Source organism: Salmo trutta, chromosome 40, assembly GCF_901001165.1.
Source record: "Salmo trutta chromosome 40, fSalTru1.1, whole genome shotgun sequence".
Taxonomy (NCBI): domain Eukaryota; kingdom Metazoa; phylum Chordata; class Actinopteri; order Salmoniformes; family Salmonidae; genus Salmo; species Salmo trutta.
The window spans coordinates 10,215,529-10,287,617 of NC_042996.1; the positions used below are offsets into that span (position 1 = coordinate 10,215,529).

Below are 72,089 nucleotides of genomic sequence, written 5' to 3' on the forward strand. Positions count from 1 at the left end.
GTCATTTCCATTAGCACAACCTTTAAATTAATCAGATTGATCTGATGAGTCTAATGCAAATGAATAACAGCATAGCTGGCATATGTATTCACTGTATAACACTGTAAGGAATTCACACTTATATGACTGGTGTGAATTGATGTGTTTCTGTGTACTGCGGGAACACACCACTTACTTTATAGCTAGGTGAAATCACATCCTCTCTGTCTCCGTGACAACATACTTCCAGATGCAGGTGTGGGGGGGGGTCAGACTTTACTCTGTAGGGTGGGGGCATTGCATGTGATGTGATACCCTGTTGGTCTGCCATGGCAACCTAGAGGCAGAAAACGCTGCTTTTGTGCCACAGACATTTGGAGGTAGGTGATAAAACAATACCTTGTATGATTCCCCATGGAAGCAAATGAAGAATAAATGGTCAAGGATACTATCTGTAGGATAGACTACAAAGGTTATGTAGTGTTAACATAAATTATGATACAGTCTACTATACAGAGGATTAGACTGAAGCCTATAGTATAATAGTCTGTCTGGCACCAGGTCTAGAAGTCTTCCAGTCACACCTCGCTGTGTAGTCACGTGGGTCGCGCGTTAGCCATTCTAATAGTATAGACCAGGGGTATTCCGACCCAAATCGACCTATTCAAGTCTTACCTTACGAAGTCCGGACTACTGCTGGTTTTCTGTTAATGACCTCATAGTTAATTGCACCCCCCCCCCCCCCCCCCCCCGAGCAGTATACTACAAAGTAGGATCAGTGAGTTAGTCAGCTAACTTTGATAAACAATCATAAATAACTATTGATTTTCTGGTTCATGAAGAAAACTAAACTTAGATATATGTTTTTAGTTGTAGAGTCAATTAGACCATGCCCATTTCAAGCTTATCCTTCCCCCCAAAAATTGCTGGCTAACTCATTGAGATGAGATAGGTGAGATAGGGTGCAGGCCAGGCAGCAGGCTGTTAGCCAGCCTGCCAGCTTAGTGGAGTCTGCCACTAGCACAGTCAGTGTAGTCAGCTCCGCTATCCCCATTGAGACCATGTCTGTGCCTTGATCTAGGTTGGGCAAAACTTAACATGGCGGTGTTCGCTTTAGCAATCTCACTGCAATAAAGACCTCCTCCATTCTTGTCATTATTGAAAGAGATTGTGATATCTCACATCTCAAAATAGGGCTACTTAATGTTAGATCCCTCACATCCAAGGCAGTTATAGTCAATGAACTAATCACTGATCATAATCTTGATGTGATTGGCCTGACTGAAACATGGCTTAAGCCTGATGAATTTACTGTGTTAAATGAGGCCTCACCTCCTGGTTACACTAGTGACCATATCCTCCGCGCATCCCGCAAAGGTGGAGGTGTTGCTAACATTTACAATAGCAAATTTAAATTTACAACAAAAAGAAAATACTGTGTTTTTGTCTTTTGAGCTTCTAGTCATGAAATCTATGCAGCCTACTCAATCACTTTTTATAGCTAATGTTTACAGGCCTCCTGGGCCATATACAGCGTTCCTCACTGAGTTCCCTGAATTCCTATCGGACCTTGTAGTCATGGCAGATAATATTCACATTTTTGGTGAAAATCCACAGACCCACTCCAAAAAGCTTTTGGAGCCATCATCGACTCAATGGGTTTTGTCCAACATGTCTCCGGACCTACTCAATGCCACAGTCATACTCTGGACCTAGTTTTGTCCCGTGGAATAAATGTTGTGGATCTTAATGTTTTCCCTCATAATCCTGGACTATCGGAACACCATTTTATTACATTTGCAATTGCAACAAATAATCTGCTCAGACCCCAACCAAGGATCATCAAAGCTGTGTTATAAATTCTAGGACAACCCAAAGATTCCTAGATGCCTTTCCAGACTCCCTCCACCTACCCAAGGACGTCAGAGTACAAAAGTCAGTTAACCACCTAACTGAGGAACTCAGTTTAACCTTTCGTAAAGCTAACTAAATGCAGCATTCCCCAAGAGAGGATGGCTTTCACTTCAGCAGTGACAAATTCATGAACTTCTTTGACGAAAAGATCATGATCATTAGAAAGCAAATTACGGACTCCTCTTTAAATCTGCGTATTCCTCCAAAGCTCAGTTGTCCTTAGTCTGCACAACACTGCCAGGACCTAGGATCAAGGGAGACACTCAAGTTTTTTAATACTATATCTCTTGACACATTGATGAAAATAATCATGGCTCTAAATCTTCAAGCTGCCTACTGGACCCTATTCCAACTAAACTGCTGAAAGAGCTGCTTCCTGTGCTTGGCCCTCCTTTGTTGAACATAAAATATGGCTCTCTATCCATCGGATGTGTACCAAATTCACTAAAAGTGGCAGTAATAAAGCCTCTCTTGAAAAAGCCAAACCTTGATCCAGAAAATGTAAAAAACTATCGGCATATATTAAATCTCCCATTCCTCTCAGAAAAATGTGCTGTTGCGCAGCAACTCACTGCCTTCCTGAAGAAAAAACAATGTATACGAAACGCTTCAGTCTGGTTTTAGACCCCATCATAGCACTGAGACTGCACTTGTGAAGGTGGTAAATTACCTTTTAATGGCATCAGAACGAGGCTCTGCATATGTCCTCGTGCTTTAGACCTTAGTGCTGCTTTTGATACCATCTATCACGGCATTCTTTTGGAGAGATTGGAAACCCACATTGGTCTACATGGACAAGTGGCAAATGTTCTACTATTAAACTCAGACAAAACAGAGATAGTTCTAGGTCCCAAGAAACAAAGAGATCTTCTGTTGAATCTGACAATTAATCTTGATGGTTGTACTGTACAGTCGACTCAAATAAAAGGACCTCGGCTTTACTCTGGACCCTGATCTCTCTTTTGACGAACATATCAAGACTGTTTCAAGGACAGCTTTTTTCCATCTACGTAACATTGCAAAAATCTGAAACTTTCTGTCCAAAAATGATACAAAAAAAATTGATCCATGCTTTTGTCACTTCTAGGTTAGACTACTGCAATGCTCTATATTCCGGCTACCTGGATAAAGCACTATATAAACTTCAGTTAGTGCTTAACACGGTTGCTAGAATCTTGACTAGAACCAAAAAATGTGATCATATTACTCCAGTGCTAGCCTCTCTACACTGGCTTCCTGTTAAGGCTAGGGCTGATTTCAAGGTTTTACTGCTAACCTACAAAGCAATACATGGGCTTGCTCCTACCTATCTTTCCGATTTGGTCCTGCCGTACATACCTACACGTACGCTATGGTCACAAGACGCAGGCCTCCTTACTGTCCCTAGAATTTCTAAGCAAACAGCTGGAGGCAGGGCTTTCTCATATAGAGCTCAATTTTTATGGAATGGTCTGCCTGTCCATGTGAGAGACGTAGACTCGGCCTTGACCTTTAAGTCTTTATTGAAGACTCATCTCTTCAGTAGGTCCTATGATTGAGTGTAATCTGGCCCAGGAGAGTGAAGGTGAACGGAAAGGCACTGGAGCAACGAACCACCCTTGCTGTCTCTGCCTGGCCGATTCCCCTCTCTCCACTGGGATTCTCTGCCTCAAACCCTATTACAGGGGCTGAGTCACTGGCTTACTGGTGCTCTTCCATGCCGTCCCTAGGAGGGGTGCGTCACTTGAGCGGGTCGAGTCACTGACGTGATCTTCCTGTCCGGGTTGGTGCCCCCCCTTGGGTTCGTGCCGTGGGGGAGATCTTCGTGGGCTATATTTGGCCTTGTCTCAGGATAGTAAGTTGGTGGTTGAAGATATCCCTCTAGCGGTGTGGGGTCTGTGCTTTGGCAAAGTGGGTGGGGTTATATCCTGCCTGTTTGGCCCTGTCCGGGAGTATCGTCGGACGGGGCCACAGTGTCTCCCAACCCCTCCTGTCTCAGCCTCCAGTATTTATGCTGCAATAGTTTGTGTCGGGGGGCCAGGGTCAGTCTGTTATATCTGGAGTATTTCTCCTGTCTTATCCGGTGTCCTGTGTGAATTTAAGTATGCTCTCTCTAATTCCATCTCTCTCTTTTTCTCTCTCTCTCCCTCTCTCTCACTCTTTCTCTCTTTCTCTCTTTCTCACGGAGGACCTGAGCCCTAGGACTATACCTCAGGACTACCAGGCCTGATGACTCCTTGCTGTCCCCAGTCCACCTGGTCATGCTGCTGCTCCAGTTTCAACTGTTCTGCCTGCGGCTATGGAACCCTGACCTGTTGACCGGACGTGCTACCTTGTCCCAGAACTGCTGTTTTCAACTCTCTAGAGACAGCAGGAGCGGTAGAAATACTCTGAATGATCGGCTATGAAAAGCCAACTGACATTTACTCCTAAGGTGCTGACCTGTTGCACCCTCTACAACCACTGTGATTATTATTATTTGACCCTGCTGGTCATCTATAAACATTTGAACATCTTGGCCATGTTCTGTTATAATCTCCATCCGGCACAGCCAGAAGAGGACTGGCCACCCATCATAGCCTGGTTCCTCTCTAGGTTTCTTCCTATGTTCTGGCCTTTCTAAGGAGTTTTTCCTAGCCACCGTGCTTCTACACCTGCATTGCTTGCTGTTTGGGGTTTTAGGCTGGGTTCTGTACAGCACTTTGTGACATCAGCTGATGTAAGAAGGTCTTTATAAATACATTTGATTGATTGATTGATCCTGCTTTGTAGTATTTATTTATTTAACCTTTAAACCTGGTGTCCCAAGTTCAAATCAGTCCCTGATTGAGGGGACTTTTTTATTGTTTGAGGTCCAGATTTTAATTTGAGGGGTGTATGCTATTATTAACTAGCCAACTAGCTATAGCCTAAAATCCCACTGGGCACACTGGTTGAATCAACGTTGGTTAACCAACGTAGAATAGACGTCTGTGCCCAGTGGGATAAATCAACATGTGTCTAGATTACTCACTCAAAGGTGGGTCCTCAATGCAAGGGCAATAGTTAGCCTTGATAATGACAAAACCGTTTGAATTATATTGTATTGATGTGATTATGAATCACTTAATGTTAAATTATGTTTAATGTAAGAGTCTGGCAGCTAGCTAACTATATTGTATTGATGTGATTATGAATCACTTAATGTTAAATTATGTTTAATGTAAGAGTCTGGCAGCTAGCTAACTATATTGTATTGATGTGATTATTCACTTAATGTTGTTAAATGTATTTAATGTAAGAGTCTGGGAGCTAGCTAACCTCCTCATAGCCGCCTCATAATTTAAAGGAGGGATTTGCAGTGAGCATGAGGACAACATTGGCTCCACTTGAGCACATGGGTTTTGGAGATTTGAAGGAGCCTACAGAGAAATGGAATTGTTAACTGTCTACCTTTCATCCCAACATGTCCTATTAAAAGAGCACAATGTCTGTCAAATTTAATTGGATCACCCTGTTGCAGGAGAACTTTCCTTCAATTCAGAAAATATAAAACTTGTAGTATATATGATGTTTAAAAAGACTTCTGACATTTGTAATTTCCACTATAAAATCTCAGACTTGATTTTCCCTTGTGAAAAATGTATCAACCCCTACAAAAATGTCCGTTAGTTATAATCCACATAATAATTCTCATTTCCTGTTGCTGCAGGATTATTTTCCTGCTGTAGTAAACTGACTAAAATGAAGATTACATTTACATTTTAGTCATTTAGCAGACGCTCTTATCCAGAGCGACAGTAGTGAATGCATACATTTCATACATTTTTTTCCCCAGATCCTACATCTGTATCAAATTGTCAGGTAGTTATTGTTTAACTGGAATATGACACAAACAATATCACAGCCTACTTATTAGATAGCAAATACAAATTCTCTGGAGTCATGAGAGCATGACAAGTGACATCTCATAGTCAAGTATTAGAAATACCTCCCTCTTGTGGTGATAGTGTATACTCAGTACTGCAAATAATGGCTTTGGCTATTGTGAGAAATGCCAGAGTATTTCACATTAGAGTGATTTGTGTCAGGCTACGTTCAGTCCTTACATTGTCCAGGTTGGAAGAGGAATCAAATGGAAATAGATGAATGATATCCTAATAATAAAGTACTTGATGCAAATTCCCCCCGTTTGTAACCTTGGGTCATACTATCTGTTGATGTGGAAACAAAGATTATATCTCTTGTCATCTCATGACGTCACATGCCTGGTGCATGATGAGTGATTTATGAATATATCCCAGGTTTAGCCATGGAAAATGACTTCAATGCGTAGAGAGCCTCGTAGCCAGCAGTGTGGCTTACTGAAATAGAAGCCCTCGCTGGTATGCCTGCTATGCCACAGAGCCATCTAGCATCGTGCCACAGAGGCAGAGCATGTGTTTAACTACCAGTATTACCCACTCGCCACTCAGTCTCTCCCTCTGGTGTCACAATAGGAAGGTGCTTGTCATAAACATGAAGACTTGAGTGTCTCTCGAAGGTTATGTCACGACGAGATAGGTTTCTATGTTTTCACATGGGCGTGACTGTGTGCTGTGCTGCCATAGGGCAAGTGATATAGGAGTTACATAATCTGTCGGTTGCTCTCAAACCCAAGTAAAAAAAACCTGCAGTGACACATTCGATTTCACTGTGTTCTTCTATTATAAATGCGTTATAAATGTAAGGGAAATCCTTTTAGCCTAATGGGGTCACAATACAACAGGAAAAAGACTGTACCGCTTTGATTTTGGGATCTATAGGCTTTGATGAGACGCAACATATGATACTAGTAACCCCTTTCCCTTCGCTTACACACAATTTCAAGTGTTACGTTCAGGCCATTTGTTCAAAGCGATAGTGTTTAGGGTGTAGTTAGGGGTGTTAACAATGAGAAACATTTGTTACTGAAGAAAAAACAGGTACACAAACCCTCTCTCCTCCCCTTCCCATCTCCACCCACCACACCAACACTCTGACCAGGAATAGAATGCAAGCTACTCTCTCTTCTGTAGTCACTCTATTTGATGGAATAAACAACATTTACACCGACATATGTGGGAACTCTAGAATTGTTGAAACGTTTATTGATCATGAGAAACGTGAAGCTAACAAATACAATAGCTTAAATACAACTTGTTTGAAGGATGCATAGGCCTATATTAGGACAGACACATGAAAAGGATCAATTAAATATGTTACATTTGGTATAATATTGTTTAAAATAAATGAACATTTACAGTACATATTTACAATCTTATTTACAATACAAAAGTTGGCAGGTGCTGATCGATCTTAGCCATCACCGAAATAGGAAGTAAAAGCGGTATGCGGTTGAAGATCAGGGCCATCAGATTATTTATATTCTAATGCAGGTTTTCTTCACAACACGTGGTACACAGGTCTGGTCCCGGGGCTTTCTGGAGTGCAAGGCTGGGAGTCGGTGCTGGAGGGCGAGAAGGTAAGCATATCTCTGAGCCCTGCTGGTACACTGGCATCCACCGAGGAGAGGCGATCTACTATGCTAGACAGGCAGGCCAGGCTGGAGGCACCAGCACCTCTCTCTCCAGAGCTCACTAGACAGGACAAACAGGGGAAGGACAAGGTCAGTCAAGACAAAGAAGGGAGCTATCTTATGGATGAGATCAGTTAACTACCATGTCCCATTGAGTCAATTTATATGTATGGTGAACTAAAATGGAAAGGCAGAATTATTCACGTATCTTTATAGTACGAATCAAAACGAATGAAAGTAAACCTGGCAAGTTTTACTATACTCAACACACACAGGTTGACCAGACCATAGCCTTACATAAGTCCATTAGATGTATTCATTAGACTATGTCTATAGTTTTATATGACACAACAAAAAGAAACATATTAATCAATGTGTCTTACCATTCTTAGTGTAACTGTAGTTGTTGCCAAAGCTTGTGTTCATCTGAGGCCACACAACAGGACTGTTACAGTCAACCTACAAGGAAACCGAGTAAACTAACGTTAGCACAGCAGTCATGACAAAGCATGTGATATTATTCCCCTCTCTATGTTTCAGATATTTTGAAGTGTCTGAAATGCATTTTCCTCAACTGAGGTTTGTAAATGCTGCACAATAAAGAAAGCTACTAAGATAAGAACATACAAATATGAAATAATATTAAAATACAGGTAAATAATGTGATCCTTGGTCATCTTGCCAGACTGATAAATCCACATTGTTCCTGCCTGTCTGGCTAGGGTTCTTTATTTCACAGCCACCTCAGGGCCAAAGTTGCAGGCTACTCCCATGATCTGCCTGGCTCTAGCCGTGGCGAATCGATTGCATCAGTGGAAGCAACACCAGTTTGTGCAAGATGACACTTCTCCCAGTAAATCTGCAGAAAATCCTGGCAGCGGCTGAGAACATGCAGTCAGGATGGAATGCAGAAAAGCACAGTCTTTCCTGCCAGACTTCAGTAAGGTGGATTTAGCAGGGTTTATTAGGCTATAACGTGTACAACGGTGGGAAAGCCATTACTCCATCCACCATCATAAAGATCCATTCTATTATTTAGTATTGCATCACCTTTTAACCACTGTTTTGTAGAGCTGATTCTAATCTTGACTGGCCAACTGAGAAGGTATCATGCATGCACTGGGGTAATGTACATGCACCAAACACACCAATAAAAAAGGTTAGCATTTCCATGTGAAACGTAATGCATCATGCATGTATAACACTGCAAAAGAGATGTTTACATTAATGATGCAGCCAAAGAAGATGAAATGCACAAGGGAACATTGTAATTGAGATCCCCCAGCACAATCAGTGCAAGTCTATTCAATAAACATTCTACATTTGAAGTGAGCCTGTTCCCCTTCAGATCCAAGGAGATACTCTAAATGCAAATTAGATATCGCATTGTAATATCAAAGTATTACAATATGCATGCTCAAAGACATCTGGAATTAAGCTACTAAGGTCGAGTCCCAAACAAAAGCTTTTTAACTCAAGATCTTGGGAGATACAACAAGACAGAGGCTAACAGCAATGTGATCCATCATGCAAATAGAGTACTCTGAATTAGTCCAAAGAGGGAAAACGTTTCAGCAGACACTGAACTAGCAGGACCTGATAAAACCTCTGTGTGCTGCACAGAGATGAGGAGACAGTGAGTGAAGCTGTATATGAGTCCGTGTGTGTCTGGTCTCAGTCTCACCATGCTGTCGGAGCAGCTGGACGAGGGGCTCCCAGGCTCTGAGCTGCTCTCCCCAGGAAGGCCGTAGTAGTTCTCCACATGCTCATGGAGCAGCTCCTGGAGGCTTTCGATGTACTGGATGGCGTTGCGCAGGATCTCCACCTTAGGCAGCCTCTGGCTGGGGTTGGCTGAGGTGCAGCGCCTCAGAGCCTCGAAGCCGTGGTTCACCTTTTTCAGCCGGCGTCGTTCCCTCATGGTGGCAGCCCGACGCCGGTCCACCGTGCTGGACTTACGCTTGCAGGCCTTGCAGGCCCACTGAAGGCAGTGACCCGCCTGGTGAGGAGCCCCAGGGACCCGGACATGCTCGTCTTCCTCTGAGCCATCCAGTTCCCCGGGGCCGAAGTCCAGGTCCTCTGGCGAGGAGGCACAGGCGCTGTCATAGTAGACCTGAGATGGGGAGAAGACATCCATGGCTGGGCTGTTGTTGTGGCTGAAGAAAGGAAGCAAATAACTCTCTGCTTTGGGAGAGCAGTGGGGTGAGAGAGGAGACCTCTGAGTGATATGAGGGAGCTGCTGCCATGGGGCCCCCCTTATATGCCCCCAGTCCAGAGCCCAAGGCCCACATTGGCCAGATCTAATTACCATGCCCCATTGGCCCAGGCAGGCTGGGGTTAGCTCAGCTCTCCGCCCCACCCGCTCCCTCACCCCCAGTACCCTGCAGAGTTCCCCACATCTGCACTCCCTGGTGTTTTCCCACTCAATCCACCACTACATGGCCCTTTTCTGTAAGAAACATACCTATTCCGACTAAAGGTAATGGTTGGTGAACACCAATAGTTGAACAGGTAAAGAGGAGAATAACTTTACCTCTCAGATCCGACAAAATAGTACTTTTTCTATACCAATTCTTAAATATATACACTACTAATATTACAATGAGCCATCACTCAAAATCTTACACATATGAAAGTGTGATAATAATGGAGATTAGTTTTGTTTTCTAAAACTGAGCAATAGCAACGAGGTGAACCATGTGCAAGAGTTTGCAGGCCAATTTTATGCTTGAGACAAATAGCAGCGTTACAGATGCAGCGCAGCTGCAAAGGGAGGTGTAACATTTCAAATCCCGATCATTCACATTGCTGCGGTAACTCCTCTAACCGGTCCTAACTCATCATTGAAGGTTTCATACACGGGGTGTCCATGTTTGTTAAAGCTCATTAAATAGCTAATTGAGCAATTAACACGAGGGCTTCAATTCGTGAATAATTTGCAAGACCTAGTTTACTGTCATAGCCAAACATACACCATTTAAAACCTAATTATAGCCATGTCAAATTATATTCTAAACAGATAGGCCTATACATTTAAACATGTACATATACAGTGCTGTGAAAAAGTATTTGCCCACTTCCTGATTTCTTATTTTTTTGCACATTTGTCACACTTAAATGTTTCAGATCAAACAAATTTAAATATTACACAAAGATAACACAAGTAAACACAAAATGCAGTTTTTAAGTGCTGATTTTATTGATTTAGGTAAAAAAGCTATCTGAACCTTCATGGCCCTATGTGAAAAAGTAATTGCCCCCTAAACCTAATAACTGGTTGTGCCACCCTCAGCAGCAACAACTGCAATCAAGTGTTTGTGATAACTGGCAATGAGTCTTTCACATCGCTGTGGAGGAATTTTGGCCCACTCTTCTTTGCAGAATTGTTTTAATTCAGCCACATTGGAGGGTTTTCGAGCATGAACCGCCTTTTTAAGGTCACGCCACAGCATCTCAATCGGATTCAAGTCCGGACTTTGACTAGGCCACTCCAAAACCTTAATTTTGTTTTTTTAAGCCATTCAGAGGTGGACTTGCTGGTGTGTTTTGGATCATTGTCCTGCTGCAGAACCCAAGTGCGCTTCAGCTTGAGGTCACGAACAGATGGCCGGACATTCTCCTTTAGGATTTTTTGGTAGAGAGCAGAATTCATGGTTCCATCAATCACAGCAAGTCGTCCAGGTCCTGAACCAGCAAAGCAGCCCACAGACCATCACACTACCACCACCATATATGACTGTTGGTATGATGATCTTTTTCTGAAATGCTGTGTTACTTTTACGCCAGATGTAACGGGATGCACACCTTCCAAAAAGTTCAACTTTTGTCTCGTCAGTCCACAGAATATTTTCCCAAAAGTCTTGGGGATCATCAAGATGTTTTTTGCCAAAAGTGAGACGAGCCTTTATGTGCTTTTTGGTCAGCAGTGGTTTTCACCTTGGAACTCTGCCATGGATGCCATTTTTGCCCAGTCTCTTTCTTATGGTTGAGTCATGAACACTTGGATGACCTCTGTATGACCTTTGTGACCTCTTGGATGAGTCGTCGCTGCGCTCTTGGGGTAATTTTAATCAGTAATCAGGTCTGGGTGTGGCTAGTGAAATTGAACTCAGCTTTCCAAAAAATTTGATTAACCACAGTAAATTCATGATTTAACAAGAGGGGGGCAATTACTATGTCATATAGGGCCATGAAGGTTCGGATAGCTTTTTTCCCTTAAGCTCTGTCAGGTTAGACGGGGAGCATTGCTGCACAGCTATTTTCAGGTTTCTCCAGAGACGTTCGATCGCGTTCAAGTCCGGGCTCTGGCAAGGGCCACTCAAGGACATTCAGAGACTTGTCTCGAAGCCACTCCTGCGTTGTTTTGGCTGTGTGCTTAGGGTCATTGTCCAGTCTGAGGTCCTGAGCTCTCTGGAGCAGGTTTTCATCAAGGATCTCTCTGTACTTTGCTCCATTCATCTTTGCCTCGATCCTGACTAGTCTCCCAGGCCCTGCCACTGAAAAACATCCCCACAGCATGATGCTGCCACCACCATGCCTCACCGTAGGGATGGTGCCAGGTTTCCACCAGACCTGACGCTTGGCATTCAGGCCAAAGGGTTCAATCTTGGTTTCATCAGACCGGAGAATCTTTTGGAGCTTTTTGGCAAACTGCAAGCGGGTTGTCATGTGCATTTTACTGAGGAGTGGCTTCCGTCTGGCCACTCTACTATAAAGGCCTGATAGGTGGAGTGTTGCAGAGATTTTGTATTTTTTTATTTGACCTTTGATAAAATGATCACTTAAAAACTGCATTTTGTGTTTACTTGGGTTATCTTTGTGTAATATTACAATTTCTTTGATGATCTGAAACATTTAAATGTGACAAATGTGCAAAATAATAAGAAATCAGGAAGGGGGCAAATACTTTTTCACAGCACAGTAAGTGTTGCACCTGGAAAGGTCTCAAAGTCCAATAATGTACTGTTTTGAGGCCCCTCTTAAAAGTCCTGCATCGCATTGTATCCTTGATCAATTTTACTCAATAAAATTAGAAATCTGACATTACAATTGTGTTAACTTTGAAAACATTCGGCTTGTAATACATGTTAATAAGCATGCTATATTCATTATTTAAGCTGCATCTCGAAAGAGGCGGCTTGCGCCCGAACCACATGTGCATAGCCTAATTATGCATGAGAAACTAACTAGAACAAACACTGATGAATAGCCATGATGCGCTGCCTGTTTCAGTCGTCGGAGTAATTATTCGAGCTTTGTGTTTGTTGACACCCTACAAGGATACAATGTGGATATTTCTCACAACGTGTCAAAACGTTTGTCCTCCTCTATCTCTGGGAACCGCGCACACCTAAGAAAACACTCGAGTACCTGCCACTGAATTGCCGTCCGAGTTTGTATTGCGCACAGCTGAAGAAGACATTGGCATGAGCCTGGCCCTCGATGCTGCCGTTGAGATCAAAGGCTATATCGACTGTGAACAATCCCCAACAGTATGGACAACGAGAAAACCTGGCAACAACCGACAGCTAATTGAGCCTATAGGATACAATTGCACCAGCATATGGTGTCAATGGCGATACATCTAGCAGAGGCCTATGCGCTGCTCCAGTCGATGTACACACTCACTCTGGCTCTGTGATCTGAAGTGCTAGTGGTGTCTCTTGGGAACAAGGGGGTTTGTTTTTTATCGCCTCTATTCCAGAGTTGTTGTCAGGGGTCAGAGGCAGAGTTAAGTGTAGGGCATTAGCTGGGATTTAATGTCCCTTTTCCCTCACGTGTGAAACCCTTATTTCTTCTAAACTGCTTAAGCTTTGATTTCATGTGATGTTGTGCCCCTCTTATCCGGTCTCCATAAGGGTCATATATCAAATGTTCCATAAAGGTTTATTTACCACAGATTCTATATGCCATAGATGGAAACGTATTTTTGTTATATTTCTGAAAGATGTGGAGTATGGTGACTAATCATCTCCATTTTGTCTGATGAACAACATGTTTCAGACTGATACAATCATTTAAATCACACTTTATATAATCCTTCATGTATAGTATTTCACTTTTCCAGTTAACCAATGTTTGAGGTGGGGTTATTGAAGTGTTTTTTTGTCCAATTTAGGCTTTGGCCACAAATGCGAGTATTGGATGAGTCAACAAGATTATTTGGGTATGAGTTAACAGAATATGAACTTTTAAAAGTGAGACTTTGACTGGACAGTTACTTTAATGAGTGCATTAGATCATATCACATGACAAGGGTTTTTGATTGGCAACACCACTTGTCTGGCAGGGAGCTGCAGTGTGCTGCCAACTACAATGTTGCAGGGAATCATTTCGTAGCAGGATATTCTAGGAAAGCCTGATAAATCAAGGCATTTCTCCCAAAGGCTGATCCTCCCCTATAAAATCTCCCCTTTCATCGGCCTTGACTTTTTAAACACATCCTACACAGCAAAATCCATTTCGAGCGCATCATAAGTGACAAGGAAATCTCTGTAAAATTGCAGGCCGAAGTTGTTTACTAACAAGTCAAATGGTGATAATACATCATACTGCCCTTATCCTCCATTTACAACACCCAGAGAGAGGATTAAACAATTGAATCTATAACACCTAACTTATAAAGACTGTATTATACATAAATAAGACAGTAATCACAGACATTAGTATAGGAATCACATCTATTAAACCCCAGACTGATCAATTTGCATCTAAATCTTAAAATAACAGGTCCCAATGAAATAACGTCCCCCTCAACATAAAGGTGGTAATTGCTATTTTCCCAAGGTTTAGGTCTCAATGTTGAGCAGGTGGTAGATTTTGGAAAAAAATATCAATGATATTATCCAAAAACAAACAGTAGATTGACAAAGTCATTTAGGGGGATCTAGGAGAGCCTTTGGAAGGAAGACTCTGGACAATTCTCATGGACACCAGGAAACAGGCCCACAAACTCACTGTGAGAAAGCTGCTTCGATCCCATTAAAATAACATTACTGTGGGGGCTATCTAGTTTCAGTTTGGTTCAGTGAGAGAATCAGAAGTAAAGGAAAGATGTGAAAGGACTTTGAAGTACAGGCCCTATATCCTTTGATAGTACTTACTGTATCAGGCATCACTGAAGTGCTCATTAAATCTAGTTTTAATCGCACTAGAAATAGGAGCATGGGTGGTTTGACATTGTGATTTGGATAAATGTTGGTACATTGGATATGCAATCTGCTGTTTTGAGAAATCACCCAAAACGTACCCTACCCTAAAGACTTTTACGCCTTTATACAAAGACTGTAAGGCTAATCAATTTGAATGTACTCAGCGGCAATACAAAACAACACAGCACAGAGACCCTAGTGCATCTCTACTATGGCCTCTTTTTCAAATGACTGTTGGATGAGTCACTAATAAGTTGTGTGTGTGCTTGGGGTCATGAGTCAGTGTGAGGTGGGTATGCTTACCTTTGTGTGAGGGCTGAGGGAAAGTCAGACAAAACAACCTGGACTCGGGTGGACGTAACATAGTAAACAAAAATCCGGAACGCGGAAATTAGGATGATATTTTACGTTTGGTATGACATGTATTCATTTCGGGATGTTCATCATCCATTTCTTATTATATGTTACAAATTACAATTCGTATGATATTTTACGAATTACATTTCGTATGATAAGATATGAATTGCAATTCGTACAATATATTTTGAATTTATAATTCTTATGATATGTTACCAATTCAAATGTGTTGTGGCTAACATTATGTTACGTCTAGTCTATGACACCAGGCTGGACACACAGGGGTCAGCAGGGCAGTGTGCCAGCCACAGAGACCTGAGAGGGAGAAGAGCAGTGCTCACTGTGATGCAGGGTTAGGTCAGCACAGCAATGCACTGTGGGATCATAAACAAGTAGGCCTCCCCAAGTCAACACATGTAGGAGAAAGAGGTCATCATATCAAACATACATTCAGGGAGTCCTTTGTAAAGTATGTGTCAACGTTGTGCTAATGTGCATGATCAAACAAGTGATCATTAATTAGGACCTAATAGCTGGCTTCATTATCACTGAGGGCTTTGCACCGTTGCCTCCTAACCAAGTTTCCACGTCGAAGCATATCTGAGTTTAGAGGTGACAAAATAATAATAATAATAATAGTAAAATAATGATAATAATAATAGTAATAATACTTAATAATAAAACAATTTTAAATCCATTATTTTCCGACTAGCACCGACTTTGCTAATTACTTTATGAGGGAAAATATACTTGCTACGACTGTGAAATGTGGTTGTCTCACCTAGCTATCCTAAGATGGACACACTAATTGCAATTTGCTCTGGATAAGAGCGTCTGCTAAATGACTAAAACGTAAATGTAACGCTACTGAAGTGGACCAGGCTAGCTCTCTGCCAGCTGGAACAAAGAGAGGAGCCCAGGCTATTTCAGGTCCCGTTGGATTTTATGGTCTTCTAATACCCATGAATACTGGGGGAACTTGTGGCCGATGCTTGCATGTACAGTATCATAGCTCTATTGAAATTCCACATGATCAAGTGGGTTAGTGGGGACATTAGGGATATCCTCGGATATCATTATGGGACCTGGAAGGTATGGCTGAAGGTTTGTCACATAATAAGAATGGCATGACCTGCAAAGAGGTTGAACACAGTAGGACCTACCTTAAGTACCCATACAAACATACATTAAACTATAGTATTTGGAGTGAGTCAAGTCTAATGAAAAAACTGGTACAACATAGGATAGGATAATTCAAAAATGAATACCTTAGGTTTTAAATGCATGGTTTTCATGATACTATTTATACTACATGTGTCAAGGCGATATATTGTACAAAATGTAATTTGTTTTTATATCAAAATGTGTAAAAAACTAAAATTGCCTTAAAATACCTGACAAGTATTTAAAATAAATAATGAAGTGCATAGTTAGTGATGAACAAAACAAAACGTGTAGATGCCTTGTAAGATACAATGCTTACAATTTATTTGTTGGTCAGTTCATATAGAAATACTCAAATACAACAATGAATCTCTTGACGTTTTGTTTCTGCCTTTTATATGTAAAATAAATTAAGTTGTTAATATATTAGAAAATATTTACAATTATCAAATGTCCATTTGGAAATAAAATATTATAGTTCCATTGTTGTCATACTTTAGAAAGAAAATATTGACCATTCATACAATTTAAAAGAAAACAGTGACCACAAAATGCCCGTTAATTTGTACAAATGAATATAAGTAAATGGAAACTAAAACATATGAATAAAGAAGTGAAAATAATTTCGAAATAGACAATGGAAATACGAAATGCTGACGTCGCTTATACAGGCTACAAAATTCCAATAAATAATGCATTATTTTTCTGAGACTTCTTCGTTGCAAGTCGGTTTCTCTTCACTTGAGATGCTGTCAACGATTGATGACAGGCGAAGAAGACTGGTGGACGCTGAAGACTCAGTGAAGCCTGAAAAATAGAACATCTACAATCAGTTGATGAGTTGCAAAAGAGCAATTTAGATCTAATTTACTGTTCATAATTGGCACCAACCTTCTCTCTGATTCGTCATTGGTGCATTGGAATGATCAGCTGAGGTCTGCCAGTTTTGACAGTTCTTCTTCCAATGGTACTCCTTATTGGACGCCTTCACGTACACACACATGTATTAGCTTAAGTGTCTACTAACACACGTGTTATTATACAAAGAAGTAGGCCTACAAGTATAATACACAGTAAGATATTTCCCGTTATGGCAATTTTCCCTTTAAGTATAAAGCAAATTATTGTACGCATAAAGTGACATAAAAAATGCAGATGCCAATATTACTCAAATGAAGCTTACATGGTGTTCTTTCACGTTATAGTTATATGAGCCATTTTGTGGGGGGTTTTCTTGCTCATCCAGTGTATGCAACAGGTCCTGCAATTGCTCGATGTAGTTTATGGCGCTGCGTAAAATCTCCACTTTGGGCAGCCGCTGGTTCGGATTGGGCACGGTCTTTTTCTTCAACGCATCGAATGCTTCATTGATCTTCTTGAGCCGCCTTCTTTCTCTGAGAGTGGCCGCTTTGCGCCTGTCGGTCGGTGCAGACTTTCTTTTACAAACCTTACAAGCCCAGATGAGGCATTGTCCCTCGCAGTGCGGCTGAAGACCAGGGGGTGCGAGGACATGCTCCTCTCCGCTGCTGTCACATCCAGTCTCGGACGGATCCCCCCCAGGTGACAACGGGCTGTCATTCCCGTGGTACAAAGGGGACACCCCCGCCATGTCCAAATGCTGCAATGGTCCATGATCTCCCTCGAGATAGCGCAGATCGTTGAAGAAATAAGTGTGGGTCTCAAAAAGTTCCACCATACTGTTCTACCCTCGCACGGCCTATGTTTTGACAGTGGGACACTGCATGGCATTTAAATAGCCCAGTGACACAAGTCACCAGGCTTATATATAGAATGTGAAACTCTATCCAACGCTTAGCTGTCGCAGTGCATCAACCTTTATTTTCTCAATGGGGTTTTTTACTACCAAGCGAGTTTGTGTAGAAAATAAATAAGCGTTAACACCTCTCAATGAAAGTAAAAACGTCACTTAAAGCTTATGACAGGTGTTTTCAATATCTGTTTCACGGTGAAAGGTATCATTATCAACCTGCACGATAACTGTCAATGAAATCTTCAGGCCCTCCCCACGAAGTTGGCTCGCCTAAGTGGAACAAATATTGGCCCTCAACTGACTTGCAAAGTTCCAACAACATTATGTTCATAACTAATAATAATAATAAAGTATATTCGTTCTTGTTGAATAGTCTTATCAAAACCTTTCAACTTTTAAGCCCAATTCCCAACCTACTGTAGGCTGAAATTCTACAGTATGGAATATTACATTTCAATGAAACATATCCTAGACAGAGAGAACGGTCAAGTGCAGTTGTAACTTGTGGCATGTCCAATCATAAATAGATATGAATGTGCAGTCAAAATGACACACGTGGTATCTAGGCAGTATAAATAGATCTGGGACTCATTCATCTTAAATCCATAAAATAGATGAAAGCCTTCTCAGTGGTGCTATGTGGCCTTTGACATTTTTTTCTAAGATCTACAAAGTCTGCTTCTCAGCTGGGATACAAGTCGTCACTGATACGGTGTCCATGACATGTGCCAAGAAATTAGCCAAGTATATTTTTGTCACCCTTTTGGCCACTGTTTACCATTTATAGTATTAGCGTTGGGGTTACCTGAATATTTATGAAACTATTATGTGCGTGTGTGTGCCATGCATGTATGTGTGTGTGTGTATGTACACTACCGTTCAAAAGTTTGGGGTCACTGAGAAATGTCCTTGTTTTTGAAAGAAAAGAAAAAAAATTGTCCATTAAAAGAACATCAAATTGATCAGAAATACAGTGTAGACATTGTTAATGTTGTAAATGACTATTGTAGCTGGAAATTGCAGATTCTTTATGGAAAATCTACATAGGCGTACATGGGCCCATTATCAGCAACCATCACTCCTGTGTTCCAATGGCACGTTGTGTTAGCTAATCCAAGTTTATCTTTTTAAATGGCTAATTGATCATTAGAAAATCCTTTTGCAATTATGTTAGCACAGCTGAAAACTGTTGTTCTGATAAAGAAGCAATAAAACTGGCCTTCTCAGACAAGTTGAGTATCTGGAGCATCAGCATTTGTGGGTTCTGGCAGCTTCATTAAATAGTACCCGCAAAACACCAGTCTCACGTCAACAGTGAAGAGGGGACTCTGGGATGCTGGCCTTCTAGGCAGAGTTCCTCTGTCCAGTGTATGTGTTCTTCAAATCAAATCAAATTTTATTGGTCACATACACATGGTTAGCAAATGTTAATGCGAGTGTTGTGAAATGCTTGTGCTTCTAGTTCCAACAGTGCAGTAATATCTAACAAGTAATCTAACAATTCCCAACAACTACCTAATATACACAAATATAACAAGTAATCTAACAATTCCCCAACAACTACCTAATCCACACAAATCTAAAGGGGGAATGAGAATATGTACATACAAGTATATGGATGAGCGATGGCGGAGCGACATAGGCAAGGTGCAGTAAATGGTATAAATGCAGTACTGTTGAAGTGGGAAGTTTACATACACTTAGGTTGGAGTCATTTAAAACTTGTTTTTCAACCACTCCACAAATTTCTTGTTAACAAACTATAGTTTTGGCAAGTCGGTTAGGACATCTACTTTGTAATTTTTCCAACAATTGTTTACAGACAGATTATTTCACTTATAATTCACTGTATCACAATTTTAGTGGGTCTGAAGTTTACATACACTAAGTTGGCTGTGCCTTTAAATAGCTAGGAAAATTCCAGAAAATTATGTCATGGCGTTAGGAGCTTCTGATAGGCTAATTGACATAATTTGAGTCAATTGGAAGTGTACCTGTGGATGTATTCCAAGGCCTACCATCAAACTCAGTGCCTCTTTGCTTGACATCATGGGAAAATCAAAAGATATCAGCCAAGACCTCAGAAAAGAAATCGTAGACCTCGACAAGTCTGGTTCACCCTTGGGAGCAATTTCCAAATGCCTGAAGGTACCCCGTTCATCTGTACAAACAATAGTACGCAAGTATAAATACCATGGGTGTCACGCCCTGCCCATAGAGAGGTTTTTGTTCTCTATTTTGGTTAGGCCAGGGTGTGACTAGGGTGGGCATTCTATGTCCTTTTTTCTATGTTTTGTATTTCTTTGTTTTGGCTGGGTATGGTTCTCAATCAGGGACAGCTGTATATCGTTGTCTCTGATTGGGAGCCATACTTAGGCAGCCTGTTTTCCTTTGGGTTTTGTGGGTGGTTAATTTCTGTTTAGCGTTGCTTACCTGACAGAACTGTTTGGCTGTCATTTTTGTTTCTTTGTATATGTGTTCTCAGTACAATAAATACATGATGAGCACTCAACACACTGCACCTTGGTCTACTCCCTTCGACGGCCGTTACAATGGGACCACACAACCGTCATACCACTCGGAAGGAGAAGTGTTCTGTCTCCTAGAGATGAACATACTTTGGTGTGAAAAGTGCAAATCAATCCCAGAACAACAGCAAAGGACCTTGTGAAGATGCTGGAGGAAACAGGTACAAAAGTATCTATATCCACAGTAAACCAAGTCCTATATCGATATAACCTGAAAGGCCACTCAGCAAGGAAGAAGCCACTGCTCCAAAACCGCCATAAAAAAGACAGACTACAGTTTGCAACTGCACATGGGGACAAAGATCGTAATTTTTGGAGAAAAATCCTCTGGTCTGATGAAACAAAAATATAACTGTTGGCCATAATGACCATCGTTATGTTTGGAGGAAAAAGGGGGAGGCTTGCAAGGTGAAGAACACCATCCCAACCGTGAAGCACGGGGGTGGTAGTATCATGTTGTGAGGGTGCTTTGCTGCAGGGGAGACTGGTGCACTTCACAAAATAGATGTCATCATGAGGTGGGAAAATTGTGGATATAGTGAAGCAACATCTCAAGATATCAGTCAGGAAGTTAAAGCTTGGTCGCAAATGGGTCTTCCAAATGGACAATGACCCCAAGCATACTTCCAAAGTTGTGGCAAAATGGCTTAAGGACAACAAAGTCAAGGTATTGGAGTGGCCATCACAAAGCACTGACCTCAATCCCATAGAAAATGTGTGGGCAGAACTGAAGAAGCGTGTGCGAGCCAGGAGGCCCACAAACCTGACTCAGTTACACCAGCTCTGTCAGGAGGAATGGGCCAAAATTCACACAACTTTTTGTGGGAAGGTTGTGGAAGGCTACCTGAAACGTTTGACCCAAGTTAAAAATTTAAAGGCAATGCTACCAAATACTAATTGAGTGTATGTAAACTTCCGACTTCAACATTTAAACTGAGTTTTTCACAATTCCTGACATTTAATCCTCGTAAAAATTCCCTGTGATTGAAAAACAAGTTTTAATGACTCCAACCTAAGTGTATGTAAACTTCCGACTTCAACTGTACATGTGATATGAGTAATGTAAGATATGTAAACATTATTAAAGTGGCATTATTTAAAGTGGCATTGTTTAAAGTGACTAGTGATCCATTTATTAAAGTGTCCAGTGATTCTTTTGCCCATCTTAATATTTTAATTTATTGGCCAGTCTGAGATATGGCTTTTTATTTGCAACTCTGCCTAGAAGGCCAGCATCCTGGAGTTGCCTCTTCACTGTTGACCTTGAGACTGGTGTTTTGTGGGTACTATTTAATGAAGCTGCCAGTTGAGGACTTGTGAAGCGTCTGTTTCTCAAACTAGACACTCTAATGTACTTGTCCTCTTGCTCAGTTGTGCACCGGGGCCTCCCACTCCTCTTTCTATTCTGTTAGAGCCAGTTTGCGCTGTTCTGTGAAGGGAGTAGTACACAGCGTTGTACAAGATCTTCAGTGTCTTGGCAATTTCTCGAATGGAATAGACTTCATTTCTCAGAACAAGAATAGACTGACGAGTTTCAGAAGAAAGTTTTGAGCCTGTAATCGAACCCACAAATGCTGATGCTCCAGATAAAGAAGGCCAGTTTTATTGCTTCTTTAATCAGAACAACAGTTTTTAGCTGTGCTAACATAATTACGAAAGGGTTTTCTAATGATCAATTAGTCTTTTAAAATTATAAACTTGGATTAGCTAACACAACGCGCCATTGGAACACAGGAGTGATGGTTGCTGGTAATGGGCCTCTGTACGCCTATGTAGATATTCCATAGAAAATCTGCCGTTTCCAGCTACAATAGTCATTTACAACATTAACAATGTCTACACTGTATTTCTGATCAATTTGATGTTATGTTAATGGACCAAAAATGTGCTTTTCTTTCAAAAACAAGGACATTTCTAAGTGACCCCAAACGTTTGAACGGTAGTGTATGTGTGCGTAATATCATACTGTATGATAAGCAGTGCATTGAGTACGTTCCAGATCAGTGTGTACTATACTGTTGTGCAACCACACTTGGTTACACCTTATGGATGTCCCATGGATGTCACACTCTGTTCCTCGGCTCCAGTTACCTTGTTGTGGAAGCCTGGGAACTAGGGACTCCTTTCAAGTCAGGGCTCTGGAATCCCTGTGCCAGTCAGTGACACATCTCTCTGGCCCATGTCAACTAATCTCTTCTAAACCTATTTGGATAAGATATCCCTGATGTAAATGACCCAAATTAAAGTTGATTTCAATTTCTATTGAAATATTGCCCATCAAATACACAATTTCTTCTACATATTGTATCCTAGACCTTTACCTTATCATTTGGATAACCTAAGAGGAATGAAAGTTAACCCTGTTACAGACCAACCATCAATCCATGCCTCATCCACTACACTATTCTATTGTTCTACAGCTCTGTTCCAGCCTGTAAATGTACTCATCCCTCCCAGTAACTGACACTTTAGGGAGCGCTCCTAATCCTGCTGGGGTTTCGGGGTTCGTTGATCATTCCAACATCCTCCTGGGATCAGCAGCTGCCCATCCAGGACAATAGGCCGGTTGGTTCTGGCCTGTTCAATGGGACTATTCTACTGCAGTCAGGTCAGACCTTCTTTCACACAACCCCAGGGAGTCTTAGCTGAAGGCCATGGTCAAGGAGAAGCTGCAGATCCACTTCACAATAGATGAGAAGTATGTTTATAGGAGGAGAATGGATTGTGTGGATGAAATTAACTCAATTTCAGAGGTAGTGAAGATGTGAAAGTTAATTGTAAATGAAGACGTGATACATTTCCACAGTAAGTAGTAGAGGAAGACCTGTCGTCTCGATCACTGGATATACAGTATATGGTGAGCGTTTCATGACATGTACGCCCATTCCATTTTGTTTACAAGGGTCTGGGGGAGCAGTCACATGTGGAAGCCAAAATAGATTTGATTGGTTTCTTGCTGACAGATCACCAGATCATGTTGGTTCCTGTCTTGGACTTGAGGACAGTTTGAAAACCCCATTTTGTAAAAGCGGAACGTACTTTTCAGCTGGGGCAAATTTGCTGATTCCATATAATTTCACATCATTCATTTGACTGTTAATTACCATACAAATCATGATTTTACTTTTAACCCTTTTTTCTCCCCAATTCGTAGTTAGTCTTGTCTCATCGTTGCAACTCCCCTACGGACTCGGGAGAGGCGAAGGTTGAGAGCCACGCGTCCTCCGAAACACAACACTGCCAAGCCGCACTGTTTCTTGACACACTGCTCGCTTAACCCGGAGCCTAGAAGCACCAATGTATCGGAGGAAACGCAATACAGCTGGCGACCAAAGTCGGCGTGCATGTGCCCGGCCCGCCACAAGGAGTCGCTAGAGTGCAAGGACAAGGACATTCCGGCCGGCCAAACCCTCCCCTAACCCGGACGACGCTGGGCCAATTGTGAGCCGCCTCATGGAACCCAGGACTGTAGTGACCCCTTGTCTTAGACCACTGCGCCACTCGGGAGGCCTTAATACAAGTTAAAACTTTCTTGGTTGTGTGAAACTGTGTGACATTTCCATTCTAGAAAAACATCTGAAACACAAGTAGGAGTTTCAATCAACATGATGTTAGTGGAGCCACGAGACTCTAGTATCCCTTATCAATGTACATGCAAAGACAATAAACAAAGCTCTCTTGCTGAGCTGGGTCCAGATAATTGGGTGAAAAAAACAATGTTCAGACCCTGTAGATGACTTCACATTGACATTTTAGTCATTTAGCAAATGTTCTTATCCAGAACGACTTGCAGTTAGTCCATTCATCTTAAGATAGATTGGAGATATCTAAGATATTGGTTCACACACTGTAGTATGCAAGTGCGGATAATGGGACACAGACCCGTTTCAGCTCTAATGAAAGTTCAATTAGTTGTGCAACAGTCATTTCAATGTTCAGTGGCCCCCTGTCTGTCTGTTCCTCAGGACGGAACAGATGTGGCTTGGTGGCTGGAGAGGACAGGAGGACAGAGGGTTGGAGATACTTCACTAGCCTCCATAAAGGTCTGGGTTCTCTCCATAGTCTCCTCTCATTGGAGACCAAATGGTGTCAGACAGAGTTCTCTGCTAGATGATGATGATGGTGTAGATAGGGACTTGATCCTCTCAGGCCTGGCACTGTGGTGTCACCCCGGTGTCCTGCTCTCCCCAGGGCTACTGTGTATCCTGCAAATTCCCATAAATCGGCGCCAGTGTCAAGGGGGTGACGTTTCAACTGTCAGGGAGAATCACGGGATACCCTGCCAAGAAACCCAAAGCGCAGGGAGGGTCTAGCTTTCCTGGTGAAGAGGGACGGATACAGTGGGAAGTTGAGAAGGACTGCAGGAAGACCCAGAGAAGCAACAGGGGCGATCAAGTCAACAAATCTTCAGGAAAATAATGTGAAAAGGTTACAAAGCTATGTTTTTGAACTGATGATATTGTGACATTTTAGGTGGTTTTGCTCCTGTAGTTCAACCTCAATCGGTCAACTGACTATTTCTGGAGTAAAACTCCAATAACTGCCCTGTAACTGAGCATGGTGGTGCATCACTTGACGTAACATAGATAATGTTGTGAGTTCAGTTGACTGTTGGTCAGTCGTTCCGGAGTGAAGTTTCCTCTAGGTACAGATCTAGGATCAACTACACCTCCCCCAATCCTAACCTTAACCCATAGTGGGGGAAATTCAAAACTGACCCAAGATCAGTGTCTATGGGCAACGTCACCTTACTCCTGGTCCGTCAGTGTTTGGAGGTGTGATTTACTTGGCTTCAGGGCCCTTCTCTGACCTATGATAAAATGTAACCTACAGTACGGTGTGTTGTGTACAGGGAAATGCTCACCTCGCATGGCATTCAGAGACTCCATCTTCTTCAGAGGTTAATAATTGACCAGGTACATCGACAGGCCTCTTCCTCGACATGTCAGGAAAGCCCCCATTACATGCCCAGAGTACTGAGAGAGAATATCATATAACAGGAAAACATGACTGTTACTTAAGGGACGCACTCACATTTTCACACTTTCTACCATGTGATTTGAAACTTTCAACCATCGGGGGGCATGCTTCCCTTTCACCAGGTCACGTTACAGGAATATTCTAGTGTATCTGTTGAGGTGTTAACAGTAACCTCGTGCTGCTGTCCTCTTCCTCCTTATGCAACATGGTCAATAAGCCCAGTATTAGCCCCCTCACCAAAGACATGGAGGAGATTGCCTTACAGGAGGATATAAATACACATTACAATACCCAGAGCTGGGCCTGTTGGCACATTCCAGCTAATGTGGAAATGTACGAGAAATCTACCGAGAGCTCAACTAATGACTGAGGTGGGACGTTTACACTCTGCGTTGGTCCAATCCGCTCTCTCTCTCTTTTTCTGCATTGGTCTTTCTCGCTCTCCCTCTCTCCCTTCTCTTTCCCTGTCTCTCTCCCTTTCTCTCTCTTTATTAGCCCTACCCTCCCTCCCCACTCCCTCTCTCTCTCCCTCTCTTTATGTCCATGCTGGTCAGGGCATTAACAAGATGTCTCCACCTGGTCTGTATGTTCTCTGAGTGTCAGTCAGTTAGTGAGAAGGAGGGGTGCCGACACAGGGATCATAAACAGATGAAAATTAACATGAACTTTGGGGACTTCATCCCTCGCCGACCCCTGTCTCCCTGCTTGACCGGACCTCCTGGCTCAGACAGACTACACAATCATTGGGCTGTTTTAGAGGAAGCCAGAACCCAGCGTGACTGACACACTGTATATTACCCAGCAGTCTCACACGGTCACACCTGGGATTTGACTTAGCCAATGAGAGGTTAAGTAGCCTGGTCATGGACACGATGACAGTGCCTCACCTGGGGTCATGAACCTTTGACCTCCAGGTCATCAGCCACATCGGCTTGGTGACTAGGCTCGTTAATGTTTGGGAAAGAGGCCCCATCTCACAATGAGGATACAGTATGTAAACCAGGATGTGTGAGGTAGAAGTTAGATGCTATAATGTTTAAATACACCTTCTATCCTCTTTATCCATTGACCGTTTACAGTTTCATAGTTTCATAATTCATATACATCGTCAACGGTATCACAAACCTGTCCCATGAGATATTGTCATTAAAAAACGTTGTCCTCATGTTGCCAGGGGAGACAGAAACCGGAGACACGTTGGTTGTAGCGCTTCACATTGACAGGTCATGTTTGTAGAAGTCCGCTCTCTCCTCTTCTAAATGGCCTCAAGCCCTGGATGTATTTCACCCCAGATAAAACCCCTGCCCGTCTGTCCCCCTAGGAGGCTCAGGAGGGGAACCGGTCCTCTCAGATACTGTCTGAACAGATACCAGGCTGCAGTTGTGTGGGGACTGGTATTAAGGCCTAATGCTGGTTCTGAATGGAGGGGAAAAGGCAGGATCAGGGTCTAACAGCTGCCCTGCCCAGCTCATAGGAGAGAGTGGAGCCAGAGCTGGAGTACCGCCAGTCATCTCTGCTATCACACAGGGGCTAAAGCACTACACAAACAAGGGCTCTCCTCCCTGACCCAGCCCAGCTATGATGCAGCATCCCCCAGGGACTCTCAGGGCTACTGCCCCGTCTGTGGCTACTGATGATAGCATCTCTTCCCAACAACAATCCTAAGCCCCGGTGCCTGGATCCCTCAAACACAGACCCGTGTCAAGTGTACTAGAAAGCAACAACAGTGGCGCAGCCAGCGACGCGGGCCAGGGCACACTGTTTCTTAATGCAAAGCAAACAGACGGGTCCTCTCACTGGCGGCCGTGGCAGCGCCGAGAGCTCTGGGTCATCATCGGGGGCTTGAGTTTCAAAGCAGAGGGGGAAATAATGATGCCATCTGCATTCTCCCGGGTGGACGCGGGGGATTCAGTTCAAAGAGGCCAGCGGCTGAAGTGCATCAATTAGCGAGGGAGAGAGGCTGGCGCAGGCTCCACACGCTGCTAGCTAACTCTCTATGACCTCACAATCACAGCATTACATTATGAGGCTGAATCATGAGAGTGTTGCAACCTGGCCACGGACTGATCATCACGGACCCACACAAACGGTGTGTTACTGACGGACTGGCTCATAGAGTTGTTCCCTGAAGATTGAGGCTAACAATAACAAGCAACAGAAAATAACAGGCTACTGTACGGAGGACGAGAGGAGGACATGTGTTACATGTCTTTTTACAATCCACATCACAGGTTATGTCTCCTTCGACAGTGTGGACAGGACTCAACAGCTTGTCACTTCACAGATAATACTGATTTGGTATGGACAAATCACATTCCTTGGGGATTCATTCTGTCCTCATTCAGCAGAGTGATGGATTGTGGGTGTTAGCCAGTGGCTTGTGTGTATCCAGACACGGTCACTCATGGGGACTTAGAGGGGGGTCATTGGGTGCTGGCCTTGACCCCCAGACGAGACCCCTTATCTGGACAGAGGGGTAAAACGTTAACCCCCTACCCCCACCCTGGCCTCTCTTACAGTTGAGACGATATGTGTAAAACACATAAAACTAGTATATGTCATGAATGGTGCTGAGAAGGTTTTAGAACAAAGGGCATCAGCAGAGCACTTTAATGAGACTTGGGTGCTTTGTAGCAGTGTGCTTCAATGTAAACGGCTGTAAATGATCTGGTGAGACATTGCTATCATTAATATCACTCTGCCGGGGGGAATGATGATGTAGCCAGCGATAAGACCGAAATAAATCCAATCACCAGAGAACGTGTGACGTCGCCATAGCAACCACCGAGACAATGGCCCCCAATATTAGTTTTTCTAGAAGTCAGTAAGCCAGTATACCGTTTTGGTTACAATGAAAATCAGCTCTAATGTAGGCATGGGATAAAAAGCAACAACAGGCTTTGTAGAATAAACTCACAGGCTCCAAGAGAAACTAATAGGATATTGACAAATGTCAGTGTTAAAGACTGAGGAGAGGGCTACCGCTGTCTTGTGTTATTGGTTATATCGGGTCCATGTCATTAAAACAACAGCTACTAGGAGAAATGAAGCTTTAGTTGAATGGATGCTAGAATATGATAGCCATAAAGCCACTGTTGGTAAAGAACAAAGTCATGTCTCCTAAAGCAGTGTTGGAAGTCTTTGAAACAGAAAACCCTTTTTTTATATTTTCACTCAGGATACTCCCCTCAGGGTACACCATTCAGGGTACTCCATTCAGGATACTTCACTCAGGGCACTCCATTCCGGGTACCTCACTCAGGGTACTTCACTCAGGGTACACCATTCAGGGTACTCCATTCAGGATATTTCACTCAGGGTACTCCATTCCGGGTACCTCACTCAGGGTACCTCACTCAGGGTACCTCACTCAGGGTACTCCACTCAGGGTACTCCATTCAGGGTACTCCATTCAGGATACTTGATTCAGGATACTTCACTCAGGGTACTCCATTCTGGGTACCTCACTCAGGGTACCTCACTCAGGGTACTCCACTCAGGGTACTCCATTCAGGATACTTCACTCAGGGTACTCCATTCCGGGTACCTCACTCAGGGTACCTCACTCAGGGTACTCCACTCAGGGTACTCCATTCAGGATACTTCACTCAGGGTACTCCATTCTGGGTACCTCACTCAGGGTACCTCACTCAGGGTACTCCACTCAGGGTACTCCACTCAGGGTACCTCACTCAGGGTACTCCACTCAGGGTACCTCACTCAGGGTACCTCACTCAGGATACTTCACTCAGGGTACTCCACTCAGGGTACCTCACTCAGGGTACCTCACTCAGGATACTCCACTCAGGGTACTCCACTCAGGGTACCTCACTCAGGGTACTCCACTCAGGGTACTCCACTCAGGGTACCTCACTCAGGGTACTCCACTCAGGGTACTCCACTCAGGGTACCTCACTCAGGGTACTCCACTCAGGGTACACCATTCAGGGTACTCCACTCAGGGTACACCATTCAGGGTACACCATTCAGGGTACTCCGTTCATTTTGAGTCGACAAACTTCTACAGGCAAACTAAGCATTCTGGCTTTGAAGATTACATCTTTTAGTTGGACCCAATTCTCTTCTTAAATGTTTTTTCAATTCTGATTTTGAGCCTCCATTACCAAAATATAAAATGGTGTAAAGCATGACATGAAGATCAAACGAGGAAGTTAATTATTCACTTTTACCATGATTTATAGATTTATTTGTCTCTCTGTGACATGTGACCAGTTCCCAATAGGTGGGTTAGCTGACAACGTCACAAAAAAAATGCACACGCCTCAATGGGGCAGAAGTCAGCGTGTTGTTGTGATTCTAGATGGCCAGACTGCTAGCAACAATGACAAGAAACTGCCATGTGGGGAATTTTAAGAGGCTCGTTTCAGTTGGTTTCATCTTGTTCTTCATACCATGTCTTGTTTTGAGGTGTTTTGACTGATTTCATGTCTATGCTAATATGGCTAAAATGTGTTAGCTATCTAACCAACAACTGGAACGATGTATTCGAGAGACAAGTACTCATTGTGCAAATGTATTTATGTTTTCAATAAACGTTGCAGACAAAATATTGTTTACATGCTGTCAACAATCTAAGCCAACCCCGTATGTTTTGCCCTATAGTTGCGCTGCTTGCGCACACCAACTTGTCTATAAGTATAAATGACCCTGCACTATATATCCCTGTCTAAAATGTCTGGTATGTGGGTCTGCTCTACCTTGTGATGGCTATAAATGTAATCTGAGTTATAATTGATCCATATAATGGTGATAAATGGCTAAGCGCTGAAGCCCAGCCCATCCAGATGTGTGGTCCACCAATAGTAAGAGTATCCCTGGATTCCCACATTTGACACTCACATGAATTACGCTCAACAGGTTGCTCTGGAAGGGCCTAGGGAGCCAACCTGCATGATCTAACTTTACTGTCCAAACACAGGACGTGGTAATTGGGTATTGATGATGGTGTGGCGAGTGAGTGAGGGGAGTGTGTGTATGTATGTGTGTGTGTGTGTGCAGGCTTGCATATGTGTGCTTGCCTGCGCTGGCGGTGTGTCCGTCTGTCCGTCCGTCCATCTGTCTGACCGCGTGTGTGTCTGTGGGAGGTATGCTGTGCTGTAGCCAGGGCCAACTGCAGCAGGCATGGTAGGCATTCCTCCCTGATGGTGAGTGTTGTTGTTGGCAGACAGGTTCTCCTGGATGGTGGGTGTTGTTGTTGGCAGACAGGTTCTCCTGGATGGTGAGTGTTGTTGTTGGCAGACAGGTTCTCCTGGATGGTGAGTGTTGTTGTTGACATACAGGTTCTCCTGGATGGTGAGTGTTGTTGTTGACATATAGGTTCTCCTGGATGGTGAGTGTTGTTGTTGACATACAGGTTCTCCTGGATGGTGAGTGTTGTTGTTGGCAGACAGGTTCTCCTGGATGGTGGGTGTTGTTGTTGGCAGACAGGTTCCCCTGGATGGTGGGTGTTGTTGTTAACATACAGGTTCTCCTGGATGGTGGGTGTTGTTGTTGGCAGACAGGTTCTCCTGGATGGTGAGTGTTGTTGTTGGCAGACAGGTTCTCCTGGATGGTGGGTGTTGTTGTTGGCAGACAGGTTCTCCTGGATGGTGAGTGTTGTTGTTGGCAGACAGGGTCTCCTGGATGGTGGGTGTTGTTGTTGACATACAGGTTCTCCTGGATGGTAAGTGTTGTTGTTGATATACAGGTTCTCCTGGATGGTGAGTGTTGTTGTTGACATACAAGTTCTCCTGGATTGTGAGTGTTGTTGTTGGCAGACAGGTTCTCCTGGATGGTGAGTGTTGTTGTTGGCAGACAGGTTCTCCTGGATGGTGAGTGTTGTTGTTGGCAGACAGGTTCTTCTGGATGGTGAGTGTTGTTGTTGGCAGACAGGTTCTCCTGGATGATGAGTGTTGTTGTTGGCAGACAGGTTCTCCTGGATGGTGGGTGTTGTTGTTGGCAGACAGGTTCTCCTGGATGGTGGGTGTTGTTGTTGACATACAGGTTCTTCTGGATGGTGAGTGTTGTTGTTGGCAGACAGGTTCTCCTGGATGGTGAGTGTTGTTGTTGGCAGACAGGTTCTCCTGGATGGTGAGTGTTGTTGTTGGCAGACAGGTTCTCCTGGATGGTGAGTGTTGTTGTTGGCAGACAGGTTCTCCTGGATGGTGAGTGTTGTTGTTGGCAGACAGGTTCTCCTGGATGGTGGGTGTTGTTGTTGACATACAGGTTCTCCTGGATGGTGAGTGTTGTTGTTGGCAGACAGGTTCTCCTGGATGGTGAGTGTTGTTGTTGGCAGACAGGTTCTCCTGGATGGTGAGTGTTGTTGTTGGCAGACAGGTTCTCCTGGATGGTGAGTGTTGTTGTTGACATACAGGTTCTCCACGTGCTGCAGGAAGGACCTCTTGTAAACAAGTCTGAAAACAAACAAGACGAGGATAGGATGGATCAGCTATCCCATCTCTAAGCTGTCCTAGAGACACACACACAAACTCACACACACACACACACACATACACATACACACACACACACACACACACACACACACACACACACACACACACACACACACACACACACACACACTGCACCATCACACCCGCATTCCACTCATCCTGGATGTCACCCCCAGCTGTTTTAATACTGTAAAAGCTCTAGTGTTACTGTGGTGGATGTTATTAGATATAGTGTTACACATGTGTGTATAATTTAAGTGTAGGAGGGTGTGTAGGAAAATGGACTTCAAGAAATTATATGGACAGGTGATAATAGGGCTGCCATGATAGTGAATACTGGGACTGGGTCCAGTGTAGGGTGCAAAGGAGAGACAATGGAAAAGCATCATTCTCAGTGCTATGATAGTGAATACTGGGACTGGGTCCAGTATAGGGTGCAAAGGAGAGACAATGGAAAAGCATCATTCTCAGTGTTATGATAGTGAATCCTGGGACTGGGTCCAGTACAGGGTGCAAAGGAGAGACAATGGAAAAGCATCATTCTCAGTGTTATGATAGTGAATCCTGGGACTGGGTCCAGTACAGGGTGCAAAGGAGAGACAATGGAAAAGCATCATTCTCAGTGCTATGATAGTGAATACTGGGACTGGGTCCAGTATAGGGTGCAAAGGAGAGACAATGGAAAAGCATCATTCTCAGTGCTATGATAGTGAATACTGGGACTAGGTCCAGTATAGGGTGCAAAGGAGAGACAATGGAAAAGCATCATTCTCAGTGTTATGATAGTGAATCCTGGGACTGGGTCCAGTACAGGGTGCAAAGGAGAGACAATGGAAAAGCATCATTCTCAGTGTTATGATAGTGAATCCTGGGACTGGGTCCAGTACAGGGTGCAAAGGAGAGACAATGGAAAAGCATCATTCTCAGTGCTATGATAGTGAATACTGGGACTGGGTGCAAAGGAGAGACAATGGAAAAGCCTCATTCTCAGTGTTATGATAGTGAATACTGGGACTGGGTGCAAAGGAGAGACAATGGAAAAGCATAATTCTCAGTGCTATGATAGTGAATACTGGGACTGGGTCCAGAGGAGAGACAATGGAAAAGCATAATTCTCAGTGTTATGATAGTGAATACTGGGACTGGGTCCAGAGGAGAGACAATGGAAAAGCATCATTCTCAGTGCTATGATAGTGAATACTGGGACTGGGTGCAGAGGAGAGACAATGGAAAAGCATCATTCTCAGTGCTATGATAGTGAATACTGGGACTGGGTCCAGTGTAGGGTGCAGAGGAGAGACAATGGAAAAGCCTCATTCTCAGTGTTATGATAGTGAATACTGGGACTGGGTGCAAATGAGAGACAATGGAAAAGCATAATTCTCAGTGCTATGATAGTGAATACTGGGACTGGGTCCAGAGGAGAGACAATGGAAAAGCATAATTCTCAGTGTTATGATAGTGAATACTGGGACTGGGTCCAGAGGAGAGACAATGGAAAAGCATAATTCTCAGTGCTATGATAGTGAATACTGGGACTGGGTGCAGAGGAGAGACAATGGAAAAGCATCATTCTCAGTGCTATGATAGTGAATACTGGGACTGGGTCCAGTGTAGGGTGCAGAGGAGAGACAATGGGAAAGCATCATTCTCAGTGTTATGATAGTGAATACTGGGTCCAGTACAGGAGAGACAGTGGAAAAGCCTCATTCTCAGTGCTATGATAGTGAATACTGGGTCCAGTACAGGAGAGACAGTGGTAAAGCCTCATTCTCAGTGTTATGATAGTGAATACTGGGTCCAGTACAGGAGAGACAATGGTAAAGCCTCATTCTCAGTGTTATGATAGTGAATACTGGGTCCAGTACAGGAGAGACAGTGGTAAAGCCTCATTCTCAGTGCTATGATAGTGAATACTGGGTCCAGTACAGGAGAGACAGTGGTAAAGCCTCATTCTCAGTGTTATGATAGTGAATACTGGGTCCAGTACAGGAGAGACAGTGGTAAAGCCTCATTCTCAGTGCTATGATAGTGAATACTGGGTCCAGTACAGGAGAGACAGTGGTAAAGCCTCATTCTCAGTGTTATGATAGTGAATACTGGGTCCAGTACAGGAGAGACAGTGGTAAAGCCTCATTCTCAGTGTTATGATAGTGAATACTGGGTCCAGTACAGGAGAGACAGTGGTAAAGCCTCATTCTCAGTGCTATGATAGTGAATACTGGGTCCAGTACAGGAGAGACAGTGGTAAAGCCTCATTCTCAGTGCTATGATAGTGAATACTGGGTCCAGTACAGGAGAGACAGTGGTAAAGCCTCATTCTCAGTGCTATGATAGTGAATACTGGGTCCAGTACAGGAGAGACAGTGGTAAAGCCTCATTCTCAGTGCTATGATAGTGAATACTGGGTCCAGTACAGGAGAGACAGTGGTAAAGCCTCATTCTCAGTGCTATGATAGTGAATACTGGGTCCAGTACAGGAGAGACAGTGGTAAAGCCTCATTCTCAGCACGTTCACAACTCTTTTATTATTTTGTTCTTCCACCGAGGCAGTCATCTATCAAATGGAAATTCACTCATGAAGTGTTTTTTAATGTTGTTTAGCAATGTAGCAGAAATCTTCCAAAGATCTGATTCAAACCCCAGCACTCCTCCAAGAATATTCCTTGCCTCTGAGCTAACAGAAGAAAGTCACCACCAGTTCTCTGCAGAGATAAAATCAATACATGAGAACAGAGGGTATCTTTTTACAGCAGCTTCACAGAGGATCCCCAGTGGTGGCTTAAGGTGATGGCTGTCCTTAATGACTTAATCCCAGGTCCAGTCTCTCTGGCAGTGGCCCTGGATCTTTGTGTTCTCTCTCTCTGTGTGTTCTCTCTCTCTCTGAGCCCAATGCTGACCTCACTGTTTGGTTTCCAGGGGTCTCCAGGGGCCCGTGGGGCTTCGGCGGGGCCTTACTGCAGGGCGTGCTGAAATGCTGACGTGCAGGCCCTGGTTCCACGGGGGAGCGCCGGCCCGGCTCCTGTTACCGGTGGGTTTAGTCACGCTCCCCTGATTTATGGGTGGAACGGTAGCGAGGGGAGAGCAAGGATTCCGGAATCAGAACATTGCCTACTAACCCCCCCCCTCTCCGCTCCCCTGTCAATGGATTTCACAATTTTCACAGAGCACACTGACAGACACACATTCATACACATACTCTCACTCGTGCTCACACACACACACACAAGCAAAACACGCACGTATGCACTTTCAAGAACTTCTCAGGGAGGTGACCGTGTCACTCGAACACCCTGGCATTACATGTTGGACCCCGGGTAAGATGCTTATCTGACATCACATCATGTCAAAATACAACAACACACATCACCAAAACATGAGACCACATGCCAATGAAATACTATTGGTGCATGGGATGCTTGGTTGCACTATTGGTCTGATACCTCCTGTCAGTATGTGGCAACCAATGGCTGTGTTTCTAAGCATCTGTAACGGCATTGTCAGGAATGTGACACCTAGTCACAGGACCCCTGCAAATTCCAGATGTGATCTTTCTTTAAAGTATGATGAATATCACAAATGTTACTTTACTTTGCTGGGGTGTGTTCATCTAAGATCACAGTTACTATAATAGACTGCAACATAGATGCACAGAGGCTTTATTGATGCAAGTATCTGAATGAAAATGACCATCCTCCTGACAAAGGGGATATACATTGAGTGTACAAAACATTAAGAACACCTGCTCTTTCCATGACATAGACTGACAAGGTGAATCCAGGTGAAATATATGATCCCTTATTGATGTCACTTGTTAAATCCACTTCAATCCCTGTAGATGAAGTTAAATAAAGGTTAAATAAATAAAAAATATATAGATCAAGGGGAGGAGACAAGTTAAAGATGGATTTTTAAGCCGTGAGACAATTGAGACATGGATTGTGTATGTGTGCCATTCAGAGGGTGAAGACAAAATATTTGAACAGGGTATGGTAGTAGGTTCCAGGTGCACCGGTTTGTATCAAGAACTGTAACGCTGCTGGGTTTTTCACGCTCAACAGTTTCTCGTGTGTATCAAGAATGGTCCACCACCGAAAGGACATCCAGCCAACTTGACACAACTGCGGGAAGCATTGCAGTTAGGAAGGTGTTCCTTATGCTTGGTATACTCAGTGTTTTCATATGAGACCACACAACAGGATCCTGGGTGTGTGGCAGGTCGTTTGTAAAGCCAGCGCTTGCTGTAGCTGACATTTGCATGGGTGGTGCTGCAGTTCATTTGTTGTTTCACACTGTTTAGCGTTGATGGGGTGGAGGACCACCACTCAGGCCCTAGGCTGACCCTCAGTGCTCGGGGCAGGGAGACAGGTGGAGCGCCCCCCCCACACACACCACACTTCCAGCCTGGGAGGCCATCCAGAGACCTCCAGCAGACTACCCTGTCGAGGTGGATTAGGCAAAGATCGCAACGACTCAGAGTTACGAGGGACAACAGCATGCAATAAGCCTGTGCCGTAATAACTTACTTGTTTTGTATATGAATATTTACCTTATTCTAAGAGGGGCGAAAATCTGAATAAGCAAAAGTTTTGATGGTAACTTGGACATTAGCTTCAATGTAGGTGGTTCTAGCATCTTACTGCTAACAGAGACATAAGGGCGCTGCACACCCCTGTGGTGAATGTTGAACCACAGACACCTAGCATAAACAATGCCTAACCTGGGCTGTGTTTTATCCCCATGCCCACCCACAGTTTACAACAGTGGGGCGCTGAAACCGTAGCACGAGCTAGGGTCCATCTGTAGCCACCCTCGCTAACTCCCTAATCAGCGTGCCCAGTCATCACAGGCCCTGGCTCCAACACACTGGGAAGAACCGCCTCCCTGGCTCCAACCGAATTATCAAAACACAAACCCGGTAACGTTAAGCTATGAATATACATGGCTTTAATAGTGCATCAACACACTGCCAGTGCCAGCGATGAAAGACAACACTCCTCTGTCTGTGTGAGTTCATTTTCTGGGTTCAGACGTTGTTTTTATGAGACAGAGCTAAAGAGATTTGTAGCACCGTGGTCAGTTGACATTCTTAGTGAGTGAGGAGTTCATTTGGGGGGAATGCTTGTGTTTTAGTCATCTCTTCACGGTTCTCACATGAAGAAGTAATGAGGGTCAGGGAGAGGATGAGACATAGGAGGGATTGGAGAGGTCTGGAGCGCCCCTGTTGTGCTCTCAGTTCGGACACACTGACGCCCCAGACAGACTGCTTGTATATCATCACTGTTTTGGGCCTACGCCTTTCAGAGGAACACCACAGAGGAATGTACATCTCCACACTGGAAATATGTAGTCTGTGTAGGAATGGAGAATGGGCAATTTAAATATTTTTTATTGTCAAATACATCAGATAAGTGCAATTGTATCTTTGCCAATTCTCACTCCAGGTCTTGAGTTACGTTTTCTAAAAATAAGTGGTTATGGTTTAAGATTCCTGTGGAGTGAATTCTCGATTCTTCAAAAATGCATAAAATTATAATATTACCTAATTTCATGGCTAGTCAATCATTGTACTTTTATTCCAAGTGACCCATCACTCATACGTGAGTCACAACAAACAGATTCAAAGAGGGTTGTGTAGATGTTGTTATTGAACGGAGACCCTGTGATGTCATCTCAGCGTGTGGTCCCCAGGGGACCTGGATTCAATAACAACCTCCTGAAGAGAGGCTTCTGACTGCCACACAGCTAGCCTCTTCTCACATATTACCCACTGGGCAAAAACTGGTTGAATCAACGTTGCTTCCACGTCATTTGAACCCCAAAAATTGGAAAACTGATAGAGTTTTGAAAAAAGTCATCAACGTAAGGGAATTTCACCTTTTTATCACCCAACGTTTTACCTAAATCCAATGACATGGTGACATTTTGCATTGATTTCACCATGAATTCACATTAGTTGATAACTCAACTAAATGTAAATCAAAACTAGACGTTGAACTGACGTCTGTGCCCAGTGGGGAGCTATCACCATGGTCCCAGAGGATCAGATGGTAGTAGAGGAAAGTGATCTGAGACAACCTACACTACCATTCAAATGCTGATGCTCCAACTAGTCTAAAGGCCAGTTTTATTGCTTCTTCAGTCAGAACAACAGTTTTCAGATGTGCTAACATAATTGCAAACAGGTTTTCTAATGATCAATTAGCCTTTTAAAATTATAAACTTGAATTAGCTAATACAACATGCCATTGGAACACAGGAGTGCTGGTTGCTGATAATGGGCCTCTGTACGCCTATGTAGATATTCCATAAAAAATCTGTTTCCAGCTACAATAGTAATTTACAACATTAACAATGTCTACACTGTATTTCTGATGAATTTGATGTTATTTTAATGGACAAAAAATGTGGTTTTCTTTCAAATACAAGGACATTTCTAAGTGACCCTAAACTTCTGAATGATAATGTATATCAAACACAACCATCTTCTATGTCTACCTTGTCTCTTTGTAATATTACTCCATTGATTTGACCAAAAAAAACAAACATGATGAATGAAATGAAACAGATCTTATTTGATCATTTAACTGGATTGAATGATAACTATCTCCTTATGCTGCAACTGAAACTGGGTAAAAATGTGGCTCGATCAATGAGGGACCCTATTCAATAATTCCCTAAGATTTGTATGGGGGTGGGAGAGTAGTGGTGGTGGTGGGGTTAAAGGGGCAGGAGGGCATCCTGTATCAACACACTGGGGTCGTGCTGGGTTCAAGCCCCGAGAACCTGAAATCCTCTCCTCCTCCTCTTTCTCTCTCTCTCTCTCCTGCTCATCAGATTTCAGCTAGACCAGCCTATATACATACACCCCACTGGGCCACAGTCCCGCCCTCCTCCAATCTCTCCCTCTGCCCCTGACATACAGTATAGAGGAGTGATTGATGCACACAAGGTCAAATCAACACCTTTGACCTTTCTCTACAGTACGAAGACACTCTTTGAATATGTTGCAATAGAGAGGAGACATCTGAAGGAGTCCATTTTGAACTCAGACTGGTCTTACCTCGTCCCCAGCGACAGGTTATGTGACATTTTGCCAATGTACGGAAGGTGAAATCTTTCAGTATGAAACACAGAGTCCAGAATGCACGGAATTCCAAGGCCTTACCCTGCATGACACACGAGCGATCATAGAAATGATTTGCACCAATCTCCTGCACTATTTCACCTCGAAAACGTCCTCGTTGACTGTGGCGGTGAAGCTAGGGTTACATGTCAAATAACATAGCATTCCGATCAGCTTACCATACAGAGACATAGACCATCTGCCTAATTGAGACAGTGCTAGAGGAAGAATGGTTTTATGTCGGAGTTGAAACGACCTCCTGAAAAAAAAGATGCATACCTGGGGTATTGGGTCCAGCACTATACCATACCCCTTTAAAATATGGGACTTCTCTGTTTCCCATATCATTGCTCAGGAACACTGAGCCTGCTATCTGAATGTCACTTCTCCGTTGATTCTTCATTGAGGACTTGATTCATGATCTGGAACCAATAGAGATGAAGTGGCCTTTTAGACAGGCCAGCACACAGTCTTCTCAGCAGATTAACTCCTATTGATTTATCGAGATTTACCTCCGCTAAGAAAACAGCTGGCACAGGGACAAATACCAGAGTTTGGCAAGGCATAAATCCAACAGAAGAAACCTGGCTCATTTGTTAAAAATGATGCCTATTGCTGTAAAGGAGCAGATAGTTCTAGAATTACCCGGCGTGTGATAAGGCCAGTGAGAAATACATCAACATCACACAGCAACATTATATCATTCACCAATTCTCTATAGAAGAGTTTAATGAGAGTGTAAATATCGCTTGTTAAAAGAAAACACAGTTAAATGAATCAGTCTTACTAACATCCAACACATGCGGCAAATTACTCTCTCTCAGTATCTATCTCTCACACTCCTCAGTCACCGCCTCTCTCCTCTCGTCCAAAAACAAAAAAAAGCCAAAAATGAAGTGCGGTCAAACAAAAACATTTGAATAGCTCACATAATGTCAGCCCTGTGTTCAGGCCAGAAGCTTGGGGCTCTGGCACAGACACTTCCCCAATGAGTCTCGATTGTGGGCTTAGGCATCACCATCATCCCCTCCCTGGTGCCTCCTGGCTGGATGTGTACATAGTTCTGACTATGGCGGGTCACACAGTAGTTTCCCCTATGGATGGAGGCTGTATTAGACCCAGCTGTGGCCGTGTTAGGTGAGCCGGTGGGCCTTGTGTGTAATGATGTTACACGGCTGCTATCTGACAGATGTTTCCTCTCCTCCTCTCTCTCTCTCTTTCTTTCCCACTCTCTTTCTTTTCCTCATTCTGACGCGCTGACTAGGTCTCCCTCTCTTCCCCTGACAATCCTTCCACACCTTGCTCCTCGGTGAGACCGGAACCTTCCACTGCGGCTCACGGGGTGGGCTCCGCTTGACTCATGGTGTTATAAGAGGGGTCGTGACCCGGTCGTATGACTGCTTCCTGTTGTAGTTGAAGAGGTCTTCCGAGACCTGGGGTGATCACAGGAGATACTACATCCGGTGGTTGAGGGCCTGTCACAGTAAAAGACATACACCAGTCGAACAGTAGCTGTTCTGGGATGAAGGGAGAGAGGGAAACAGAGAAAGTGGTGTTATTTATTGCTGTGAGGGCCAGAGGGAGATGGTGAAAAATATGAGTTCACTTCATATAGAAAAGACTGAATACATTTTTTTTTAAAACACTTTCATGAACTAACACTCACACTAGATTCCCCACCCCTTTACTAGCTCTGAATTTGCTGATAGCTACTTTATTGAGGAACATGTACTATGACTGTGATATGTGGTTGTCCAACCTAGCCATAACTGTATAATGCTGTATAACTGTATAATGTCCTAACTGTAAGTCCCTCGGGATAAGAGAGTCTGCTAAATGACTAACGTTAATATAATATGGAACAGAGAACTGGTGGTCATTTGGGTGTTCTGGATGAATGCCAGGAGGACTCTGATGCTTTTAAAGTTCTGATACTGCTGTTCTCACAGACTATTACCTGGAGAGCTAGTTCCATGATCACCGATGTGAACAATAGTTCATATGGGGTAGCCAGTGACAAGCCCATTATACTAGCAAAGGAGAACAAACCACTGAAGGACTCTTATATTGGGTTATGGTTTGAATATCTTAAAGTGTCACTCCAGTTACCTGGGGGAGGGGCTTTCCTCTTTTATTCTGTATTGCTCCTGTTGTTCCTCGAGCAAGGGGGAGGCCGATGACATCATGACTTCCCATTGGACCAACTCCTTGAAGTTTGCAGTTGTCTTAAAAACAACCTTTTTTTTTTACCCTTTAGTGTGTGTACTTTACTTTATTTATACTTTGGATATCACAACATGAAAAGTTAAAAATAATCACTGGAGGATGTCTTTAAAGGGAAAATGCACCCACTGACTTGGCCTAGTTTTTTGGCTTGCTCAATAAATGCTGGCGGCCATGACAGAAGCCAAACTTGGGGGTGTGGTTTGATGTGGGTGTTTCTTGGGTGTGTCCTTGCCACCACCAAGACACACCCATCTGTCACCCCCCCATATAATATATTGTTATATTATGTTCTGCTAATATAACAAAGCGCACCTTTCACCTTTCATTGTTATTCCCAGCCGATACAGATACTGTGCCTGTCGGCATTTTGTCTGGTAAATGGGGCTGCCTTGGTAAACATGTCAGAGTGGTCATGCCTTCCTGTGTGGTGTCCCGTATACTATAGGAGTTTCCTGATCCTGGTGCAGAGTACACAGGTTCTCCCACCCCATATTGACTGATACCATTCAATTCAATAATAAAAAAAGACAATACAAGTAAAAGTTGTGTCTAGTAAAATGTAAATGCCAGGTCTCTCTTCATTCAGGGACATCAGTATCAAGCCCATTTGTCAGTCTGGACTTCATCACATCATCTTGCAAGTCTCCATGTACTGACTCCATACATGTTTCTGTGAACACACAACTGTATTATTAGTAATCACCTCATGTGTTAAGTGCCAGCATCTCATGTATCTGAGAACACATACACACAATCACTGTTCTATTACCAATTGCTGTTAGGGATAGGTAATATCTGATACACAAACAATCCATGTTGAAGTTTGAACAGGTCATCCAAAACGTACCTAAATCTGTTCTCCCCATGTACGACCACTGGTGAGCAGACAAGAAGTGCAGCTGGAGGGGAGGTCTTTGCCGGCAGCGCCCCATTGGTAGGCAGAGCAGCGTAGATCAGCTCCCCTTATCAAAAGAGACTGATCGATCACACACAAACACACTGATTACATTATCAATGGTGGTTATGATTAGCTTGGTGGAACCAACCTGATCCCTGCATTCACCTTTCTATTTCACTTCAGATGTGAAGCTAATTCTATGTTTTACATATGTAGACTGATTGGCTCAGGAATGTATTAGATTCAGGCCGATGACGCTATCACACTATGCAACCAACTGTGACATGTTTTGCTATATCCCTGGGTTGGTTTGAGTTTGTTGCTGCTAATTTGTACACTGTTGAAGTCAGAAATGAGTTAGCTTGTATCACAATATGTATTTTTTCCCCTAGACATGGGTTGCACCTCGGAGGCTAATGTGACTGTTTCATCTAAATTACGCTAACTTAGAAATGCATGGAAATACGATGACATTGCTAAAGTATGAAAATAATTTGTAGGAAACAACTTTGCCATATTATGATGTTGTCAAATTTACTTTAGAGAGATGGCAATGTTGTCATTACTGTTACTAGCAAAGTTTGTCAAAAATAGCTAGTAATGCTAATGTTAGCATGCTAAAATATAGTGGTCTCTTCAATCTTAGTTAGCTGTCTAAAGTTATACTGCATCTAAAGTCAATCTGGCGACATCACAACCATGACAAAAGGTTTTCCTACTAATTATTTACTGTCTTTTGAAATGTTATCGTGTTTCCAAGCCAAATCTGCATTGTGTTGAGTTAGGCTAACGCTATGATAGTGATAACGAGTCTCAAAATATACAAAACCAGACACATAACCAGCAGTCTAGCTACCGGTATACCTGCCACCACTGGGGACCAACGGACTCCAACTACCTATTCCGCATTATATGGTCCTTCGGCAGGGCATGCAAACTAGTTGTCTGTGCATCCTGCTGGAAGCACAGAAAAGAAACAACGGACCCCCATTCAATGAAATGAAGCGAAGTGGGCAGAGGAGCCATTTGCACGTAGAGCTTGGTAAAAGGGGGTATGATTTGTTAACATAATTGTAATCCAAACCCAACATTAATATACTTGTTGTGACACATTGAGGTTCCAAACGTATCCTATTTACACACTGTAGTCAAGTTTGACACTAGAATAAATGTTTCTGACTCATATTGGTTAGAGCGTTGGACTAGTAACCGAAAGGTTGCAAGTTCGAATCCCCGAGCTGACAAGGTACAAATCTGTTGTTCTGCCCCCTGAACAAGGCAGTTAACCCACTGTTCCTAGGCCGTCATTGAAAATAAGAATTTGTTCTTAACTGACTTGCCTAGTTAAATAAAGGTAAATACACATATATATATTGATGCCACATAGGCATAGGGATTAGTTGGTTTTTAGTAGAGGTTCTGAAATGTCATATTCAAACAATTGTTATTCAAACACCTTTACAACCTGATGGGAATTTAAGTTTTCTTTATTTTTCCTGTGAATGACAGTTCTGACCTACACATGGCCTACCGACAACTGCCATGCGCTGATTTAGGCATATTTTTAAATCAGGAGCTGATGGGACAAGGATGGGGTATCAGTGTCCCCAGAGATCTTATAAATCTGAGCAGTTTACCGGACGGTAAAAATGGGCCGTTCTCCGTCTCCAAACTGCCTAATCCCAGCACTTCCTCTCCTCCGCTCCTCTCCCCCTGCCCACAATGTAATGCATTTTCTGTAACTAACAGCCGTTGTTTCCCGATTGTCACGCTCCCATCCCTTTCTCCAGGAATGTGTATGTCTCTGTGTGTGTGTGCAGGAGGGGAGAAGAGGAGGGGCCATTGGTCTCTGGGGCACAGGGCTCTCTTCTAGGCTTGGAGCCATGGACACCGAGGCCAGAGTGAGAGGGAGACAGAGAGAGGGGGAGAGGGAGGGAGAGAGCGAGAGACAGAGGGGAGAGAGAGAGAGAGACAGGGAGAGAGAGAGACAGAGGGGAGAGAAAGAGAGACAGAGAGAGGGGAAGAGAGAGAGACAGAGAGAGAAGGGGGAGAGAGAGAAGGGGGAGAGAGAGGGGGAGAGAGAGGGGGAGAGCGACAGGGTGAGAGAGAGAGGCTAGGAGCTGGCAGAGTATCTGGATAAGACATTACTTTTTACACCACAAACCTCCCCTCCTCCTCCTCCCTCCATCCCCAGCTCTGTGATGACTCTGGCAGGCATGGTGCTGTAACTGGGCCCCGTCACGCCTAGCCCCCCCCTCTCTCCTGGTTGAACAACCACCTCAGCGAAAGACGAACACTCGGATGTTAAGTCCTCTCGTGCTGGCAGCGTCCGGTGCCTTTCAACAGCCTTTAGGGTGTTTAATTAAGCATGTCCCTTATCTGCCCAGAGCCTGACAGACACAGAGCCTCAGGACCTGCAGGGACCACACTGTGTTCAGTACTGTAGGCACAACAGCACACCATGAGGACTTTCTGCAGTTAACCCTAAATACCATTCTGATGATTTGATGTCAGTTTCTCCCATGTGTTCCCATTATCCTCAATCATTATGTGAGCATGCTACTGTCACAATGTTTGTGTTAAAAACAGCAATTCTTTCAGATCAGTGTTTTCCAGTTTCTCTGTGCTAAAAGCTCTTGTCTTAGTGTGGTACTGGTGGCAGGGTCTCCTGTCTGTGTGGAGTGTAGTCCAGTCAGTATGTTATGTCTACAGAGGGCCTGAGCAGGCTGTCTGACCCCTCAAGATCCCTGGTGCTTTTGGGGATCATCACAGGTCCAGGTCTCTCTGTCCCGCCAGCCCAGGGGTTGGGGGTGATTCTGGGTGTACGGGGAACCCTGTGACCCTCAGCCTGGGTCGGGTGTCAGGGGCTCACACTCTGGGGAACACAACCTGACCCCCCGTCTCGTTACACATGGGGCTCCACTCCAAGGCCACGTTCAGTGCCACCACACTGCCCTGACTGTGTGTGTATGTGTGTTTGAGAGAGGGAGGGAGAGAGCGATAGAGGGCCGTTAATGGGAGACAAAAGCTGAGCGATGTGAGCGCAGTGGGACTAATTCCACTTTAGTTCAAGTCTAGGGGTAAATACATTGGGAATGAGTCAATGCTGGCGAGCCAAAGTGTGACTAATGGCTCAGGGTCAATAACTCCCGGACCTGATTCTGGCTGGTTTCAGACCCAAAAACACCCCGATGTGCTGGTGTGAGCATGGGAGGGCAGACCTCTGTGTCTGGAACAAAACAGTCGAGATGAATCAATCATCGGCTCAACATTCTGTTCTGGCTCTATTGTTCACAAGCCCACTGAAAAGGATTGGTCGGTGACTCTGGGTGAAGGCGAGTGGAGTAAGGAACCATATGAAGGGAGCTACAATAGAAAACACAGCTTTTTCCTGATGGAGGCCAGGGCTCAGGCAGGTCTGTGGGGGCAAGTGCTATTCAACCACAGGTGGTTGCTGCCATTTCAGCCAAGTGCTTTTTTTTATCACAAAACACTGTGTTCCTTCACAAAAAGCCAAGGCCAAAATAAGAAAATGCCAACTACTCTGCTGTACTAGGCCTGTAAAAAAAGGCAAATCATTGCGAATATGTTCCATGCCTGTGAACATTTTCCATGACTGTGTTTCAGGAAGCTCTACACATGTATGATCCGACACGGCTTACCGAATCACAATAGCCTGCTCTAACAGAAAAAAAGGACATTGCTTTGTCTGTTCCACCCAGAAAATAACAGTGTCCGGTGCTGTTGTACCCTGGCTGAATAAAACCTCTCCCTCTCCTCTTGTACATTTTAGTCATTTATCCAGAGCAACTTACATGAGCAATTATGGTTAAGTGCCTTGCCCAAGGGATTTTTCACCTAGTCAGCTCGGGAATTTGAACCAGCAACCTTTTGATTACTGGTCCAATGTTCTCAACCTCTAGGCTACCTGCCACCCCCTGCTACTTCTCCCCCCCCCCCCCCCCCCCGCGATAGTCTGGGGCTAGGAAGGGAGCGGGGCACAGTCCCTCATTAACAGTCCCAAGCCCAAACAGTGGCGTGTCGCTTGGCTAAGGTACATTTCCTCTCCAGCCAACCCAGCATCTGTTTGTGCTTGCTACTGTCCTGTGATCCCAGGCTCTCTGACACCCTCCTCGGTCAATTGTTATTTACTCACCCAGGGCAAAGAACCCCAAGGGGGGGGAGAAATGCTAATGACTATCCTCTGATAGAGAAAGTGTGTGTGTGTGTGCGGGGGGGGGGGGGGGGGGGGGGTTGAGTGTGATGACCAAATGCATCCTGGACCAACACCTCTATTGTTTGTGTGATTAGTGGAGGCAAAATGAGGTGTGAACAGAGGAAAGCCAGGTGCACTAGTGTATGTACAAGTGTTTAGTACCCCCATGTGGTCCACACTGTACCTCAACAAGGCCTCATCATAAATGACATCATTTGGACACGCCAAAGGTTTTTACCTAACAAGTTGAATGATTACATGACATATTCTACAACTCTCAAAGTAAATATTCTATAATTGCCATTGCATCCCAATCCCAAAAGGAGTTAACAGCTACTGTATATTACCGCGGGTTCTCTCTGTTCTGATGTCAACGACCAGGGCCAGATAGGGCCGTAGAGGAGAGGTTAGGGCCAGGGATACAGGAGCAGAGTAAACAACAGTAGCTGTGGGTCTCCCTGCTGGGTTGATTAGTGGAGTGCAGTAAATAGGCCTGCCCATTGCCTAGACAGAGACAGCACATCTGGGGCTCAGCTCAACACTGCTCACCTGGGCATCTGCACTGGTTGGTACACACTTTAGATGGAGGCAGCAGAAGAACAAACATAATTTACAGTTCAGGTAAAAGACTGCACAGGATGTATCATAACCAGTGACTGAAAACAGAGAGGTAGGACTACACCTTCGGTATGTTTACCAGCTATATTTAAAATCAGGAAAAACGAGACCAAGACCATATGCCTTTTGCTCTGTTGTGCTTCATAGTCAACCAGCCACAGATGTTACAGCTTCTCCTGCAAATGTGTTAATGAACAAAACCCGAAGGCCCTAATGACACCTTGGGCACAGGAATCAAACAACCCCACATGCAGTACACTGCTCCTTCCAAGTGAGTATTTATCTGCACAGGCACAATGTTTGTGGCTGTGGTGGTCGTTGTTCATCACCAGACAGAGAACTCCATGGTCAACCCATGTCTGTCTATCTGTTGACCATAGTAGAGACTATATAAAATAAGACAATTTAACAGACTTTTAGGAGCAACAATACTCTGATCTCTTGATTGATACATTTTTCCATCACCAAAACTCCTGACGGATAGCTGATAGTTTCCCTGTGAGGGGCTCATGCTGAGGAAATTAAGTTGTGAGTGAATCAATGATCAGAGAAATTGAGTTTAACGAACAGAAGAATCTTGTGCTGTGTGGAACAGGGAAAGCTTTGCCTCGATTTTGAGCTGTTAACATGTTTGTGTGATTGGATTCATACTGTGTCACACAGTACCCTCTGCTGGTGAAAAGGGAGCAGTTGAAATCAGATAAATTGAGGTTAGGTATCAAGAAATCTGCATCTGTCCAATCCATTCCACAAGCACAATAGAAACTAGTATCAAATCTAAAAACTAGTATCGAATCTAGAAACATGTTGCAGACAGGAGTATATGTCCCCATATACTGGAGGTAGGCCGTTGTTCATTCTAGGACTAGGTGGAGGAGAGAAGAAACAACAACCTGGTCCGTTCAAAATGAATGTATTTAACTAGGCAAGTCAGTTAAAGAACAAATTCTTATTTATAATGACGGCCTACCCCGGGCTAAACCCAGACGACGCTGGGCCAATTGTGCGCCACTCTATGGGACTCCCAATCATGGCCGGTTGTGATTCAGCCTGGAATCAAACCAGGGTCTGTAGTGACACCTCTAGCACTGAGATGCAGTGTCTTAGACCACTACCCCACCCGGGAGCCTACAATAGGCATGTTTACAATAGAAGTACACTGAACAAAAATATAAAACACAAAAAGCAACAATTCCATCGATTTTACTGAGTTACAGTTCATAGAAGTAAATCAGTCAATTGAAATAAATTCATTAGGCCCTAATCTACAGATTTCACATGACTGGGCAGTGCACAGCCATGGGTGGACCTGGGAGGGCATAGGCCCACTCACAGGGGAGTCAGGCCCAGCCAATCAGAACCCCACAAAAGGGCTTTATAAGACAGAAGTATACCGGTTTCATCAGCTGTCCAGATGATCCGGTAGGTGAAGAAGCAGGATGTGGTCTGCGGTTGAGACCAGTTGGACGTACTGCCAAATTCTCTAACACATTGGAGGCAGCTTATGGTAGAGATATGGCAATAGCTCTGGGGGACATTCCTGCAGTCAGCATGCGAATTGCACACTCAACTTGAGACATCTGTGGCATCTTAATGTCCCCAGCACAAGGCGCACCTGTGTAATGATCATGCTGTTTAATCAGTTTCTTGATATACCACACCTATCAGGTGGATGGACTATCTTGGCAACAGGACAGGGATGTAAACAAATTTGTGCCCAAAATGAGAAAGCTTTTTGTAGGTCTGGAATATTTCTAGGATCTTATATTTAAGCTCATGAAACACTTTCCATGTTGCATTTTTCTTCAGTATATGTCCACTTTGCTTTGGCAACAGTTGAACTGATTCATGGTTTTGACCAGTATAATGCTCTGACATTGAAAGGCACAACTCCACTAAAATTGATTAGAACTAAGTATTATTTTTGGAATGATAATTCCAAGTTCAAGATTTGACTGAAACACACAATGCGTAAATATACTGCTCAAAAAGGGAACACTTAAACACATCCTAGATCTGAATGAAAGAAATAATCTTATGAAATACTTTTTTCTTTACATAGTTGAATGTGCTGACAACAAAATCACACACAAATAATCAATGGAAATCCAATTTATCAACCCATGGAGGTCTGGATTTGGAGTCACACTCAAAATTAAAGTGGAAAACCAGGCTAATCCAACTTTGATGTAATGTCCTTAAAACAAGTCAAAATGAGGCTCAGTAGTGTGTGTGGCCTCCACGTGCCTGTATGACCTCCCTACAACGCCTGGGCATGCTCCTGATGAGGTGGCGGATGGTCTCCTGAGGGATCTCCTCCCAGACCTGGACTAAAGCATCCACTAACTCCTGGACAGTCTGTGGTGCAACGTGGCGTTGGTGGATGGAGCGAGACATGATGTCCCAGATGTGCTCAATTGGATTCAGGTCTGGGGAATGGGCGGGCCAGTCCATAGCATCAATGCCTTCCTCTTGCAGGAACTGCTGACACACTCCATTGTCTTGCATTAGGAGAAACCCAGGGCCAACCGCACCAGCATGTGGTCTCACAAGGGGTCTGAGGATCTCATCTCGGTACCTAATGGCAGTCAGGCTACCTCTGGCGAGCACATGGAGGGCTGTGCGGCCCCCCAAAGAAATGCCAGCCCACACCATGACTGACCCACCGCCAAACCGGTCATGCTGGAGGATGTTGGAGGCAGAACGTTCTCCACGGCATCTCCAGACTCTGTCACGTCCTCAGTGTGAACCTGCTTTCATCTGTGAAGAGCACAGGGCGCCAGTGGCGAATTTGCCAATCTTGGTGTTCTCTGCCAAATGTCCTGCACGGTGTTGGGCTGTAAGCACAACCCCCACCTGTGGACGTCGGACCCTCATGGAGTCTGTTTCTGACCGTTTGAGCAGACACATGCACATTTGTGGCCTGCTGGTCATTTTGCAGGGCTCTGGCAGTGCTCCTCCTTGCACAAAGGCAGAGATAGCGGTCCTGCTGCTGGGTTGTTGCCCTCCTACGGCCTCCTCCACGTCTCCTGATGTACTGGCCTGTCTCCTGGTAGCGCCTCCATGCTCTGGACACTACGCTGACAGACACAGTAAACCTTCTTGCCACAGCTCGCATTGATGTGCCATCCTGGATGAGCTGCACTACCTGAGCCTCTTGTGTGGGTTGTAGACTCCGTCTCATGCTACCACTAGAGTGAAAGCACCGCCAGCATTCAAAAGTGACCAAAACTTCAGCCGGGAAGCATAGGAACTGAGAGGTTTCCACCTGTTGTCTATCCCATTTGCACAACAGCATGTGAAATGTATTGTCAATCAGTGTTGCTTCCTAAGTGGACAGTTTGATTTCACAGAAGTGTGATTGACTTGGAGTTACATTGTGTTGTTTAAGTGTTCCCTTTATTTTTTGGAGCAGTGTAGGTAAATGTTAAATGGCCAAGCTCATTTGGTGGCTGTACTTCTGAAATACCATTTAAAAACAGTTGTAGCAAAAGCACGTACAGGTCAAGTACTCATTGAGGAGCCATGTCAGTTCAGCCATTTCAACAATCCAGGTCTAGTCTAGCAATTAACTGAATGTATTTGGGTGAAAGCCAGAGGACAGTGTTTAACTACTAAAAAGGTAGACAATAAAATGGCATTGCCACGAGCATCACCGCAGATATTGAGCAAGATGCAAGACAGCCCTCAAAGGTCACCATCTGCACAGGTTCGCTTCATGCCGTTCAGTGTGGTAGCCACGGGACCAAAACATCTGAGAAGTTGAGCCTCGTGACTCAACGCTCTTAGTTGTGGAAATGTACCCCATATGTCGTTTACTTTCTGGATCTACGTCCTATCACAGTCCACCTTTAAAACCCTTTCCAAGTAGTGCTTGATGGTCATTAATGAAACTATCAAGCAAGTTTAAAGAAACAGGCCAGAAATATTTTCTCCCTCAACTTTATTACATGAAAATGTAGAGGTTAACGGTAAGACTTCTGGTAGCGGGCACGGGCTCCTGGTCCACCGAACTTCTTGGACTCGCAGCGACGAGGGTCAGCAACCAGCAGGGTCCTGTCGTACTGGATCAGGATGTCCTTGATCTCCTTCTTGGAGGCCTCATCCACATCTGGCGGGAAATTAACAGGTCGGATTAGTTAGTGAACCATTTTTCTTGAACGCATCAATCATGCACCCGCCATCATCCAAAAGAGAGAAAACCCAACATAGCAATATTGCTTCCTGCAAAAATGAGTCCAAAGTAACACAAAAATATTTTAATCAGCAGGGGCAATATTCCATTGAAAACAAGATTATGCATTATTTCATGTTCACAGTAAAATTATTCTTACATTTCTGGTAGTATGCGACCAGGGCTTTGGAGATGGACTGACGAATAGCTGCAAGGAGAAGATGGCACAGTGTAAGACAAAACGGCCATATTCTGTCAAGTACAGTTATTTCAAATCAAGACAACAGTTTCTACTGAGAGGATATGGCTAAACAGAAGTAGAGCAGCTTCCAGTTGTAAAAACAAGTCACCGTAGATCTGTGCGACATGTCCACCACCCTTCACTCGGACTCGGATGTCAACTCCAGCAAAACGCTCCTTGCCCAGCAGCAGCACTGGCTCCAGCAGCTACAACAAAGAGAAACTTTGTCAAGGACACACACACACACAAGGTCTATATATCCTGCAGACACATGCAGCAAGTAAACAACCAGACATTTAGCTGAAAGACCCATGTTGAACCAACAGCAGCTCTATAAGAAGCCACGTTACACATACATTAAATAGTTAGCAACAGTTTCCTAAGTGACAAATTCACTAGAAGGGGACTGGTCCAACTCAAGGTGTCAAAATGCACCCCCTCACCAACAAAATGTTTCCCCCCCACGACTCTCCACTTGTACAGTAAAATAAATGGAACCCCCCGGAATTAACTCTAAATAATGATTACGACAAATAATAGCAACCCTGTGTTTCTAAACGTGGATATCGACTGCCACTTCACCATGCGTGTGGCACAGTCGATGCCACAGGTCTATGGGACAGAAAGCTGGGGGTTCCCCCGACTACCAGACAAGCTCTCTCCCTGCCTGGCACATTACACTAAGATCAGAGCCAGCTACAAACAATCAGCTAGGGGTAAACAGATTCAACATTTTGAAGCCATATTTATAATTATTTAAAATGGTGCCTTTGGGAAGTATTCAGACCACTTGACTTTTCCCACATTTTGTTAACCTGTTAGGGTATAGGGGGCAGTATTTTCACGGCTGGATAAAAAAATGTACCCGATTTAATCTGGTTACTAATCCTACCCAGTAACTACAATATGCATATACTTATTATATATGGATAGAAAACACCCTAAAGTTTCAAAAACTGTTTGAATGGTGTCTGTGAGTATAACAGAACTCATTTGGCAGGCAAAACCCTGAGACAGATTCTGACAGGAAGTGGATACCTGATGTGTTCAATTGACTTTAAGCCTATACCATTGAAAAACAAAGGGGAGGAATATTTTGGCACTTCCTATTGCTTCCACAAGATGTCCCCAGCCTTTACAAAGTGTTTTGAGTCTTCTACAGTGAGATCTGACTGAAGAAGAGCGTTGGAACGGCGATGGCCCATTAGACACCTGGCGCGCGATTTGATGGTGGGTACTCTCATTCCGAAACGTTTTAAAAGAGAACCCAATGGTCCGCCTTGAATTTTATTCATGTTCTGGTTAAAAAAGGCCCTAATGATTTATGCGATACAACGTTTGACATGTTTGAACTAACGAAAATATATTTTTTCCTTTCTTGAAGTGAAGTGAAGTCCGGCTGGCTTAGATCATGTGCTACAACACGGAGGTTTTTGGACATAAATGAGCTTTTTTGAACAAAACTACATTCGTTATGGACCTGGGATTCTTTGGAAGTGACATCTGATTAAGAGAATCAAAGGTAATGGATTATTTACATAGTATTTTCGATTTTAGATCTCGCCAACATGGCGGTTAGTCTGTATCGCAATGCGTATTTTTCTGGCGCAGTGCTCAGATTATTGCAAAGTGTGATTTCCCAGTAAGGTTAATTTTAAATCTGGCAAGTCCATTGCGTTCAAGAGATGTAAATCTATAATTCTTTGAATGACAATAATATTTTACCAATGTTTTCTAATATGAATTAATTATTTTGTTGTCATGACTTGACTGCCGGTATTGGAGGGAAACGATTTCCTGAACATCAACGCCATAGTAAAACGCTGTTTTTAGATATAAATATGAACTTGATAGAACTAAAAATGCATGCATTGTCTAACAATGTCCTAGGAGTGTCATCTGATGGAGATTGTAAAAGGTTAGTGCATAATTTTAGCTGATTTTATGGTTTTGGTGACGCCTGTCTTTGAATCGACAATACACTACACACAGCTATTGTCAATGTACTCTCCTAACATAACCTAACTTTATGCCTTCCCCGTAAAACCTTTTTGAAATCGGTAAACGTGGTTAGATTAAGAAGATGTTTATCTTTCAAAGGGTGCCAGATAGTTGTATGTTTGAAAAACTTGAATTTTAACATTTATTTGGTTTAAAATTTGCCGCTCTTGAAATGCACCTGCTGTTGATAGAGTGCGCCACGGGTGGCACGCTAACGTCCCACATAGCCCCAAGAAGTTAAGTTACAGCCTTATTCTAAAATGGATTAAATAAAATTCTCAGCAATCTACACACTATCCCATAATGACACATTTCTGCAGCATTAAAGATCGCAAAGAACCCAGTGGCCTCCATCATTCTTAAAATGGAAGACGTTTGGAACCACCAAGACTGTTCCTAGAGCTGGCCGCCTGGCCAAACGGAGCAATCGGTGGAGAAGGGCCATGGTCAGGGAGGTGATCAAGAACCTGATAGTCACTGACAGATCTAGAGTTCCTCTGTGGAGATGGGAGAACCTTCCAGAAGGACAATAATCTCTGCAGCACTTCACCAATCAGGCCTTACAGTAGAGTGGCCAGACGGAAGCCACTCCTCAGTAAAAGGCACATGACAGCCCACTTGGAGTTTGCTAAAAGGCACCTAAAGACTCAGACCACGAGAAAGACTGATCTGATGAAACCAAGATTTAACTCTTTGGCCTGAATGTCAAGCATCACGTCTGGAGGAAACCTGGCACAATCCCTATGGCAAAGCATGGTTGTGGCAGCATCATGCTGTGGGGATGTTTTTCAGCGGCAGGGACTGGGAGACTAGTCAGGATCAAGGCAAAGATGAACGGAGCAAAATACAGAGAGATCCTTGATGAAAATCTGCTGCAGATGGCTCAGGACCTCAGACTAAGGGCAAGGTTCACATTCCAACAGGACAATGACCCTAAGCACACAGCCAAGATCACGCAGGAGTGGCTTCGGGACAAGTCTCTGAATGTCCTTGATTGGCTCAGATAGAGCCCAGAGTGGAACCCTAACTAACATCTCTGGAGACCTGAAAAAAAGCTGTGCAGCAACGCTCCCCATCTAACCTGACAGAGCTTGAGGGTCAGGAGAAACTCCCCAAATACAAGCTTGTAGTGTCATACCCAAGACTCAATGCTGTAATCGCTGCCAAAGTAGCTTAAACAAAGTACTGAATAAAGGGTCTGAATACTTATGTAAATGTGATATTTCCAGGTTTTATTTGATAAATTAGCCAACATGTCTAAAAAACAGTTTTTGCTTTGTCAACTTGTTTTGTAACAGATATCCCTTCCAATTCATCAATTGGCCGCTGCAGTTTGGATTGATTGTCAGTATAAAAAAAAAAACATTAAAAGGCAAGTGACCAGGAGTGCACAATAAAGACGGAGTTATTTCCTATTTTGTACATAAATATATAAAATTACAAATAGAGATGACAAAATGCTCAACATCTAGATGAGTGTGAGGGGGGAGTTTAAGTACAATTCTTACAAGCTTGTTAGGCTGGTAGCTTATTCTTTAGACATTTGGGGCTGCTGGTGAACCATGATGTGCAGGTTTCCATCCAATAGGGTAGACTTACGTGAATATTCTAAAATCTTCATAAAAACAATGCCATTTCAGAGTTTCCTTTATGAAAATGTGTAGCCGGACAACATACCACAGAAAAGGTTTAATTTACCGGACATCCAAATGCATTCAGATCCAACCTGGCACAGCCAGCGCCTTCAATAAACAAGGGATATTGGCCAAATGAGAAAACGGCATACCATTTTTTTTAAACAAAAACGCCATCCCTTGTGTTTCAATGTGTAGCATATGCCAAACGTTATACACCATTTTTTGTATTGGTTTAAAGGCTACTTTCACAGTCCAGCTGTCAGATTTGAGCACTAAATGTATCAGGGCATTGCACACATAGGAGTCATACAACACACTGGGGTTATTCCTAAAATAAGTTTATTCCTAAAAGTTTAGGACTAACCCCAGGGGAGAGCGAGATACGCCGGTGGCATGCTGTGACACCAACATGCATTTCTTTGTAGCAGAAGGCTACTGCATCTACAGATAGACGCAAAGGAGGCTTATTCGTTCATTTTCAAACAGATTTTATTTATTTATAAAGAATTCGATTATGGGGTAACTCTGGTAGGCCTGACAGTGTTCCTCACCTCAAGTTCACCTGTCAGTCAGTTGGCGCACCACCTTCATATCATAGGCCTGCATTAGCTAAAGCTTAATAGCCACACCATTCCTTGCAAACGGTGACACATTTTTATGGTATCAAAAGTCAAGCCATTGTTCATAAAGAAGATAAGAGCAGAAGGGCAAAGCAGCAACAAAAAAATCCCTTATTTTGGACAACAGTCAATTTCAATGTCTTTAAGGACTCACCTTGTACTGGAGAGTGGCTGGCTCAATCATCTCGAGGGGTCTGCCATTCACCTTGATGAGGCCATTCCCCCTCTTGCAGTGAGCAACAGCGGTGGCTGTTTTCTGCAAAGAGATGTGTAACCTTTATTTAACAAGTCAGTTAAGGACAAATTCTTATTTTACCGGCCTACCGGGGAACAGTGGGTTAACTGCCTTGTTATGGGCAGAACATTTTTACCTTGTCAGCTCCGGGATTCGATCCAGCAATCTTTCAGATTTTTTCGCAACACTAACCACTAGGCTATCCTCCGCCCCAAAATATACAGTAATTACATGTGCACTTTTCTATGAAGCAGGGGTGGCTAAACAGAGATAGTCCTTAAAGTTAAGATTGCAAATAAAATGTTTTACACCCCTCAAAAAGGTATTCAGGTGGTTGCTGATCAACAGTACTATTATAAGAAACACTAGTTAGCCAGCCAATGTATTAACCAAACCCCGAGGTACATCATGAGGGATGAGTGGACCAAGTCATGGCAACTCGCTAGCTACATTACAATTAGTTAAAGACTATGTCATAAAAATAAACACGACTCTAGTTAACTAAGGCAGTATTGTGGCATAATAAATCAGCGAACAAACGTTAACTACCTCACTACACCAAACAATTGGCGTTGATTTAGCTGGACAACATGCTTTCCGGCATAACATTTCCTAACTGATTAACGTAACGTAGCTAGCAGGCCGCAACATTTGTAGCCATTCATATCAATATGCCAATGGCTGCAATCAAGGCACATTTAGACGTTTGACAATAAAGTTGTCAAATTGACGGTCACTTACATTTCCAAATCTAAATGAGTAATTTGGGGGGGACAAATACACATTTCTGGCCTGTTTGGCTAACATGGCTGAACTAGCTAGCTAACGTCATTTAGTCGGCGAGCGTTAGATTGTTGGCTCAACACACGTGGAACAAATTCAGATAGTTTACTCACTTTGCGTCCGAAAACCTGGACAGATTGCAGAGGACCTTTGGCCGGCATGTTTCTGAAACAATTAAATCACAATGATTACCGTCAAAAAGTAATTAATAGATCATATTTGTGCATTTGTAACTGAGCTCAAGCGGGAACATACCGACTTCAGCTTTAGTGCCGTACAAAAAGACCGAAAGGGGGTTTCAGACACCGAAAATCAGGGGCAGTAGCACGACAGTTTATGGCTTTGCAATGCATTTACGACAATTGCAAGCAGAGAGAAAGAGCCGACAATCTGGTCTGAAACTTTTCTCCACAATTTGTTTATTTTGTTGCAACATATAATCAGGTATCAGTATATACACGTTTAATTCTGTCATAATGTCAATTTGGCCCATAAATTTACATTTTGGCAAAATTATATTCATGGCCCAATTAATTAAACATGGTCTGAATTAATTATGACTGAATTAATTAAACATGGTCTGTCGGATAAAAATAATATAATTTTTATCCGACAGACCATGTTTAATTAATTCAGACCATGTTTAATTATATATATATATATTTAAAATGCTGTGGTGCGGAAAGTGGGAAACCAGAATTAATCTACAATTTCTTTCATCCTGTGCAAAAATATTTATGTCCAGAAGAGGTCACTATACGAACACGTTTTTCACAGAGGATGAAAGAAATTGTAGATTAACTCTGGTTTCCCACTTTCCGCACCACAGAGGCGCTGCATTTTAAACACATTAATAGACACACCCTTCCCCCCTATACCCTCGCCTTATGCCCTTTGGGGAATCCCCGTGACCATCTTTGCTGTCCAAACAATTAGCCAAGCAAGGTAAATTGACAACGTAAAGCCCTTAGCCCTCGTTTGTGATCATACAATTCCGTTCACTCTGGACGCTGAAACGCCCCATAATTCAATTCAAGATGATTTCTTAGCGGATGTACAAAGTCAGCCAAAACTTAAAACCAACATCAATATGGAGAAGTCAACATACACGTGTAAGTAAAAATGAATGTAAATACATTAGAAATGTTGCTACTAATGCACATGGCACAAACACGTATCGTAAAAGTAATTGTTTTGGTTTGGTTAGCTTTTGATAACTAGCGCATACAACTTTCCCTGACGTCACACATATACATAGTAATTTTCGATTTCTCATTGTCGGATGCCTAGCATGCGTTGCCTTCCAGCCAAGATATGAAATGCAATCAAATGACTGTAGCGCATATGAAACACACAACAGCTCCAGGTGGTTCCATGATCACTGAAAACAACCGTGGGACGAACGAGTGGCACATTTCCGTGCAAGGGCGGTCAACTCTAATTTGAGGACTGAGGGGAGAGTGTGTGTGTGTTTGGAACGCAGAAGGGTTTCCCAAAAGGATCAAGTTTATCATTAGACTATCGTTAAATCTCCGAGCTGTTTCCCAAAACCATTGCACTTAAAAGCTCTTAATCTAACGCCTGGCACATAACGTTACCTTTTCTAGAAGTGGTAAGTGCTTTTTTATGGCCTAAAAATAAAAGTACATGATTTGTGACCACGGATAACTTCAAAACAAAGTTGACTAGAAATAAAAAGTTGCCAATGTTTTTGCAACTGATCCAAACAGGCATGTATAAAGACATGATTCAAATGAATAGGTTATAGGCCAGTGGGGAGATGGACTTGCTGAGCTCCAAACCCCCCAAAATAAACTTCAATAGTAACTAAATATGTCGAGATACGAAGTCAACATCGAGATACTAACTCGAAATGTAGAGAAAGTGTCACATGCATATAGGATCTTAATTTGTAGCATTAGGTTAGCTAGCTAACATTGCCATTAAATCGTCTACAAGCTGATCGGGGATTTCTAGATGGCCACGTTGCAGAGTTCAGCAGTTTGGCCGCCGGTAAATATGTGGCGAACTGGCATTTGGTATAAACCTTTTGATTGTTTCAATTTAAAAAAAAAAGACAAAAGCGTTAACTAGATATTTAAATTGATTTACATATTTCGAAATCTCAACTTGGTATCAAACCTTTGACATGATCGACATAACTTTGTCGGGAATGGGCATCCATATTCCTAGTTGATCACCAAACATTTCTGTAAAAAAAAAAACTATAAAGTCAAAAGGCAGAACAGTACGAAGACAGGCAAACTGCTTCTCCAATAGAAATACCCACCGCCAGCTGAAATCCACGATCATGGCAATGTTGGCTTGCTAAACTAATGCGCAGAAACACATCAGGTGTCGCGTTCCTCGTGCCGAACTGCCGTCAAATCAAAGGCACTCCTTCAATATAAAGTTGTTGTTGACGAAAACGTGTCAGTTTGACACTTTCATGGGGTTGTAGTAATAACATGTTCAACTACTTAAGACACTGGCTCGAACATAGGTTGTATCTTTAGATTAAAAAAAAACCTAAAGAATGTTTATCTTCCCAAACCCCAGCCTGGCCTGCTTGGCAAGCGTTCCCAGAAGTCTAGAGACTTTACGACTCGGTTTAGCAACTCTGTGATAAAGCCTTGCGTTTTGTTTCGTGATGTTGGCGGTAGGTGCACTTGATAATGTGGCCTTATCGATGGGAAGGCAAAAATTGTCGCATTTTGAACCATTTCATGTGTCTGAAGGTAGTACTCCGCCTACCTGGCAGCCCAGAGATCAAATCAAGAGCACCTATAGTTCTACCGCTGGCCAATTAGATCAGATCACGGTGTCTGCTCAGTTTCCTCGAGCCACAGACGGTAAAAAGAAGCCTCGAACACAAAGCAACATTGATACTTGACATTTTAAAAACTGTTAAAACTGACCAGAGAGAGACTCAAAGAATATAGCAAAGAGCTGCTGTTTTTATGAATAAATTCATGTTTAAGTTGTTATTCCTAACTGGCAACACTTTGTTCAACACTTATGAGCCATAAATTGTGCGTTCTCCCTACTTCCTCTTGCTTACAACCAGCACTTCAGCTGCAATGAATGAGTATAGCAAAGTGTTTCGATAAGCTTGTATTGTTATTATTAGTGGCTTGTCTTTTTTAATATCGAGAACTATTTAACTGGTCATAGGATTAACAGCATTAATTGGTGCATGAGGCAGAAATAATGCAGTACAACTTGAGTTTTGCCATTAGCTGGAAGACTGTCCCTTTTTCTCAGCAGAGGGAGAGAGGAGGGACTGTGAGTTGGGTGAGAGGAAGCCTCACCGCTGCTCCCTCCCCTCAGACAGTACATCAGATGCAGGGCATCAGTCCAGTAAAAAAATATTGAGTACCAGTCAGTTTGGACACACCTACTCATACAAGGGTTTTTCTTTATTTGTACTATTTTCTACATTGTAGAATAATAGTGAAGACATCAACACTATGAAATAACACATATGGAATCATGTAGTAACCAAAGAAGTGTTACTACAACCCCACTCCAACAGAGTTCACATGGAAGAGGTCAGTTGTTCACAGTTTTTCATTTCCCCCAACCCATTTTCTAAGGATCAGTGTCTACATCTATGTTTTGCTATGCGTCTACATTTGTCTTAGACTGAATAGATCAAATCTCAGTGAGACTGGGGGCTTGTTGGAGTTAGTGAAGGTGGGCCCTGACTTCAGTGGTCTGTACAGCTGTAAGGTGTCCAACCCATACGGAGCAGCATCTGGTTTCCTGTAGTTGCATGAAGGTAATGACGTATGTAACTTAGCCGTCTTGACATTTAATTCATTTATTTGAAGCATACATTCTGCAGAACTTGAACGTACACTGCCTGTACAAAACATTAGGAACATCTCCCTAATATTGAGTTGCACCCCCTTTGCCCTCAGAACAGCCTCAATTCGTCGGGGCATGGACTCTACAAGGTGTCATAAAGCGTTCCACACGGATGCTGGCCCATGTTGACTCCAGTGCTTCCCAAAGTTGTGTCAAGTTGGCTGGATGTCCTTTGGGTGGTGGACCATTCTTAGCGCACATGGGAAACTGTTGAGCATGAAAAACCCAGCAGCGTTGCAGATCTTGACACACTCAAACCGGTGCACCTGGCACCTACTACCGTATCCCGTTTTAAAGGCACTTACATATTTTGTCTTGTCCATTCACCCTCGGATTGTGTATGTGTGCCATTCAATGTCCCAATTGACTCAAGGCTTGAAAATCCATCTTTAACCTGTCTCCTTCCCTTCATATACACTGATTTAAGTGGATTTAAGAAGTGACATCAATAAGAGATCATAGCTTTCACCTGGTTAGTCTGTCATGGAAAGAGCAGGTGTTCCTAATGTTTTGTACACTCAGTGTATATCTCCAGCTCTGTTTTCAACACCAAATTATGTACCATTATTGTTACTTATAATATTTAAGAAAGGTTAGATTGTTGGAAAGTAAAGGTTGTGTTTTTCCTATTTGCAGTTGATTAGCACTCCATTGCACCAGTAGCCTTGTGGGTTTTCCTCCCCATCCTCCTCTGCATTGGAGCTGTATCTCTCTGGATGTTATTTTCCAGAGGACCCCTGAGAGAGAGGTAGCATTGTACAACTTCAGGACAAACAGTGTACACACACCTTTATTGACAAGTATCATTATGTTCTGCTGCTGTGTCTAAAATTATATTTACAGTGCCTTTAGAAAGTATTCACACCTCTTGACTTGTTCCACATTTTGTTGTTACTGCCCGAATTCAAAATTGATTAAATTTAGCTTCTTTTTTTTAAAGCAGAAACTGAATATCCCTTTTGAGCTGGTCATTAATTACACTTTGGTGTATCATTAATTACACTGGGTGTATCAATACACCCAGCCGCTACAAAGGTACAGGCGTGCTTCCTAACTCAGTTGCCGTAGAGGAAGGACACCGCTCCGGGATTTCACAATGAGTCCAATGGTGACTTTAAAAAAGTTACAGAGTTAAATGGCAGTGATAGGAGAAAATTGAGGAAGGATAACAACATTGTAGTTAATCCACAATACTAACCTAGTTGATGGAGTGAAAATAAGAAATCCTGTACATAAAAAAATATTCCAAAACATGCATCCTGTTTGCAACAAGGCACTAAAGTAGTACTGCAAGAAATGTGCAATGGAATTACATTTTTGTCCTGAATACAAAGTGTTATGTTTTGGGCAAATCCAATACAACACATTACTGAGTATCACTTTCCATATTTAAAAGCATAGTGTTGGCTGCATCATGTTATGGGTATGCTTGTAATTGTTAAGGACTGGGGAGTTTTTCAGGATAAAAAAAGAAACAGAATAGAGCTAAGCACAGACACAATCCTAATGGGAAACCTGGTTCAGTCTGCTTTCCACCAGACACTTGGAGATGAATTCACCTTTCAGCAGGACAATAACCTAAAATACAAATCTACACTGGAGTTGATTATCAAGACAACAATGAATGTTCCCGAGTAGCCGAGTTAGTTTTGACTTAAATATACTTGAAAATCTATGGCAAGACCTGAAAATGGTTGTCTCGCAGTCATCAACAGCAGCCAATTTGACAGATCTTGAAGAATTTTGAAAATAATTATGGGAAAATGAACCCAAAAAGACTGCTAGACAACCATGTGTGAATACTTACATAAATGAGATATTTCTGTATTTCATTTTCAATACATTTGCAAAAACTTCTAAAAAATATGGGGTATTGTGTGTAGATGGGGGATACAAATATATATATATATATATATATATATATATATATATATATATGAATCAATTTTGAACATATATATATATATATATGAATCAATTTTGAATTCAGGCTGTAACACAAAATAATTTGGAATAAGTCAAGGGGTATGAAAACTTTCTGAAGGCACTATGTGTTCTTTGCAGAACCATGGCACTGTTTTTTGTAGTGTTGAGGCCATCCAAAACCCAGTAAAGGTAAGCCGTAAAGAACTGCAGGATTCTCCAGCTTGTGAGTCCGTTGAGGTTGAGAAACAGAAAGGTGCGGTTTGATAAGGATTGTGTTGATTGGGTAACATGAGGGGTTTCTCGATGTTAAAAACAGGGCCATGTTTTGTTTTTGTGTTTACATGTTCTAGAATTCCACAGCACACTACAATACACAAGTGTGAGGATGATTTCTATGGGAATTGATACGTTTTTGTTATGGTCTTGACTGTTTATGTAAAAAGATTCAGACACAGCTTTGTTAGTTTATAATGGTAAAACTGTACCTTGACATCTGAGGTTGTATTAGGCATAAGAGGATACAGCATTAATCATTTGAATGATAAATATTCCTCAAGCTAGTTTAAATATCACTGTATTTCTGTAGGCCTATTATGTCATACAGTACTTCTGTTGGAATGTAGCAATTACTTTGGTATAAAATAGCTACATGGTTTGACCATTTGAGGGCACCATTTCCTTCATTTCTAGTGAAAAGTATTTTTTGGGTTGACCTGTTGGAGATATAGGATACTAGGTCTGACAGATCTATGCAACAATCGTAAATGGGATCTATATATAATATAATTTAATTAGAGGCTAACAAAGAACTTCTCTGGAATGCCTTACAAAAGAGAGGATAATAATCTGTTTTAAAAACAGGTGAGCTTCTAATTTTAATAGGAACAATACTGTAATACAACTAACAATACTGTAAATTAGAAGACACATTTCACTAGTCTTAATACTGAAGAGTGGGGAGGCAGTAGTGTGGCTATTTATAGCATAGTCCTGGTCAATTGTGCTTCTCCTTGCTCCTATTAATAGACACAGTTGTCCCTTGTTATCAGTGACCTAAAGGCTTCATTTTAAATCAGACCACCACCTGCTACTCATAATTGACCAATCAGTAGGGTTGAAGTTCGGTACATTTTTTCTTTGGGATGGAGGGTTCCTCTTTTGTTCATTGAAATTTGTCAATTGGCAAATAGTTAGGTATAGAGGACTGGGGGAGTTCCCCTAGAAGTTGAAGGGCTTTAGTCCACAAATGGTTGAAATGTTCTCTCAACCCATTTAAACTGACATCTGTGTTGCACAGGATGCTTGTTCTGATGCTATTAAGGCTCCGTACTGGCCTTAATAATACTGTGACTCTTAGTTGTGGGTACTGGCTGGCAATCTTCAGGAGTGAGTCTTAGGCTGTGGAGTGCAGGGACACTTTCGAAATCCTTACGTTCTCTGTCCCCAAATCCTAGCCCTTAGTCCAAGGCCTGTACTCTGCCATTTTGCTGTCCCCTTCTGAGGAAAAGGCTACATATTCACTAAGAGGAGTAATCTTCCACGGCACAGGGGTTTATTGGAATTCTCAGGGTTCATGGGGGACACCCGTGGACAACCCACAGCACCTGTCTATCCCTGTCAATTATCCCATACTAAAAACACATTTGTCCTTTTGCACGCCTTACTCAAGGGCTGGATATTTAAGTGCTGAACACTATATATTCTATTGTTGCCGTCAGTGCCCGAGAAGTAAACATTAAAAAAGCAATTACTTTGTAATCCACTCGACCCTGAAAGCTGGAGTCTTCCATTGCAAGAATGTTTTAATTACATTCCGAAGTGGAAACGAGGCAGTGTTTTTTGAATTGTTCTTGTTGGAAATTGTATTTTTAGGGCCCATCTTTCCTTGACAGGTGTTTTCTGTCAGCACTCAAGGATGATCAGTTGAAAGCTTGTGCTCAAAGTATTTGCAATGGTAGGGTAGTCTTTGGCTGGCAAACTGGAAGATATTTATTTTTTCACACAGTGCAACATGTAAATGGAACAGTGGTCAAGTATTTCTTTATAGTTTCTTTGTTATTTATTAAAATGTATTTTAAGGGCAAATTGATGTACAAAGACAGAGATACTCATTTGAGGTGTCAATTAGCAAAGTGAACACATTTAAAATAGTTGTAGAAAGGACTTAAATCTTCAGGGTATATGAAAACATTATACACAGCTTTGGTGTTCTTGCAAAGGGTAGTTCATATATTGTAATGATGTGCTTTGCTCTTGGATGTGCTCACCGGTAAGTTTTGTAAGTCACAGTGGAAAAAACGAGGCTCTAGATGAATGTACTTCAGTCAAGATGAGGTGGTTATGATGTAATGGCATAAGTGAGGTGACCCCAATTACGTTGTCTGATGTTCACATTCTAACAATGAAGTGCTACTTTAACTGGCAACAAGCCTTTTCAATGGTCTATCTTTGGTGCATGACCCATATATGTGCTTGATATATCACTCTGTATGTGGAATATAAGAGACCATTCATTATGTATTGATATAGTGACCATTCATTATATATTTATAGATATAGTGACCATTCATTATATATTTATTGGTATAGTGAACATTCGTTATATATTTATTGGTATAGTGAACATTCATTATATATTTATTGGTATAGTGAACATTCATTATATATTTATAGATATAGTGACCATTTGTTATATATTTATTGGTATAGTGAACATTCGTTATATATTTATTGGTATAGTGAACATTCATTATATATTTATTGGTATAGTGAACATTCGTTATATATTTCTTGGTATAGTGACCATTCATTTTAGATTTATTGATATGGTGACCTTCATTATATATTTCTTGATGTAGTGACCATTCATTATGTATTTATAGAGATAGTGACCATTCATTATGTATTTATAGAGATAGTGACCATTCATTATGTATTTATAGAGATAGTGACCATTCATTATGTATTTATAGAGATAGTGACCATTCATTATGTATTTATAGAGATAGTGACCATTCATTATGTATTTATAGAGATAGTGACCATTCATTATGTATTTATAGAGATAGTGACCATTCATTATGTATTTATAGAGATAGTGACCATTCATTATGTATTTATTGATATAGTGACCATTCATTATATATTTATAGATTAGTGACCATTCATTATATATTTATTGACATATAGACTGTTCATTATATATTTATAGATTAGTGACCATTCATTATATATTTATTGACATATAGACTGTTCATTATATATTTATAGATTAGTGACCATTCATTATATATTTATTGACATATAGACTGTTCATTATATATTTATTGATATAGTGACCATTCCACTATTAAACTATTTACTCTTCACTCTTCTAAGCTGAAATTAAGAAACTTCATCCCTTTGATTATTTGATCACTATGACTTTTTTTTACGGGTGTACTTACTATATACTCTGTCTCTCTTTTTCTCCTTCTTGATGACCAAGTGTATAAATAACCCCATAGTATATGAGTAAGAACTTCACTTGATACCTACAACAATCATGCTGTGACCGTGATGCATATATTCGATTGTGGGCTTGAAGGAGAGCACAGGTTTGAGTGGCACCTGAGTGCATCTGTTGTGCGTCTGAAATAGGGCACTCCGATTGTCCTTAGAAAGGAATGATGGGGAGAGTCTAAGGTCGGGGTTCAGGGGAGGGGGCAGACTTGTTGAAGGAGAAAATAGACTCCATTCCATCTGTCAGTGGGGTTTGGACACATGATCAGGGTAAAGCTTTAAAAGAGCCCAAGCAGCCACGCCCGAAAGTTCACTTCACTTCCCCTCTTGACTGTTGGGACACAAGTTGGTCTCTGAGTATTGTGTGTGTGTCTCCGCTGGTCTTTCTTCCTTGACTTCTTGACTGTCTCAGAGGCAGACTTTAACATCATGTCTGACACAGTGGATATTGTGGAGGAATACGAGGAGGACGAAGAGGAGGTGAACGAGGAGGAAGAAGTAGAGGAGGCACCTGAGGTGGAAGAGGAGGCTGAAGAAGAGCAGCAGGAGGAGGATGAGGCAGATAAGGAGGAGGAGGTAGATGAAGAGGAGATGGAACACGTTGAGGGGAGCGAGGGGGAGACCAAGCCACGGACCAAGTACATTACCAACATCGCTCCTCCCAAGCTGCCCGACGGCGAGAAGTTGGACTTTGATGACCTCCACCGCAAGAGGCTGGAGAAGGACTTCAATGACCTTCAGAGCCTGATCGAGATGCACTTCTCCAGCCGCCAGAAAGAGGAGGAGGAGTTGGTGGCCCTCCGCAGCCGCATCGAGCGCCGCCGTGCCGACCGTGCCGAGCAGCAGCGTGTGCGTGCCGAGCAGAACATTGAGCGCCAGGCCCGTCTTGCTGAGGAGCGGATCCGCCGGGAAGAAGAGGCCAAGCTCCGTGCTGAGGAGGATGCCAGGAAGAAGAACGTCTTCTCCAACAAGGCGTTCGGCGGCTACATACAGAAGGGGGACGTGAAGAAGGGCAAGAAGCTGACGGGGCGCGAGAAGAAGACCAAGGCTCTGTTGGAACGCCGCAAGCCCCTCAACATCGACCACCTCAACCAGGAGAGGCTGGCGGAGAAGTCCCGCGAGCTCTGGCAGTGGCTGCGCCAGCTGCACGCTGAGAAGTTTGACCTGGCCGAGAAGCTGAAGAGGCAGAAGTACGACGTGAACGTGCTGCGGAACCGCGTCAGCGACCACCAGAGGGGCTCCAAGGTGGCCAAGGCGACCCGCGGGGCGAAGAAGTTACGTTAGTCACACAGCAACGACCCCAACATTATCAGATTAGTCTAGCTCTTTGGACCATTTTAGGTACAACCACCTGCTTCTGCTTTATCATATTTCCTGAGGATTGGGTATAGGGCTGCTTGTTTGTTTGTTTGGGGGTTTCTACAGTGTAACGTTAGCTAAGCAGGTCTATAACTGATCAGCCTACATAATGTATTCACAGGTTTTGCACAGGCTGTAACTTTCTTTGTTGACTATAGTTGTCTGATGTAAACATTTAATATAGTTCACGAGGTATGTGATTACTGATATCGTATTCACAGATCAAGCTAAATGTTTGAATAATGTTAATACAGTTTTGATTGATCATTCTAATAAAATGTGTGAATGTTTGATTCAGTTCTGGTCGTTATTCTACCTAAGCATGCTTTGTAGCTGGTTAGTTAAATTCCTCTTTCTACTCTGAGGGTTACTGAAACAGTCATATGCAAGCCAAAGGATAATGTACACCATTGCAAAATGTTTTTTTTTTTTACATTAACATACACCTCATGAATGTTTATTTGTTTGTCTTGGTCCGTTTCTGAGGGTTGAAACGTGGCTCGTCCCTGACAGGTGTGGTACAGATGGAACTGTAAAGAGTTCATTTAGTCACTGCCATGCTCAGGGTGGGGAATGCAGTTGTATTGACCTGCAGAGTCTTGGCCAGAAGGAGTTAACTATGGGTTAAACGAGCCCATCATAGAAATATGAATTCAAATTCCTATAAGCGGTATCACCATTCAAGTCAATGGGTGGCTGTTGGGTGGACTGGCGGCCATATTGGGTGTACCCATAATCCATAATTCTATTTCTATGGAGCCCACCATTTTAACTGCTCCTGTCATTCCATTGATGGGTGTTTATAGTCAGGCATCTCAGGGGCCATCCCCATTCAATCAATAGGAGACATAATGGATGTATCTATGGTACTCAATGGCAATGATGTACTGTAGATAATACATATCAATCAATTATATGAGGCGGTATAATTTACTCAACCAATTTTAGTGATTAACAGTATTAACCAACATATTATTATCAGATGAACTTGCACTACTGAGATATTATTTATCTGGTGTTGTGTCATACGGGGGCTGTTTTGTACTTACTGGAGACAGTAGCCTGGACAATCACTAGAGGGCGCTAAGTGACAAGTTTGCAGTTGAACCTGTGAATGTACAGTTGAAGTGGGAAGTTTACATACACTTAGGTTGGAGTCATTAAAACTCGTTTTTCAACCACTCCACAAATTTCTTGTTAACAAACTATAGTTTTGGCAAGTCGGTTAGGACATCAACTTTGTGCATGACACAAGTAATTTTTCCAACAATTGTTTACAGACAGATTATTTCACTTATAATTCACTGTATCACAATTCCAGTGAGTCAGAACTAAGTATACACTAAGTTGACTGTGCCTTTAAACAGCTTGGAAAATTCCAGATAATGATGTCATGGCTTTAGAAGCTTCTGATAGGCTAATTGACATCATTTGAGTCAATTGGAGGTGTACCTGTGGATGTATTTCAAGGCCTACCTTCAAAATTAGTGCCTCTTTGCTTGACATCGTGGGAAAATCAAAAGATATCAGCCAAGACCTCAGAAAATAATTATAGATCTCCACAAGTCTGGTTCATCCTTGGGAGCAATTTCCACAGGCCTGAAGGTACCACGTTCATCTGTACAAACAATAGTACGCAAGTATAAACACCATGGGACCACGCAGCCGTCATACCGATCAGGAAGGAGACGCTTTCTGTCTCCTAGAGATGAACGTACTTTGATGCGAAAAGTGCAAATCAATCCCAGAACAACAGCAAAAGACCTTGTGAAGATACTGGAGGAAACAGGTACAAAAGTATCTATATCCACAGTAAAACGAGTCCTATATCAACATAACCTGAAAGGCCACTCAGCAAGGAAGAAGCCACTGCTCCAAAACCTCCATAAAAAAAAGCCAGACAACGGTTTGCAACTGCACATGTGGACAAAGATCGTACTTTTTGGAGAAATGTCCTCTGGTCTGAAGAAACAAAAATAGAACTGTTTGGCCATAGTGATCATCGTTATATTTGGAGGAAAAAGGGGGAGGCTTGCAAGCCGAAGAACATCATCCCAACCGTGAAGCACGGGGGTGGCAGCATCATGTTGTGGGGGTCCTTGTCTGCAGGAGGGACTGGTGCACTTCACAAAATAAATGGCATCATGAGGAAGGAAAATGATGTGCATATATTGAAGCAACATCTCAAGACATCAGTCAGGAAGTGAAAGCTTGGTTGAAAATGGGTCTTCCAAATGGACAATGACCCCAAGCATACTTGTGGCAAAATGGCTTCAGGACAACAAAGTCAAGGTATTGGAGTGGCCATCATAAAGCCCTGACCTCAATCCTGTAGAAAATCTGTGGGCAGAAGTGAAAAAGCGTGTGCTAGCAAGGAGGCCTTACAAACCTGACTCAGTTACACCAGCTCTGTCAGGAGGAATGGGCCAAAATTCACCCAACTTATTGTGGGAAGCTTGTGGAAGGCTACCTGAAATGTTTGACCCAAGTTAAACAATTTAAAGGCAATGCTACCTAATACTAATTGAGTGTATGTTAACTTCTGACCCACTGGGAATGTGATGAAATAAATAAAAGCTGAAATAAATCATTCTCTCTACTATTATTCTGACATTTCACATTCTTAAAGTAAAGTGGTGATACTAACTGACCTAAGACAGGGAATTTTTACCAGGATTAAATATCAGGAATTGTGAAATGTATTTGGCTAAGGTGTATGTAAACTTCTGACTTCAACTGTACCTTTTCTTTACACAGTCTATAGGATGCATAACTTGGCACTCATTGACGTAACAAGTACTGTGCATACCTCATCCATAAGAGGTTTCCTCCCCTCTCATTTTCCTCTACAGTTGTGAACCCTTATCTCTGTGCTTCACAATTACCTGCTTCTACTGGCAGTTCTCCCCCCAACTTCTCAACTATTCCGAAAAACAATCGAATTGTCACTTGGCAACAACAAATCAATGAACTGAAATGAAAGCTGTGTCATAATAACAGGGAATGCAATAGGGGACAATATTTCTGCTGTGCGGTTCGGATTGTCGTTTAGGCTGGCCTCACTATTTCCGAGAGCTGCTTGTAACCGTGAGAACAAATGAAAGCCTTCCAGGCGTTGCTATATGCCAACAGGTTTCCATAGAGACTGTGCAGTAGGGCAACTCTGCATTCAGGGCCCCTCCCTACCCACTCGGATGAAAGGGCTGGAAGTTGATATTGATGGAAGTGTAGAAACGTCTGGACTGACTACAGCTCAGACAGGATCAGTTCAGAGGGAGTTGATCTACTTACTAGATTCAGTTTGAGTTAGTCTCTGCGTCGGCAAGCAAGTCCATGTGGGGATGTGTGTGAGCATTGAATTCATGGAATGAACATCCGTTGTCGCTGAATTTTGTTATGTTTTATGATGATTTATAGGTGCTTTGTTTAGGTTAAAGGATTATGCATGTAGTATTTGGGTTCAACTGACAAGCTGTAACTGCTAATTATTTGTACACTATAGTCATTTATCTTCGCCCACTACGGATAATGAGAAATGAAGTGTACTGTCTTATACACAAGCTCAACAATTATTCTCACATCAACTGACAGAATGACAAATGGTTCCCAATCAAAGGTTTGCATGCTTGTTCAAGAGCATCTTCAAAACAATATAGCTTTAACCAGAGCTATTCTGCATCAATTAGCATTTCAAACCCTAAAATGTTCCTGTTAGTGTGTTGGAATGCACATGCACTCTTGAAACATGACCCTGTTTGTGTGATTAGAGGCTAGATCTGTATGTGCGTGTATGCGAGCGTGTGTGTGTGTGTGTGTGTGTGTGTGTGTGTGTGTGTGTGTGTGTGAGAGTGAGGAGTGACAGCAGCTGCAGGGTCGCCTGCTCATTATGGCCCAGCGGAGGCCATAGGACACTCTGGGCACACAGTGACTGACAGCTGTCACTCTCTCACATACACACACACACACACACACACACACACACACACACACACACACACACACACACAACACCACACAACACACTCATATACAACACACACACTGCCCTTGTCATAAGGCAGGGCTATCTCTTGATCACACAGAGAATCACAAGCATTTAGTTGATACTAGTTATGAACAGGAAATCTGTTTGTTAGACGTAGATGTGGATCCATGATTAGACTTAGAAAGAGAAGGTTGGTGGGTGGTTGAAAGGACATCATGCTGTGGTGATGCCATATGCCACTGTACTGTAGGCATCCACCTGTAGGTTCATTAAGGGCCTGTGTGTTGCAGGTTTTGCATGCTGCCTTTAAATGATTACCATTGTCAGTAGTGGAAAGTGGCCTTTAATTGGTTGAATGGAGTCATGATTAGATAGCCTGTGGGTAATTACTGATAGAGAAATAACACTTCCAATCTGCTCCTGGGGTTCGGGAGCTAGCACTAAATATCCGCTGAAGCCTTTTGTTTACAGAAGCGCGACTTTTAGTTGGTTAAACAACTTATAATAACAGAACTTTTCAATCTGTACCGATGTTTCTGTCAAGCTAAGTGTGCATAACAACCACCTAGCGCAACTGAAGAGACTATTGTCTGTCTGTGTCCTCTGGTGAAAAGGTAAAGTGAGGAAAGCGTCTGGGAAAGTCAGGGCTACCCACCGCATTTCAGTCCCAAAGTATAATGTGCTGTGCCACTCACACAGCCGATGTGTTATTACATCTGTGACTCAACCGTTATTTCACGGGGAATGTGGTACATACTGTCCCTGGTAGACTAAAGGCCACATCAGCGGGTCTATAGTAATTATAAGAGTAAGTAGCCTCATCGATTTAAAATGGACAGAGATTGAAACGCAGGTGAAGGAG

The 72,089-nt window shown here is 42.9% G+C and overlaps 4 protein-coding genes across 4 annotated transcripts; 1 reads left to right on the forward strand and 3 right to left on the reverse strand.

The window, feature by feature from the left end:
- Positions 1–6,949: 6,949 nt before the first annotated feature.
- On the reverse strand, positions 6,950–9,743 carry myf5 (myogenic factor 5). The gene is made up of 3 exons (XM_029742568.1): positions 9,093–9,743; positions 7,792–7,867; positions 6,950–7,469 (listed from the first exon to the last, which is right to left on the reverse strand). The coding sequence occupies exons 1-3, from the start codon at positions 9,714–9,716 to the stop codon at positions 7,276–7,278; spliced, it is 894 nt and encodes a 297-aa protein (XP_029598428.1). The 5' UTR covers positions 9,717–9,743; the 3' UTR covers positions 6,950–7,275.
- Positions 9,744–16,368: 6,625 nt separating this feature from the next.
- Positions 16,369–17,831, reverse strand: LOC115180503 (myogenic factor 6-like). The gene is made up of 3 exons (XM_029742645.1): positions 17,261–17,831; positions 16,969–17,062; positions 16,369–16,884 (listed from the first exon to the last, which is right to left on the reverse strand). Exons 1-3 carry the CDS (start codon positions 17,771–17,773, stop codon positions 16,775–16,777), a joined length of 717 nt encoding a protein of 238 aa, XP_029598505.1. The 5' UTR covers positions 17,774–17,831; the 3' UTR covers positions 16,369–16,774.
- A 32,990-nt stretch (positions 17,832–50,821) lies between these two features.
- On the reverse strand, positions 50,822–56,924 carry rps16 (ribosomal protein S16). The gene is made up of 6 exons (XM_029741801.1): positions 56,842–56,924; positions 56,700–56,751; positions 55,723–55,824; positions 51,420–51,516; positions 51,230–51,277; positions 50,822–51,006 (listed from the first exon to the last, which is right to left on the reverse strand). Exons 2-6 carry the CDS (start codon positions 56,745–56,747, stop codon positions 50,861–50,863), a joined length of 441 nt encoding a protein of 146 aa, XP_029597661.1. The 5' UTR covers positions 56,748–56,751; positions 56,842–56,924; the 3' UTR covers positions 50,822–50,860.
- Positions 56,925–66,157: 9,233 nt separating this feature from the next.
- On the forward strand, positions 66,158–67,535 carry LOC115180468 (troponin T, cardiac muscle isoforms). Its single transcript, XM_075074276.1, has one exon. It carries the CDS (start codon positions 66,313–66,315, stop codon positions 67,165–67,167), a length of 855 nt encoding a protein of 284 aa, XP_074930377.1. The 5' UTR covers positions 66,158–66,312; the 3' UTR covers positions 67,168–67,535.
- Positions 67,536–72,089: the final 4,554 nt, after the last annotated feature.

Excerpts from the sequence above, each read along its gene's own strand:
- myf5 (XM_029742568.1), bottom strand. The coding sequence starts at position 9,716 with ATGGTAATTAGATCTGGCCAATGTGGGCCTTGGGCTCTGGACTGGGGG. Across the intron at positions 7,868-9,092 it reads CCAGCTGCTCCGACAGCATG|GTTGACTGTAACAGTCCTGT; the intron begins GTGAGACTGAGA and ends GTTTCCTTGTAG. Across the intron at positions 7,470-7,791 it reads CTACAGTTACACTAAGAATG|TGAGCTCTGGAGAGAGAGGT; the intron begins GTAAGACACATT and ends TGTCCTGTCTAG.
- LOC115180503 (XM_029742645.1), bottom strand. The coding sequence starts at position 17,773 with ATGGTGGAACTTTTTGAGACCCACACTTATTTCTTCAACGATCTGCGC. Across the intron at positions 17,063-17,260 it reads ATAACGTGAAAGAACACCAT|GCGTCCAATAAGGAGTACCA; the intron begins GTAAGCTTCATT and ends GTGTACGTGAAG. Across the intron at positions 16,885-16,968 it reads AATGACGAATCAGAGAGAAG|GCTTCACTGAGTCTTCAGCG; the intron begins GTTGGTGCCAAT and ends TCTATTTTTCAG.
- rps16 (XM_029741801.1), bottom strand. The coding sequence starts at position 56,747 with ATGCCGGCCAAAGGTCCTCTGCAATCTGTCCAGGTTTTCGGACGCAAA. Across the intron at positions 55,825-56,699 it reads TCCAGGTTTTCGGACGCAAA|AAAACAGCCACCGCTGTTGC; the intron begins GTGAGTAAACTA and ends ATCTCTTTGCAG. Across the intron at positions 51,007-51,229 it reads GGTCGCATACTACCAGAAAT|ATGTGGATGAGGCCTCCAAG; the intron begins GTAAGAATAATT and ends ATTTCCCGCCAG.
- LOC115180468 (XM_075074276.1), top strand. The coding sequence starts at position 66,313 with ATGTCTGACACAGTGGATATTGTGGAGGAATACGAGGAGGACGAAGAG.